The sequence below is a fragment of the Triticum aestivum genome, chromosome 2B (assembly GCF_018294505.1).
Source record: "Triticum aestivum cultivar Chinese Spring chromosome 2B, IWGSC CS RefSeq v2.1, whole genome shotgun sequence".
NCBI classification, from domain to species: domain Eukaryota; kingdom Viridiplantae; phylum Streptophyta; class Magnoliopsida; order Poales; family Poaceae; genus Triticum; species Triticum aestivum.
The window spans coordinates 601170639-601242727 of NC_057798.1; the positions used below are offsets into that span (position 1 = coordinate 601170639).

Genomic DNA, 72089 nt, shown 5'->3' on the forward strand with positions numbered 1-72089 from the left:
TTTCATCTGCGCGAAAAATCCGGGAGGGGCACAAATATATAGGTAGAGGGAGCTAGGAGTGTCCAAATGAGGTGCGGTTTTCGCCCACATGATCGTGATCGAACGACCGAGATCATGGAGGGGGTTTGGATCGGTTATTGGGCCACTTTGGAGGGGTGTTGGGCTGCAACACAAATAGGGCTTTTACGGTTACCCGGTTAACCGTAGGAGTATCAAACGACCTCCAAATGGCACGAAACTTGACAGGCGGTCTACCGGTGCTATACCAAGGCCGCTTGGCAAATCTCAGGCCATTCCGAGAATGTTTAACACCCGCTCACAATAGGAGACAAAAGGGGAACGCTAGAGGACATAGGAGTGCTGGATTGCAAAACGGACAACGGGGAAAATGCTCGGATGCATGAGACGAACACGTATGCAAAATGAGATGCGCATGATGACAAGACAAAATGCAACACACAAGCAAATGGCATGGAAATGACGGCGAATTACTGGTAGACACCTGGCGCATCGAATCCAGGGCATTACAACACTCCTCCACTAACAAGAGATCTCGTCCCGAGATCTTAGGAACGAGACGGAAGGGAAAAAGGAAGAGGTGAAGCGAGAAACGTAAGAGAAAAGATGAACAAAGACGAGAGCACTTTGGTAGAAAGTGAAAAGGCGAATATGACGAGAATCAAAAGCTAATGGAAACAAGATAGACTCTGAAACCACTCCGGTTAGAACGAGATAAGAAACAAATAAGACTGAAAGGATTTAGGCAGCACTCTGGCTGAAACATGGAGGAATAGAACACGAGCTTCGCAAGATGGGATGGCACTTGACGAGAAGAACAACGCAATGCCTCCGGAAGAATAGAAAAAAAAAGGAATGAGAAGACCGGGGAAGGAGATGATAACTTCTACCACGAATGCATTTGAAAGCATCCTTGAAAGGAAAGATTGAATGGAGTTGTTGGAAATTCAACAACAAAAGAATTGCTTGTTGTGGACTTGTAGATAACATCTCAGAATTATGAGGTGATCTCCGACCACAAGCGGAAAAGATTGAATAGCTGAGAAGAACGAAGAAATGCAAAACTCCACTTCAAAATTATACAGAGAATTACTTGCACTTTGAGATGCAAGAAGGAAGATACTTGAGCGCCTCCAACAAAGTCTTGATGAACTCTTGAAGCATGAATTAAATCATGAAGAACCACCATGAAGAACTCTGGTGACAAAAGGATGATGAGATAGAAATGAAGGATGAAAGGGATAATATTGAAGCCTTGCGATGACTTGGATGGAGGTTCCGACGAGATAAGCGAGAATAGCATGGAGCTCCGGAAAAGAAAAGATGAAACACTTCGAACCGAGAATTTGAGATGGTGAACAAACTCCAAAAGGAAGAGGTTCATCAACTTGCTGAAAGAAGAATAAGAATTATGTTATGCTTATCCTTCATCAATTAAATTGATGAGAAGCAATGGATTGCATACAAATTATTCTGGTTGAAGAGGATTAAGGGGAATATGGCGCAAAACTTGAGAAAGTCTTCATGAACCACCGGTAGGATTTGAAAGAACGAATGGATTAAAATGATAATCAAGGAAAAAGAATCTGAAAGAACCACCGTTAGAATTCGGGAATGACTGACGAAAGAGAATGAAACACCGGGAAGACTAAGAAGAACAAATGTGCTCGAGGGGATTTAGATGCACAAGAACGAAGAGATAACGAGTTGATTAAAGAATACTTAATAGATACGCCGGGATAAATATAGAACGATAGCTGGAATGATGGCCTCCGGTGAAAAGAAACAGAAAAACAACTTCTGACATACTCCGGATGGGTAAGAAAAGAATATATATCTGACAAACGGAATAATTCGAGAGGGTAGCATGAAACTAGAATCGCAAATCTTCGAGAGAACGGACAAGATATAGAGGAAAAATTCTTCTTATATCTTCGAATGACGACGAGAAACACCACCAAAATTACTGAGATATTCCGGTAGAAAGAAAAACGAAGAGGTTGAGGCAACAATGAAAATGATTTGAAATCGATCTCGAAGAAGGCATGTGACTGATGGAATCCATTCTTACGTCACACTTTGAAAAGAATTGAGAATAACTCCGGGGGAATTAGAAGAGTCAGGTAAGATCCTGGGAAAAGACCTGTGGGTTAGGGCCCACTGAAGAGAAAAACACCGTTGGAAAGGGATGTTGAACAGATAGATGATGCACCGGAACAATTGAAATATTTGAATGAGGTGACAACCTCGAATTAATTGGAACACATACGAATATCTTGAGATGTCTTCCGAACTCTGGAATGATTGAATGGCGAGAGGCAAACGAGCAAGGAGAACACTTGATCCAGGGAAAAGAATATGATCAAGACCGAGAAACTTGAATTGAGTCCACCGAAGAAGAAAAAGAGATGAAGAATGTCAAATGAGACGAGAATTCACCGGTTGAAATAATTGAGGGAAGACTGAAGAGGCTCCACACGAATGAAATTGATGCTCGAGACAGACTCAGGCTCCGGGAAGAAGAGGCGGGAGGGCGGGAAAAAAAGGCAACTTGGAAGGTAGAACCGACGAATAGCTTGAAGAGAAAACACTGGTTGAAAGAATGCAAAGGCTTCACACGAGTAGGATGGATACTCGATTACGGACTCCGGTTCCAAGAAGAAAAGGGTGGGCGGGTGGGAAAAGAAAACAACTGAGGATTGAACTCAAAGATGAAGAGGCTCGAGTCAACTTGACGAGAAATGCACCAGATGAAAAGAGCTGAGAACCAACAACCAAAAAACTAACATGTGAACCTAAAGAAAATTTGAAGGGGAAGAGGAGTAATTCAAAACACCTACGTCAAGATTCCTCACCAGAGCGACGAAGGGGCTGAGGAGTACAAAGAATTCCTACTCTCCGATATAACTACACTCCAAAACAGTTTTCTTCTAGACTCGACATTGGCCAAACTACACGATCAAACAAGGGGGGCCCCTAAGGTCGGTCGAGGCTCTGATACCAACTTATCACGCCCAATATGCGATACTATCCTAAAGAGACTCGAAGGTCCCACCAAGGATAGAACCGCATATTGAAACGCTTTTGCAAGGTGGATATCATTACATCAACATTACATAATAGATGGGGATACATACAAAAGGCATACAATGTCACACGAATACAACATCATCTTACATAAGAGCACCATCCGACTACGGATGAAACACAAACAGAAACTCAAACAACATCCACCCTGCTAGCCCAGGCTGCCGACCTGGAACCTATCCCCTGATCGAAGAAGAAGCAGAAGAAGAACTCCAAAACAAGCAAACATCGCTCTCGCGTCATGATCATCGCATAACCTGTACCTGCAACTATTGTTGTAGTAAACTGTGAGCCACGAGGACTCAGCAATCCCATTACCATGGGTATCAAGACTAGCAAAGCTTAATGGGAAAGGAAGGGGTAAAGTGGAGAGGTTGCAGCATCGACTAAGCATGTATGGTGGCTAACATACGCAAATAACAGCGAGAAGAGAGCAAACGGAATGGTCGTGAAGCTAGCAATGATCAAGAGGTGATCCTAAACTCCTACTTACGTCAAACATAACCCAAAACCGTGTTCACTTCCCGGACTCCGCCGAGAAGAGACCATCACGGCTACACACGCGGTTGATGCGTTTTAATTCGGATCTGGTGTCAAGTTATCTACAACCAGACATTAACAAATTCCCATCTGTCGCATAACCACGGGCACGGCTTTCGAAAGTTTATACCCTGCAGGGGTGTCCCAACTTATCCCATGATAAGCTCTCGCAATCAATGAAGGATATACCTTCTCCCAGGAAGACCCGATCAGACTCGGAATCCCGGTTTACAAGACATTTCGACAATGGTAAAACAAGACCAGCAAAGCCGCCCAATGCACCGACAATCCCGATAGGAGCTGCACATATCTCGTACTCAGGGCAACACCGGATAGGTCAGCCTACGAGTAAAACCAGCCCTCGACTTGCCCCGAGGTGGCCCCGCAGTCTGCCCGGTTCAGACCAACACTTAGACAAGCATTGGCCCGGGGGGGGCTAAAATAAAGATGACCCTTGGGTTGGCCGACCCAAGGGAAGGGTATAGGTGGTGGTGAGGCAAATGGTAAAACCAAGGTTGGGCCTTGCTGGAGGAGTTTTATTCCAAGCGAACTGTCAAGGGGGTCCCATAAATCACGCAACCGCGTAAGGAACGCAAAATCCAGGAACATAACACCGGTATGATGGAAACTAGGGCGGCAAGAGTGGAACAGAATACCAGGCATAAGGCCGAGCCTTCCACCCTTTACCAAGTATATAGATGCATTAATTAAATAAGAGATATTGTGATATCCCAACATAATCCTATCCACCATGGAGCAATCTTCAACTTCACCTGCAACTAACAACACTATTAGAGGGGCTGAGCAAAAGCGGTAACATAGCCAAGCAACGGTTTGCTACGAAGAGTGAAAAAGGTTAGAGGTTGACATGGCAATTTGGGGTGGCTTGAACAAAAGAGATAGGTAGCGCAGCATAGCGATAGAACGAAGCAACTAGCATAGCAATGATAGTAGTGAGATCCAGGGTAGCGGTCATCTTGCCTCAAATCCTGCAAGGAAGAAGAACGAATCCATGAAGAAGATGAAGCCACGACGACGAACCAAGCGTAGACGAACGAATCCTCACGATCGCAATGAAACGGGAACTATCGAGAGAAGCACACAACATGGTAAACACACCGCACATATACAAGACATGATGCTCAACCAAGTATGATGCAAGGCAAGACTACATGAAGCTACTCATGGAAGGAGATGATGCAAACAAGAACAACACATCAAGGCAAGTTTAAATGAGGCCGGGAACAACATATAACAATTCCGGTAAGTCCTCATATGCAAATTTAGAAATTGGTCCAGATCTGAATAAACCTTATGTTCAAGTTGTTAAACAACAAGTTAAGATGCACCAAGATGATCTACACGAGATTCTAGTCAAGTTACATATAAAGTTCATTAGATTTGGAGCTACGGCCTAGAAGATATGAGCAAAACAAGTTAAACATGGCATAGATGCAAAATGCATACAAACATCAAGCAAACACACCAAACCAAGGATGAAAAATGATAATATGAATCTACATGCAAATTCAAGCAAGTTTCGTATAGAGCACGCTCAAAACGGAGCAACGGTTCAACACACATGAAACAAGTTATAGCAACAATTTGTCCAAAACAACAACTAGGCATCTTGCAAGCATCAAAAAAATATGCTACAGCTTCTCAACAGGAAAACAAAAGGCATGGACATGATCTACAAATGAATCTTAACAAAACATGAACACTGAGCGATCTCCATAAATCACTAGAACATGCTCAAAAACATAGGATTGCAAATAATAACAGTTTACATGCTTAGCAGAAATAACATCAGATTGCAATGTTTAGAGCTATCAAACAACATGCTACAGAAACTAATGATAGAAACTTAAGGCATGGCATAATACTACTAAATTCATAGAACAAAAGTGCTTTACTGACCATGAGCCAAAAAGGAACAGAAGATATGATGGCACCCATGTAAACATGGCAAGTTATATGGCAGATTCATACATGGCAGGAACAACAATAAGTAGGCATGTAGATGTGCTTGTACCACTCACCACAGAGCAGTAAATGGCATGGAAATGTAAACAACAGTACAAAGACATGTTTGTGAACCTAATCATGGCAATAGCAAGTCCATAGGGTGCATGGATCACTAGCAAAGCTCATGGCAAAACAGAACTTAGTGTTAACACGCTGACATCAACATTATTTAGCAATTTGAGAGCAAGATTACAACAAGCTACAGCAGGCTATACATGCAACCAGTGGCATGGATGGATTGAGCATGACATGTATAACAAAACATCCTTAGTGAACATCTCCAGATTATGCATAGAATGACTTGTAGCAGCAGGTTTACATAGCATCACAAAATAACAGATTCAGCCTAGCAAAACAGCAACAACAAGTACTCTACTTAACAAGCTTGATGCACTCACTACAAGACTCACAAAAATACATGGATGGCACCCCTGTAAATATGGCATGTCATAGTTCAAAACACATGTAGATCTCATGCTCATAAGATGCACACACAAAATGAAACAAAAATGACAAAACACCAAGTTCTGATAACAGACAGCGGTTAACATCATATAGCACTCTTGCAATGATGATTAGGGCATCAAGATGGACTCAAACGAGCATGGCACAATGGAACAAAATGTAGAGCATCTCATGATGAACAATTTGACATATTACACGCACGAAACGGAGCTACAGATGTAGAGTTATGATGCGATGAACATGGGCACAAAATGTCAAAGAAATCAGGGACTTGGGAAATTTCGGGGGTCAACCTTGGTCTGATCTGGATCGGGCACGGATATCGATGTGGCAGCGGATATCACCGGAGTTGTGGCCGAGGAGGTCTCCGGCGAGGTCGAGGATGGCGCGGGGAGGTGGCCCCGGACCGGATCCGGCCGGATCAGGCCGGCGTCGGGCGCGGTCGGCCGCGAGCGGACGCAGGCGAGGCGAGGACGTGGCGGCGACGGTCGAGGTCACCGAAGTTGTGAGCTCCGGTGAGCATGATGGGCTCCGGCGACGATCGAGGTGAAGGGCGGCGGGGCTGGAGGAGCAGGGGAGGCGCGCCGGGCGGCGGGGAGGCGCCGACGGGGCGCGGAGTCGCGGCGGCCGGGGCAGGGGCTCGGGGGCGCCGACGGAGGAGCTCGGGTGGCGGGGTCCGGCCACCGGTGGCAAAGGCGGAGGCGGACGACGGCGCAGAGCGGCGGGAGGCGGCGCTCGGGTCATGGCGGCGCGCGGGCCTGGCGGGCCGGCGGCGGAGGTGGGCGGCGCGAAGACAGGTGGCGGCACGGGGTTGGTCTGGGGCGGCGGCGCGATGACATGTCAGCCTCGGATTGGTCCGGGCGACGTGGCTGCGGGGTGGTGTACGCGTCCGGACGGCGGCGGACATGTCCGGCGGCGCGGTGGGAAAAGGGTTAGGGTTTCATCTGCGCGAAAAATCCGGGAGGGGCACAAATATATAGGTAGAGGGAGCTAGGAATGTCCAAATGAGGTGCGGTTTTCGCCCACACGATCGTGATCGAACTACCGAGAGCATGGAGTGGGTTTGGATGGGTTATTGGGCCACTTTGGAGGGGTGTTGGGCTGCAACACAAAGAGGGCTTTTACGGTTACCCGGTTAACCGTAGGAGTATCAAACGGCCTCCAAATGGCACGAAACTTGACAGGCGGTCTACCGGTGCTATACCAAGGCCACTTGGAAAACCTCGGGACATTCCGAGAATGTTTAACACCCGCTCACAATAGGAGACAAAAGGGGAACGCCGGAGGACATAGGAGTGCTGGATTGCAAAACAGACAACGGGGAAAATGCTCGGATGCATGAGACGAACACGTATGCAAAATGAGATGCACATGATGACAAGAAAAAATGCAACACACAAGCAAATGACATGGAAATGACGGCAAATTACTGGTAGACACCTGGCGCATTGAAACCGGGGCATTACAATACACATGCCACCTCCATCTGCGATGAGGGAGAGTAGAAGGCGGAGGAAGAGGGGGAGGAGGGGGGAGGAGTGCCTCCCCCCAAAAGGAAAAGGGCAGCATCTGAAGATGCCAAAGAGCATGACCATCCCCGGGCCTGCAGAAAGATGCGAAAGGCCTCCACCGACCAGCTCAGCCAGCGGGCCACCACTGCCTAGGTCAAACTCTCTGATTCTTTAGAGGGCGAAGTCGGAGCCCAGGAGGTATTCTTAACTGAACATGCTTAACGCTTTTTCATGTACACATCTTCTGATATGTGACACATTGCTTTTTTACAGCTTGCAACACGCCTTCATTGGTGAAAAAAACTTGGAGGACGGGATCCATCTGTCCTTCAAGGCGGAAAGCGCAACCGCTGATCAAATCGTACCCTCCCCTGCCCGTGATGAGCTAGGGGAGGCGACATCGCGCCAAGCCCCTTCTGTCAACAACACGGGGGCCGACACTGGAGTTTCCAGAACCGAGGGCCAAACCTCGGCCATCAAGGACCTAGGGGATGGAGTTCCTTTGGTCAAAGAAGGCGGGCTAGGCCGACCCGAGTCCTCGTCCCAGGCTACCCTGGCGCCATCACGACAGCCGGAGACTTCCATCCCCACCTAGACTAGGGGTGGCTCCAAGGTGCCTCCTCCCACCCCTCCTGCCCCAAGGAAGGTCTACAAGGGGTGGCCCGAGGAGTTGGAAGTGGCCTTAACAAACTCCTCCATCATGGAAGAGCATTGTGCCCTTCTTGGCGCAGCGATTAGCAGGTTCCTGTTCGAAGAGACCAGAATAGATGAGGCCTTCAAGGGTCTTTCCAAAGGTTTTTAGGTATGCTACGCACATCCTTATTTACCATTTTTTGTGATCTATAAGCTTCTAGTTTGACACTTAACTTACCTAGTAGCTGCTACTTGTGAGCTGCGTTGGGATTTCCCCGAAGAGGAGAGGATGATGCAGTATAGTAGAGATAAGTATTTCCCTGTGTTAAGAACCAAGGTTATCAATCCAGTAGGAGAACCATGCAACACCTCGTGAATAGTACCTACACACAAAATAACAAATACTTGTGCCCACCACAAACAAGGGGTTGTCAATCCCTTGGCGGTTAATTGGAAGGATCAAATCTCGTAGTGATAGATAGATAGACAGACATAAACACAAAAATAAAACACAGGTAAATAAATTCCACAAAGGTATTTTCAAATTTTTAATATATGCTAAAGATAGAGCCGGGCACCATAGTTTTCACTAGTGGTTTCTCTCTTAAACATACCATACGGTGGGTAAACAAATTACTGTTGGGCAATTGATAGAAAAGCACATAGTTATAATGATATCCAAGGCAATGATCATGTATATAGGCATCACGTCCGAGACAAGTAGACCGACTCCTGCCTGCGTCTACTACTAATACTCCACTCATCAACCACTATCCAGCATGCATCTAGAGTATTAAGTTCATAAAGAATAGAGTAATGCCTTAAGCAAGATGACATGATGTAGACAAGGTAAATCCAATCAATATGAATAAACCCCATCGTTTTATTCTTAATGGCAACGATACAATTCGTCATGTCCCTTTCGGTCACTGGGATTGAGCACCACAAGATCGAACCCATCACAAAGCACCTCTCCTATTGCAAGATAAATCAATCTAGTTGGCCAAACCAAACAGATAGATCACAGACAAATACAAAGCTACATTAATCATGCATAAAAGTGATAATCTGAGCATAAACCCACAATTCATCATATCCCAACAAACACACCGCAAAAAAGGATTACATCGAATAGATCTCCAAGAACAACAAGGAGAACATTGTATTGAAGATAAAAGAGAGAAAAGAAGCCATCTAGCTAAAAGCTCTGGACCCCTAGGTCTGTGGTAAACTACTCAAACATAATCGGAAGGGCATCAAGGTTGATGTAGAAGCCCTCTGTGATCAATTCCCCCTCTTGCAAAGTGCCGGAAAAGGCCTCCAGATGGGATCTCGCAAGAACAGAAGCTTGCACCGACGGGAAACGTATTTTGGATGGATCTCTGTTGATTTCCCAATTTTAGAGAATTTATAGAGTTTGAATTAGGTCAAATAGAGGAATGAGGGGCCCACAAGGCACATGGGCACGCCTAGCCCCCTGGGTGCACCCATGTGGCTTGTGGCCTACTCCTTCGCCTTCTGGCCTCCTCCCGAAGCTTAGGATCTCTTATGTCCAGAAAAAATCATCAAAAAATTTCGTGGCATTTGGACTTTGTTTGGTACTGGTTTCCTGGAAAAGCAAAAACAGGAAAAAAACAACTAGCACTTGGCACTAAGTTAATAGGTTAGTCCCAAAAAATGATATAATATTGCATATAGAACATCTAATGTTGATACTATAATAGCATGGAACAATAAAAAGATATAGATACATTGGAGACATATCAGTAGCCCTTGACGGACATGGCTTAGAAAAAAGATTGTTCGAAGACTTTATGAAAAATGAACTGTAAATGCACATCAGAGCATAATAAAAAAAGTAGCCCCCAAGCCGTTAGTTAGTTTTAATAAACTGGCTTAGGGGTCATTTTTCATGAGAAATTTGAAGAGCGAATATGCAGTAGCCCCTGAGACTCTGGGTGGATTGACAAAGCTTACCAGAGGATCAAAATCGACATCTGAGACAACTAACAACTCATGTTCCACGCCTTGTCTTCGTCTTCGACCTCTAACTCTAAGGAGTTGGTGTAACTTAACCGCAAGCTGGCATGGTCCAAAGAGGGTCTGGATTTAATGAAGAAGTAGATCGATCTGGCCCAAGGTAAGCAAAAAGCTCGACCTGGGCTGGAATTTTTTTTTATAGTGATAACATGAATTGTTATGACACCAAGGTATTTGGTGTTGATGTCAGCTGCCACTATGGAGCTTGAGGCCTTCAAGGCTGAGCTAAAGAAGGCTCATCAAGAAGCCAAGCGGCAGAGGATTGCAGCAAGGAAGGTCTATGAGGAGCTGACAGAAGAGAAGGCGGCCCGCGGCAAGGATTAGGCCCGAGTCTTAGAGGTCGAGGAGGAACTGAAGAATATGTACGCATAACACGACCTCCTTTAGGAAGAAAAAAATAAAAAGGCTGCCAAACTCGAGAGACTGAGCTTAGTGTGTGCAGAGGCCAAGGCCCATACTCAAGGGGATCGCAAGGAACTTCAGCAAGTGAAGCAAATTGCCGCTGGTAAGGCATATCTGTTTTGATGCATTTTGGTCGCGACATGTTCACCCAGCTTACTCAAATCTGGCGTTCTTCAGATGCCTTTGCGGACTTGCCAAGGAGTGCGACGGATGCTGGCCGCCACTATGGAGCCCTTGAGCATCACGCCAGATGGAATGGCTTTTGGGAGCAGTTCCAGGTGCCATTGTACCCACCGCTTGATACGTCTCCGTCGTATCTATAATTTTTGATTGTTCCATGCCAATATTCTACAACTTTCATATAATTTTGGCAACTTTTTATACTATTTTTGGGACTAACATATTGATCCAGTGCCCAGTGGCAGTTCCTGTTTGTTGCATGTTTGTTGTTTCGGAGAAAACCCATATCAAACAGAGTCCGAACGGGATAAAACCTGACGGGGATTTTTTTGGAATATTAATGATTTTTGGGAAGAAGAACCAACACGAGACGGTGCCCGAGGGGGCACGAGGCAGGGGGCGCGCCCCAGGGGGTCAAGTGCGCCCTGGACCCTCATGGCCACCTCGTAAGGTGGTCGGTGCCTTTCTTTCATCGCAAGAAAGCTAATATCCGGATAGAGATCGTGTCCAAATTTCAACCCAATCGAAGTTATGGATCTCCGGAAATATAAGAAACGGTGAAAGGCCAGAATCAAAAAAGCAGAAATAGAGAGAGAGAAAGAGACATATCCAATCACGGAGGGGCTCTCGCCCCTCCCATGCCATGGAGACCATGGACCAGAGGGGAAACCCTTCTCCCATCTAGGAAGAAGGTCAAGGAATAAGAAGAAGAAGAAGGGGGGCTCTCTCCCCCTCTCTCCCGGTGGCGCCGGAACGCCGCCGGGGCCATCATCATCACCGTGATCTACACCAACACCTCCGTCATCTTCACCAACATATCCATCACCTTCCCCCATCTATCTACAGCGGTCCACTCTCCCGCAACCCACTGTACCCTCTACTTGAACATGGTGCTTTATGCTTCATATTATTATCCAATGATGTGTTGCCATCCTATGATGTTTGAGTAGATTTTCGTTGCCCTATTGGTAATTGGTGAATTGCTATGATTGGTTTAATTTGCTTGTGGTTATGTTGCTTTCCTTTGGTGCACATCATATGAGCGCGCATGTGGATCACACCATAGGGTTAGTTGTATGTTGATAGGACTATGTATTGGAGGGCAAGAGTGACAGAAGCTTCAACCTAGCATAGAAATTGATGCATACTGGATTGAAGGGGGACCAATATATCTTAATGCTATGGTTGGGTTTTACCTTAATGAACGTTAGTAGTTGCGGATGCTTGCTAATAGTTCCAATCATAAGTGCATAGAATTCCAAGTCAGGGATGACATGATAGTAGTGGCCTCTCCCACATAAAACTTGCTATCGGTCTAGTAAAGTAGTCAATTGCTTAGGGACAATTTCGTAACTCCTACCACCACTTTTCCACATTCGCTATACTAACTTTATGGCTTCTTTATCTAAACAGCCCCTAGTTTTTATTTACGTGCTCTTTATATTCTTGCAAACCTATTCAACAACACCTACAAAGTCTTTCTACTTTCATACTTGTTTTAGGTAAAGTGAACGTTAAGCGTGCGTAGAGTTGTATCGGTGGTCGATAGAACTTGAGGGAATATTTGTTCTACCTTTAGCTCCTCATTGGGTTCGACACTCTTACTTACCAAAAGAGGCTATAATTGATCCCCTATACTTGTGAGTTATCAAGACCTTTTTCTGGCACCATTGCCGAGGAGTTATAGCGTGGGGTGAATATTCTCGTGTGTGCTTGTTTGCTTTATCACTAAGTAGATTTTATTTTTTGTTCTAAGTTGTTCTCTATCTTTAGTTATGGATATGGAACACGAAATACCAAAAAAATTAGGTTTACTTGCTACTCATGGAGATGGGGAACCTCCTAAAACCCTCGTGCTCATTATGTGAAAGATATTATGTACTACTTTGATACTCCTGAGAAAACCCCATTCAATTATGTTATGGGAGACACGTTGGATCAACGTGAGTACTTTAGGGATTATCGCTTGACACAAAAAGGGAAACTATTATGGGATCAAATTTATATGTTGTATTGGTATGCTAGGAAACTATGCTTGAGATATGATTATACTTGTTGCTCTAGGATGGAGGCTCCACACCTTCCATTTTCATGCAAATTTAATGGTAATGAAACCTTAGCTACTTATGCTAATGGTATATATGATTACTATGATCTAGAACAAATAGAAGAATTCCTTTCTTTTATGGGTGCTTATGAAATTGAATCTTTGTTTAAAGAGTGTGAAAATCTTAATGATGTTGTTTACAGACTTGAAATTTTTGCTATACTTAAATATTGCTATGAGAATTATGAATTCAATTCTGATATTGATGATTTTATTGAGAGAGTCTCCGCTGTCCAAGAAGAGACTAATATTTTGCAAGAGTCTATGGAAGAAGGAATTGATGAAATTGTGGGCTCATTGGATGAAAAAGATGATGAGGAGAGCGAAGAACAAAAGGAGGAAGAGCGGATTAGCTACCCGTGCCCACCTTCTAATGAGAGTAACTCTTCAACTCATACATTGTTTAATTCTCCTTCGTGCTTACCAAAGGATGATTGCTATGATGATTGTTATGATCCTGTTAATTCTTTTGAAATATCCCTTTTTGATGATGCTTGCTATGCTTAGGGCCAAGAAGCCAATATGAATTATGCTTATGGAGATGAACTTGCTATAGTTCCTTACGTTAAACATGAAATTGTTTCTATTGCACCCATGCATGATAGTCCTATTATCTTTTTGAATTCTCCTGACTACACTATATCGGAGAAGTTTGCCCTTATTAAGGATTATATTGATGGGTTGCCTTTCACTACTACACATGATGATTTTGATAGATATAATATGCATGTGCTTGCTTCTCCTACTTGCAATTATTATGAGAGAGGAACTATAACTCCACCTCTCTATGTTTCCCACACAATAAAATTGCAAGAAACTGTTTATACTATGCATTGGCCTTTACTATGTGTGCATGAATTGTTCTTTTATGACATGTCGATGCATAGGAAGAGAGTTAGAATTCATCATTGCTTGATTTATGTTACTTTGTGCTCACTACTAAATTACAAATCATTGTTAATTAAAATTGTCTTTGATATACCTTGGGATCCAGGTGGATTCATTACTTGATCACTATATGCCTAGCTTAATGGCTTTAAAGAAAGCGCTGCCAGGGAGACAACCCGGAAGTTTTAGAGAGTCATTTATTTCTGTTGAGTGCTTTTATAAAGTTTAAAAACAAACAAAAAATATAGGGGAACCCAAAACTTTTCAAAAAGGAAAGTGAAAGTGAGAAAGACAAGCATTGTTGAAGTGGGGGAGCTCCTTGAACTTTGTTCATGCTCATGGAAACTTTGTGAATCTTAATTACAGAAAATTTTCAACAAAAATAATTACCCCCTTGTACAATTCCATTATATTATAAAAATAATGTGCCAAGGTTTGCCTTTAGGATGTGTTTAGATTGCTTGTTGGTTTGTGCGGTGCAAGATAGAAACTTTGGCTGTAGTGCGCAATTTTACATTTTTTACTGGAACGTCAAATGGTTCTGAAGCTTTTTGCACTGTCTTTCTATATAAAGTTTTTATTTTTACTAATTTTGGCAGAATTTTTGGAGTACCAGAAATATGGTGAATGTTCAGATTACTACAGACTGTCCTGTTTAAGACAGATTCTGTTTTTGATGCATAGTTTGCTTGTTTTGATGAAACTGTCGATTTCTATCAGTGGATGTAGCCATACAAAAGTTATATTGCAGTAGATACAATGCAAAAACAAAATATGAATTGGTGTGCAACAGTACTTAGAGTAGTGATTTGGTTTATTATACTAACGGATCTTACCGAACTTTCTGTTGAGTTTTGTGTGGATGAAGTGTTCGAAGATCGAGGAGGTCTCGATGTGAGAATAAGAAGAAGAGGCAAGAGCTCAAGCTTGGGGATGCCCAAGGCACCCCACGTAAATATTCAAGGAGAATCAAGCATCTAAGCTTGGGGATGCCCCGGAAGGCATCCCATCTTTCTTCAACAAGTATTGGTATGTTTTCAGATTCGTTTTCGTTCATGCGATATGTGCAAATCTTGGGGTGTCTTTTGCATTTAGTTTTCACTTTTATTTTATGCACCATGCTGGAATGAGATAGTCCATGGTTGATTTATAGAATGTTCATTGCACTTCACTTAAATCTTTTGAGTATGGCTTTATAGAATGCTTCATGTGCTTCACTTATATCATTTGAAGTTTGGATTGTCTGTTTCTCTTCACATAGAAAACCACCATTTGTAGAATGCTCTTTTGCTTCACTTATATTTGTTAGAGCGTGGGCATATCTTTTGTAGAAAGAATTAAACTCTCTTGCTTCACTTATATATATTTAGAGAGATGACAGGAATTGGTCATTCACATGATTAGTCATAAAATCCTACATAAAACATGTAGATCATTGAATATGATATGTTTGATTCTTTGCAATAGTTTTGCGATATATAGATGATAATATGTGGGAGGTACTAGTAAATGGTTGTGTTTAGTAATAATATTGGTGTTAAGGTTTGTGATTCCCGAAGCATGCACGTATAGTCTCTCATTATGCTAAGAAGTTGGAGCATGATTTATTATTGATTGTCCTCCTTTGTGTGAAGATCGGGGGCGCACGATGGTTAACTCCTACCAACCTCCCCCCAAGGAGCATGCGTAGTAGTACTTTGCTTCGAGGGCTAATAAACTTTTGCAATATATATATGAGTTCTTTATGACTAATGTGAGTCCATGGATTATATGCACTCTCACCCTTCCATCATTGCTAGCCTCTTCGGTACCGTGCATTGCCCTTTCTCACCTCGAGAGTTGGTGCAAACTTCGCCGGTGCATCCAAACCCCGTGATACGATACGCTCTATCACACATAAGCCTCCTTATATCTTCCTCAAAACAGCCACCATACCTACCTATTATGGCATTTCCATAGCCATTTCGAGATATATTGCCATGCAACTTCCATCATCATCATATACATGACTTGAGCATTCATTGTCATATTGCTTTGCATGATCGTAAGATAGCTTGCATGATGTCTTTTCATTGCTACGCTAGATCATTGCACATCCCAGTACACCATTGGAGGCATTCATATAGAGTCATATTTTTGTTCTAGTATCGAGTTGTAATATTGAGTTGTAAGTAAATAAAAGTGTGATGATCATTGAGGGAGTCCCGGATTAGGGGGTGTCCAGATAGCCGGACTACCATCATCGGCCGAACTATCATCGGCCGGACTATCATCATCATCGACCGGACTCCAAGACTATGAAGATACAAGATTGAAGACTTCGTCCCGTGTCCGGATGGGACTTTCCTTGGCGTGGAAGGCAAGCTTGGTGATACGGATACGTAGATCTCCTACTATTGTAACCGACTCTATGTAACCCTAGCCCTCTCTGGTGTCTATATAAACCGGATGGCTCTAGTCCGTAGGACACAACAACAACAACAACCATTACAATCATACCATAGGCTAGCTTCTAGGGTTTAGCCTCCTTGATCTCGTGGTAGATCCACTCTTGTAAACATCCACAATATCAATATCAATCAAGCAGTACATAGGGTTTTACCTCCATCAAGAGGGCCCGAACCTGGGTAAAACATCGTGTCCCTTGCCTCCTGTTACCATTGATCCTAAGACGCACAGCTTGGGACCCCCTACCGAGATCCGCCGGTTTTGATACCGACAATGGTGCTTTTATTTAGAGTTCCGCTGTGTGATCCGCGAAAGGATCAATGGCTCGATTGCAGGTCAACTGCGACGTCGGTTTCTTCATCACCAGCTCGACTGGTCACCTTGGCTTGACCGAGGACTACGCCCTACCTCCGATCGTCATGTTCGGATGAAGGCCTTCATCAAACACCAACTCCGATCTCTATCAAGATCATGGAGGAGTCATCCATGGAGCTCGGGGGCTCAACATCAACATTGCCCTCAGGCGACCGTGCTGTTTTTCTGGACAACAAACTTGTATCCGCCGCCACCGCCTCCTCGAGTGTCGCCTAAATGATTACTTCGGTGGAATTATGCGGAATTAAGTCTACCACAACCTTGCAAAAATTTCGTCGAGTTCCGATGGAGGAATCTCCGGCGATCTCCGATATACCGGAGCCCTGTTGAATCTGGACGAGAATCCGGACGAGTTTAGGGCGTGGTATCCAGCGTCTAGCTCGGATGTCCTTTGGAGGATCCAACTGTTGATTTGCTGCGAAATTCCCTTATCTACCACCTGCCAAAAATTCAGCTCGATCCAACCGTCCAAACTCCGGGAAACTTCTGATTAGTGCATCACTTTTTGGATCTGTTTTCTGCGCGAAAACGAATCCGACCCGAGTTCGTCTTTTTTATGAACGGGATTTCAGACATCCTTTTTGAAGGAGGTTTTGTATGGGGTATTGTGTTTTGTTCCCGAACACATCCCACTAACTTTAAAATCTTTTGAACATGATCTTCAACATCATGCTGGTGTCAAACCAGTCCGGCAATATTGCTCCACGGCTGCCGACCTGCGCTAGACACGTCGTCACTTTGTTGAGCCAGGCTCAACTTCTTCGGATCATCATCTTGGAAAGCCGAACAAGAGTCCGGCATCGCGAAGGATAAATCATCACCAACATCGCTGTCCCACGGATTACACGGAGCGGGCATACCGGCATCGCCGCACGGTCGCTTCATCAAGCCGGCATCGACCACGTCACGACCTGCATCGGCAGGGCCGCACTATTGCTTCTTCAAGCTAGTGTCCATCACGCCGACCTACTTCGACATCTCGGCTGGACCGGGGGCTTTGCCATCTCTTCATCAACCTACTCCGGACACTTAGGCGTCACTAGCCGACCAGGCATGGGTGCGCGAATCGAGTCCCAATTTTGGGAATCGCCTTCCTTCGGATTGCTACAACAAATAAACCAGGTGCTATTAATCCTAGTATGTTTTTTGCTTGTTTGGGTTAATTTTTTCCCAAGGAATTATTACTCTGGTTAGTCCAGCATATGTACACAGGTCTATCAAATGGTGGCCGCATTATCAACGGTCGCATGATGGTTCGGTCAGTTTCCGTACACAGTTCGGCGAACGCCGCATCCGGAACTCGGACCGACCTGTGAATCTAGGCTTTGCCACGCCTTTACTGCATTACGCCGACGACCTGCATCGACATCGACTTCGGCGCCAGGCCATATTTCTTTTACTACTCACTTTGCATAAATTATTTATTATGCAACATTTTTTTAATTCCTATTATTACTATTATCCCCGGTCTGCACTATTTTTTGTGCATAGGAAAATGATCCAGCCAGACTATATCCTTTGACGTCACCTCGGCTGGACGGGGGGCTTCGTCAACACTTCATTACCACATGCCGGGGACTTCGGCATCACTCTGCCGTCCTGCATTGACCGTGCTATGTCACCACTTCGGAGTGCCGAGCTCCTTGCTTCGCCACCTCGGGACCGGCCTGGGGGATGGAACCTTGTCCCGCATCAAGCTCGGACCGCATCGTCAATACCGAACACATTAACCAGCTAAGTTGCCTTCATGCTCAAAGTTTTAAATTTCTAACTTGTGTTCGGTTCGACCAAGCATTATACTTTTTTGGAAAAAAGTTGCTTGTAAAAATTTTCCTTGTCGAAACTTTGTTCGCTCACACTTGACGCGCTACCCACGCTCATTATACCTGGGGGCTTCTTTAACAGAAGCTTATTAATACGGGCTTTATGCCCAGCACATGTGTCACACTTCCGCATGTACCTTTTATTCACCATTATATGCATTGATATGACTTAAGTTTTGGCCAAGCTGGGTTGCCTGGCTCCTGTGCTTACCCCTACGTTCCCGATTGTTCGACTAGGTGGTAAAGGGAGCACCTCTGCGATTGTTACTGCCGGGTCAGCCGGATGTGTACCTCAGACTGGGTGAAGCCGAAAGCTAGCGTTCTTAAGGGAATACTCGGTCAGTGAACTAAAAGATGATTTCTTACCTATTTATGTACCTGCCCCCAGATGTTTTTCTGCTCTTTTCGCAGTCCGGACATGCACTTTAGGGCATGCCTCCCAGGGAAAGGAACCTCTAACGGAACTATTCTCTCTGGAAGATGTTTCTTACTAACCATGTAATATAACATAACTGGTTGGGCACTTGTTTGATAAAGCACTAATGACCCCTACGCCTGGTCTCCACGCATGCCCTGGTTTTTATAACCGCGAGGGTATTCGGACACACTCCGGACTATTGGGTCCAGAGGTTGAAGCGAAAAGGTCCGCTACGACAAACGATCTACAATCCGGCTAGAAGGCATTCTACATGTCACCTTACATTTTATAGTCAACTTTTACCCAAGTCGCTTGGGGGCTCTTATGTTTATTTGAGCCGTTTCATACTAAGTGTTTTTCTTCTTAGTCGTTGCAAAGTTAAAGCACGACAGAAGCACTTTTTTTCTAAAGTCCAATTTTCGGATTGGCACCGAACACTTGATCTTGTTCGGACGTCATGTTTTTACTGACGTTTTTTGGTTTTCCAAGCTTTTGGCACTTTTAACTATTTGTGTGTTTTCAGCACAAGTCTCGCAGTGCAACGTCGGACACCTTTAGAGATTCGGCAAAAACATTCTCGGATATTGCTATATATGCATCAGCTTCGAATTGTGTTTTCGTTCAATAGTTGGGTTGCCCGGCTCCCGCGCTTGCCTCCTACGTTCCTCTTTGTTCGGCTAGGTGTGCAAAGGGAGAACCACTGCGATTGTGCTTCCAGCTCGCATAGTCAAGCACCTCAGTGGAGAAAGCCGAAAACTGACTGTCACAATAGGTGTAAACTGGTCAGTGATCCGATGATTATATTAAATGACGGGCCATTCATAACATTGGCCGAAGTGTTTCCGGCTTGACCTCGACTGTCGCCGAACACTACCGGGGGCTATTAACTGGCCTCCCAAACTAAATCCTCAATCTTTTGCTCTTACATTGGAGCTGAGGTTTCATGATCATGCTTAGCATGACAACCCAAAGAAAGGAACCGATAGCGGGACTATTTTCTTTGTAAGACATTTCTTCTGTTAAACAGCAATATAACATATCTCTCTGCGTACCTTTGTTTAGAAAGCCGTATGACCAGATTGCCTTGTTTGTCGTAAATCTTTGCCCTCATAAAGGCTTTATAAAGTAGGACAAACACTCCTCGGCTATCGGCCGAGGAGGTTGAAGCCCATGGTCGGTCAACAAAGTTTTGTACAATGCGGATCCGAACATTAATGACATAAAGTACTTGGATACATTGAGTCATTACACATAATTTGTGATTTTACTATGGATATTGATCCTTAATTCGGCCACCCGTGCCCGCATTAAGGCTCGGGGGCTACTGGGCTTCGGGCTTATTATTTACAAATATTAAAGGGGCACATTGATCCCCTGATCTGGTGTTGTCACCCGACCAATGTCTCGGGGGCTACTGCATTGCTTGTTCTATGCAGAAAATCTTAAGTGCAATACAGTTTCCAAGGAGATTTTGATCCTCAGGTTGGTCGGCCGCACACAACCTGAGTCTCGAGGACTGAGCACGCCGCTTTTTGTGTCCCGAAGTATTCTGCCGAGCTAGGACTTGATCCTCAGACCGATTTTGCAAATCAACCTGAGTCTCAGCAGCTACGCGGATCAGCGGTCTTATGTCATCCTTCAGGTGCACCTCGGGATTTAGACCGATACATACCTTGAGGGCTACTGGCTATATATCTTGTCAAAGAATAAATTACATCAATAAAAAACATTGACCAAAAATCAGCCCATGACCGAGGTGCTTAACCACCTCGGAAGCAGTTCGACATATAGCTCGGATGCAAGTGGCTGGCTCCTTAGAGGGCATTTCCGGCATTAAGCTCGGTTAAACTCCTTCAAACTTCTTTGAACCAAGGTGATTTGTGACACCTCGGATAAAGTCCAGCGTTGGAACTCGGATACATAGTCCGGCGTTGGAGCTCGGATACAGTCCGGCGTTGGAGCTCGGATACATAGTCCGGCATTAGATCTGGGAAGCAGTCCGGCATTGGTGCTTGGCTGCAAAAGATACCTCGAATGCAGTCCGGCGTTGGAGCTCGGACGCAAGAGGACGTTGCCACCCGGGAACAACTTCAAACCCGAGGCATGGCATAAAAATAGCAAGGCATTGATAAAGGCCGTAAACTTAAAGGGGCTCCTCGGATACCCAACGCGTAAACTCGTTGAATGCATTTCGGCGATCCTCAAGATAGAAGATGAGAAGATTTGTTGAACCAGTTTTCAAGACCGGCAGCCGAAGATGAAGAACAGTTCGGAAGAATCGAGGAGCGTCCCTAACTTGAAGACCGGTTCAGGGGGCTACTGAGGGAGTCCCGGATTAGGGGGTGTCCGGATAGCCGGACTACCATCATCGGCCAAACTATCATCGGCCGGACTATCATCATCATCGACCGAACACCAAGACTATGAAGATACAAGATTGAAGACTTCGTCCCATGTCCGGATGGGAATTTCCTAGGCGTGGAAGGCAAGCTTGGCGATACGGATACGTAGATCTCCTACTATTGTAATCGACTCTATGTAACCCTAGCCCTCTCCGGTCTCTATATAAATCGGATGGCTCTAGTCCGTAGGACACAACAACAACAACAACCATTACAATCATACCATAGGCTAGCTTCTAGGGTTTAGCCTCCTTGATCTCGTGGTAGATCCACTCTTGTAAACATCCACAATATCAATATCAATCAAGCAGGACGTAGGGTTTTACCTCCATCAAGAGGGCCCGAACCTGGGTAAAACATCGTGTCCCTTGCCTCCTGTTACCATTGATCCTAAGACGCACAGCTTGGGACCCCCTACCCGAGATCCGCCGGTTTTGATACCGACAATCATCATTATTAGAGCATTGCCCCAATGAGGAAAGGATGATGGAGACTATGATTCCCCCACAAGTCGGGATGAGACTCCAGACTTTAAAAAAAGAGGCCAAAGAAGCCCAAATAAAAAAATAGGCCAAAGAAGCCCAAATAAAAAAAACAGGCCAAAGAAGCCCACCAAAACAAAAAACAAAAACAATGAGATAGAAAGAGAGAAGGGGCAATGTTACTATCGTTTTACCACACTTGTGCTTCAAAATAGCACCATGTTCTTCATATAGAGAGTCTCTTGAGTTATCACTTTCATATACTAGTGGGAATTTTCATTATAGAACTTGGCTTGTATATTCCGATGATGGGCTTCCTCAAATGCCCGAGGTCTTCATGAGCAAGCAAGTTGGGTTCACACCCACTTAATTTCAGTTTGAGCTTTCATACACTTATAGCTCCAGTGCATCCGTTGCATGGCAATCCCTACTCCACGCATTGACATCAATTGATGGGCATCTCCATAGCCTGTTGATTAGCCGCGTCGATGTGAGACTTTCTCCCATTTTGTCTTCTCCACACAACCTCCACCATCAAACTCTATTCCACCTCTAGTGCTATATCCATGGCTTGCGCTCATATATTGCATGAGGGTTGAAAAAGTTGAAGCGCGTTAAAAAGTATGAACCAATTACTCGGCTTGTCATCAGAGTTGTGTGTGATAAATACTTTGTGTTAAGAAGACAGAGCATGACAAGATTATATGATTTTGTAGGGATAGCGTTCTTTAGCATTGATATTTTGAAAGACATGATTGTTTGTTGGGATGCCTGAGTATTGATGTCTTTATGTCAAATTATAGACTATTGCTTTGAATCACTTATGTCTTAATATTCATGCCATGATTGGATATATGATCAAGATTATGCTAGGTAGCATTCCACATTAATTTTTTTATCATTTACCTACTCGAGGACGAGCAGGAATTAAGCTTGGGGATGTTGATACGTCTCTGTCGTATCTATAATTTTTTATTGTTCCATCCCAATATTCTACAACTTTCATATACTTTTGGCAAACTTTTATACTATTTTTGGGACTAACATATTGATCCAGTGCCTAGTGCCAGTTCCTGTTTGTTGCATGTTTTTTGTTTCGCAGAAAACCCATATCAAACGGAGTCCAAGCAGGATAAAAACTGATGGAGATTTTTTTTGGAATATTTATGATTTTTGGGAAGAAGAATCAACGCGAGATGATGCCCGAGGGGGCCACGAGGCAGGGGGCACGCCCTGGGCCCTCGTGGCCACCCCGTAAGGAGGTTGGTGCCCTTCTTTTCCCGCAAGAAAGCAAATATCCAGATAGAGATCATGTCCAAATTTGAACCCAATCGGAGTTATGGATCTCCGGGAATATAAGAAACGGTGAAAGGCCAGAATCAAAAACGCAGAAACAGAGAGAGACAGAGAGACAGATCCAATCTCGGAGGGGCTCTTGCCCCTCCCACGCCATGGAGACCATGGACCAGAGGGGAAACCCTTCTCCCATCTATGGAGAAGGTCAAGGAATAACAAGAAGAAGGGGGGGCTCTCTGCCCCTCTCTCCTGGTGGCGCCGGAACACCGTCGGGGCCATCATCATCACCGTGATCTACACCAACACCTCTGTCATCTTCAACAACGTCTCCATCACCTCCCCCCATCTATCTACAGTGGTCCACTCTCCCGCAACCCGTTGTACCCACTACTTGAACATGGTGTTTTATGCTTCATATTATTATCCAATGATGTGTTGCCATCCTATGATGTCTGAGTAGATTTTCGTTGTCCTATCGGTAATTGGTGAATTGCTATGATTGATTTAATTTGCTTGTGGTTATGTTGTTGTCCTTTGCTGCCCATCATATGAGCACGCATGTGGATCACACCATAGGGTTAGTTATATGTTGATAGGACTATGTATTGGAGGGCAAGAGTGATAGAAGCTTCAACCTAGCATAGAAATTGATACATACGGGATTGAAGGGGGGCCAATATATCTTAATGCTATGGTTGGGTTATAACTTAATGAACGTTAGTAGTTGCGGATGCTTGCTAATAGTTCCAATCATAAGTGCATAGAATTCCAAGTCTGGGATGACATGCTAGCAGTGGCCTCTCCCACATAAAACTTGCTATCGGTCTAGTAAAGTAGTCAATTTCTTAGGGACAATTACATAACTCCTACCACCACTATTCCACACTTGCTATACTAAATTTATTGCTTCTTTATCTAAACAGCCCCTAGTTTTTATTTACGTGCTCTTTCTATTCTTGCAAACGTATCCAACAACACCTACAAAGTCCTTCTAGTTTCATACTTGTTTTAGGTAAAGCGAACGTTAAGCGTGCGTAGAGTTGTATCGATGGTCAATAGAACTTGAGGGAATATTTGTTCCACCTAAAGATCCTTGTTGGGTTCGACACTCTTACTTATCGAAAGAGGCTACAATTGATCCCCTATACTTGTGGGTTATCACCGCTACTCAACAACCAGATGACGCATATGATGGAGCTTTATTGCATGGCGAGGCCGGCCATGGAGGACCTTTATGTTAACCTCTGGCCCGTGGAACCCCTACTGAGCAGCTTCTTTGGATTGGTTGCTCGGCACCAAGGCGCTAGTCCCCAGGTGTTTCGCTGGAAGTGCTCTGCCTGCATGGAGGGTGTGCGCATCATGCGTATGCGTGCATGAAGATGCACTATACTCAAGTTAATGGGACACAACTGGCTTTGAGACCTCCTGTCGGGAAGGACTGTGCTCCCGAGCAGTATATGTCAGGGGTGATAGAGGATGCTCGGATCATCGAGACCCATTGTAGCAAATACAACCTATTTTTACTAGGTGTCACTTCGGAATGCCGAAGTTGTAATGATGTAAGAAGACAAGCTTTTTATTGTTTCATGTTCGTCTTTGTCATCCAGTTTGTTTTTATTTTGACTCCTATGGGACCGTTGAATATTGAAAGTGGCTAGTCGTTGGCTTTCGCCCCCTTACAGACATGTTGGTAAAAACTAGTCAATCAGACTATTTTGGCTTTAGAACTTCACTTAGTCATAGGAGCTTAAGTGTGGGGGCTGGTTAAGTGTTCGACCGGGACTAGGTTGATCCAATTAATCACTTCAGCTAATTTGACATGAGCTCATCGTCTAACACAAATGATCTCTATCAATCTTTAGTTTGACGTAGTCGTCGGATTGTTGACTAGTTTGTGCCTATCATGACTGTTAATTTTCGACTTTCTCCACTTAGGCACTTAACCATTTGAGCTGGAAGTGCAATCATAGTGGTTCTCCCTTGACGCCCTTAGCCAAATAATGCGAAAACATAAGGGGTAAGCACAGGAGCCAGGCAACCCAACTATTGACCAAAGACATGGTTTTGAAACCGATGCATATAATGCAATGTCTGAGATGCCTAATACTTATATATGAGTATCAGATTAAATTGACAAGGAGTAAATTTGAGCCCTCGGTATAGGACCGATTAATTTGAAATTGAACTATATCATGATGGTTATCTTTGGCTCACAGCAATAAAGAAAAGAAAATAACACAAATATATGCATAGCGACCATGAATGGTCTTTTTTCTTTGATTTATAGGGTCGAAGCATACATGTTGAGCTTTATCAAAGAAACTCTAAAAGATACATAAAATAAGGAGGTTTTGTACATGGCAACTTAAGTTGGGGTATAAACATCCGTTATCGGCCATGTCGCACGTCTGTGCCTCCGTTTTATCTAGTAGCATTACCTTGTCCAATCCAAGGTTCACCAGTGCAACGTGCTACACCAGCATTTGCTATGCCTGACGCAATCGACTGGCGGGCCCCTTGAAGAGGTTGTGCCAAGTATCCGTGTTTGGAAAGCTTGATATTGTTTAAGAAGCCACTCCTGGTGGGCCTATGACAGTGCCTTGATAATAACCAGGATTGAGATGGCCTACTGTCCGATTGAGTTGAACAGTGTGGCTTTTTAGTGTGCTCCATATCCCCCATGGGATTTTAAGTGTGAAGTTGTGAACCCGAGGTACGTAGTCCTCGGTTAATAGGGGAGAGCCGTGATGTCTACTACACAACTTATTCTTGTAGAATCGTGTTGGGACTTTGATGACCCAGAAGTATAGGGGATCAATCGTAGTCCTTTTGATAAGTAAGAGTGTTGAACCCAACGAGGAGCAGAAGGAAATGACAAGCGGTTTTCAGCAAGGTATTTTCTGCAAGCAATGAAATTATCCATAACAGATAGTTTGATAGCACGATAATTCGTAACAAGTGACAAGTAGCAATAGTAACAAAGTTCCAACATGGTAGCCTGATCTTTTTTATAGCAAAGGATAGGCCAGAACTTTCTCTTGTAGCAAGCAAAGCATTCTTAAGGACACATGGGAATTCATCTAGTCACTTTCGCCATGTTTGTTTGATTCGCCTACTTTGATAATTTGATATGTGGGTGGACCGGTGCTTGGGTGTTGCTCTTACTTGAACAAGCCTCCCATGTATGATTACCCCCTCTCGCAAGCATATGCAACTACGAAATAAGAATTAATATAAATCTAACCATAGCATGAAACATAAGGATCCAAATCAGCCCCTTACAGAATAGTGCATAAACTAGAGTTTAAGCTTCTGTCACTCTAGAAACCCATCATATAGTTACTACTTGCTACGTCTTGAGCTTGTGTTGGTTTTCCTTGAAGAGGAAAGGGTGATGCAGCAATAGTAGCGTAAGTATTTCCATCAGTTTTTGAGAACCAAGGTATTAATCCAGTAGGAGGCTCCCCACAAGTCCCACGTACAAACAAGAACTCGCAACCAACGCAATAATGGGGTTGTCAATCCCTTCACGGCCACTTGCGAAAGTGAGATCTGATAGAGATAATATGATAACATAAATATATTTTTGGTATTTTATAATATAGATTGGAAAAGTAAATATGCAAATAAAAGTAGATTGAAAACTTATACGATAAGAGATAGACCCGGGGGCCATAGGTTTCACTAGTGGCTTCTCTCAAGATAGCATAATTATCACGGTGGGTGAACAAATTACTCTCGATCAATTGATAGAAAAGCGAATAATTATGAGATTACCTAGGCATGATCATGTATATAGGCATCACGTCCGTGACAAGTAGACCGACTCCTGCCTGCATCTACTACTATTACTCCACACATCGACCGCTATCCAGCATGCATCTAGAGTATTAAGTTCATAAAGAACAGAGTAACGCATTAAGAAAGATGACATGATGTAGAGGGATAAACTCATGAAATATGATATAAACCCCATCTTTTTATCCTCGATGGCAACAATATAATACATGCCTTGCTGCCCCTGCTATCACTGGGAAAGGACACCGCAAGATTGAACCGAAAGCTAAGCACTTCTCCCATTGCAAGAAAGATCAATCTAGTAGGCCAAACCAACGCTACAAGGATTCCGGTCTATTGCAACAAAAATTATTGCTACAACTATATTTTGTTGCAATAAAATGCTATATCACCACAAAATTCCAGTTCATGGTAATAGGATCTACATATTGCCACAATTTTGTTTCACCGCGCTAAGTACTCGTTTTGTTGCAATAAAAGCCATATGTTGCCACAAGCTGCATCGACGTTGTAATATGGTAGTGATATTGCGACCGTTTTGTTCCGTTGCATGAATTGGTCATCTTGTTGCAATAAAGGTTAGGTATTGCACCAAAGTACATCTTTGTGGTAATATTTAGACATATATTGCAACAACTCTGACATGTGGCACTAGTCATGGATACTATTGCAACAAAGCATGTATTGGTCGTAATAGTGTGGCTTTTTGCCTCACCTTTGTTGCATTGCAATAACTATTACATATTGCGACAAATTGAGCATTCATGGTAATACGTACAACATAATGCAACAATCCTCTTGTGTTGCCAAAAAAGGAGCAGGATATTGCAACGGTATTCTCTACAGTGCACCTGATTTTTTTCATTTATTTATTATACTATTTCGCATGATCTGATTAAAGGGGCGTACTAGTTTACAGAGGTATTAAGACATTAGGTACCACAACTTGCACCTAAGTAGCATTTTAGTCGCATATCTTGCAAAGTGGACATCAGTGGTACCACAACTTGGAGGAACGCTCGCTTACGTGCGTGCTAAGTGTTGCACTCTCGCGGACGCCCTTCACTTTAGGGTTTCCTGCACCGCCAGGGTCTCCTCCACTCGCCCTACTGACCTCCGGTAGCAAGGTCGTCTTCGGCACCGAAAAGACGGCAAGCTCAGTGCCCTTCTCACAAAGGTGAGTCATGAGAACTGAGCAACAAATCCTCACATTCTCTTCCTAATTTTTCTGTATCTTGCTTGATGTGATGGTATGTATTTATGTGTGCTTTTAATAAAAAAAAGGAGATTCAATATAAAATTATGTGTTAAACAGAGAAATTGAGCAAGGCTACATACTAGCTATTTTTAAACACTCCCAGGTTCCATTTAAACAACTCTTCAGCCACCAATTGAGCAGCATAACAACTGTATCCCAGCCTAATTTCCAGCAAGAATTCATCAGCAGATCAACAACACTACATCAAGATTTTAGTAGGATATAACAAACCATCTCAATTTCCAGCAAGAATTCATCAGCAGATCAACAACACTACATCAAGATTTTAGTAGGATATAACAAACCGTCTCAGCGAGATATATAACACGTGTTTCAAAATTACAACACACAAGTTTCAGCGGCCGTACTTGTATAGATTGTATCTCGTGTATCAAAATGACAGCACACGCGTGTATCTTCTTGTAGTCCAGCCCAAGATCTCGGATCACCTTCCTTACTTTTCCGGGATTTGTACGAATGCAGTGACCCTTTGGCAACACCTGCGTGAACATCTGCAGAACTAAGTCACATGCTCTATTGGTCATCCCAGACACACACTTGATTTGGTAAAGCTTCACAATGAAAGATAGCTTCGTGAAATCCTTGCAACCTGGGTACAACTCTTTTTTTGCCTGTTTCAATAGTTCGAAGAAGACCTTGGCTGTTGCATTTGGCTCCTGGTTCCTTTCATCACCATTGGAATCATCCACAAGAACGTCTCCCACACCTTCACCAATGTTTGCATTGCTTTGCATGTTTGTGCCCCTTATGAGAGTATTGAGCATGTGACATACCCCAACACCATCATCTACAGTGTCTTCATTATCAGAATCTTCAAACATGCTTCCCTCATCTGATTGTTCACCATGGTATATCCAGTGAGTGTAGGTTGGATCCATCCCATTGAACAGCAAGTCACTATGAACATCCCTTTTCTTTTTCTAAACACTATTGAGACATCTCCTACATGGGCATGGGACCGTTGAGTCTGGGTGAGCACCATCAAAGGAAAAATTAAAGAAATCCTTCATGCCAGTTTGCCACTCAACAGAATCTCCCTGTCCATCCAGCTCTTTTCTCGTGTCATTTTTGCCTTATCTCCGTAAAGCCAATCCTGTTAAACAAACATAACAGCTGCTTTAGTAGCTGCATTATAGTCAATAGCATGACTAGATGCATTACAAGACAAGACAACAGGGGTACATACATACCAGTATTACTGTCACATGGTAAAGCAAAATTTATCTATACATTGTAAAGCAAAATTTGGTTGATGGAAGAAGAAATATTATTACTGTCACATGGTAGTATATGTGACATAAGGGTAAATAAGTTCAGTTTAGTAGTTGGCTAGATAATGCAAAAACAGAAATTCAGAGAGAGACAGTGAAGAGATCACGGCTCAAAAGTTTTAACTACTATTAACTTTGGCAATAACCTTACTTTAAATGATGGGGTTATATCTGATTATCACATCTTTAACCATTTGCAGGGTCATGTATCAGTAGAACAGCATAAAAATTATATTATCTCTTATGACAATCATAGTAATTAGTAACTTCAAAATAATTTTCAGTAATTAACAAATGTTGGTTTCCAGAGCTGCAATGCTTTATGTTCCATTGCAATTTCAGTATATAAAAGTTTAGTGGCATAAAAAACCTGCATACCAAGGACCCAAAACTAATTTCGTAGTATCAGTTTCATATACTCAAACATAATCATTCTACATGTGTGCACTCACATGACCTTCCAAGTGTCTTGATTATTTGCGGAACTTTCTTTTTGTCACAGTTGGTGTTTTCCTGGGGTTTTTTTCAGTTGACAGCTAGTTGTGATGTTATATGTAGTTAAGAACTATCAACCCAGGAATGGCACTGTCTTTGAGAAGAGTACTGAAGCCTGGAGTTATTACAAGAGATGCAACAGCTCAATTCGTTTGGGTTCAGAATCATTGCGGTTTGATGCAGAAAAGAAGGGCGGAACAGGTGGCGCGGCTGATGGTAGACCTCCTGTGCTCAACAAAGAAATGAATAGTATAGCTGTGTTTGGGTCCAATCCTGAAGGAGGGTTCTAATCAAGATTCTGAGTGCCCGACTGTAGGACCTGGTTGGCAAGCGTCTCATACTGACTACTGAGCGAGCTTCGGAGGAAAGATGCCAAGGTACTGCCTTGCAAAGACCTGAGGTGTTCCATCAAGTTGGACAACTGGGATCGTATCAAGGGAAACTAGCTCTCACTGCCAAGAACTAACTGGTCAGGACATATCAGTTATTTGTTTTGCAGTAATGTATTAGGTGGAGCAATTTAATTAGCTTGGCTAACTTGGTACAGTACGTTGCCTAGGCCACAAGTATGTTGATTAGTGTTTCATGCTAAGATGCCCATTTATAGCGTTGTCGATTTAAGTGTAAATCATGAAAGGGAAAATTTGCCATTTGCTTTATTTGTCGACCACCTGCATCATGATCTGCTCTTCTGCTCAAGAACATAGCATACCTTTATGCTACTGACCTCCATGAATGGGTGGTTCTACATACCAATAAAACAGCAAGCAAGGGAAAATCAGTCTGCTACTTTCAACCTAAAATCAGCATCCTTAGAGTATGTATAGCACAGTGCTAATAACCATGTGATGTATTTTGAATCTACATTTGCTGCACTTGCAATGAAAAATACAGAGGGAAACATGATGGGATAATCATACTATTGTTATTCTGGAGGTAGTGGCCGCAAGTCAGTTGAGCTCGTTGGTCGCAAGGGAGGTAGGCGAGCCATTCCGGGCGGCGCTAAACAAAGGGGCGGTTAACCAGGGGAGAGCTACTGCAGGGCGTCTGATCCAGCCGAGATCCAGCGAGAGCTGCTGCAGGATCGACCAGCCGAGATCCAGGGAGGAGGAAGCCGACGGGCGGAAGGCGCCGAGCGGCGAGTGGTGGAGCAAGGTTAGAGGGAGAGGGGAGCGGTAGGGAGGCGCTGGCGTGGGCTGCTTCGTCGCGTCGCCATGATGTGGCTGCTGGATGCGGCCAGCGCTTGGGTCGCGCGGCGGCTGAACAGGGGATCGAGGGTCCGGCGCGTGAAAAGGGAAGAGGAAAAGGATCGTGGGAAAAAAGGAGTGAACAAACCAGAAAAAATGATCGAAGGAAAAGAGGAGGAGATTTCCCACGGCGCAACCCACCAGACAGACAGGGCGTCTGATCCATCGCGCGGACGCGGACGCGCTCCACTAGATAGCATATATTACCTTTTTCTGAAAGTCTGATAGCGTATAGTATTACTGAAATATGTCCACGCAAAAAAGAAATACTAAAATATGTGATCGATGTAGCCCTTCTTTTTTGGTTTGAAAGAAGATACTAATTCTATTGACCAAACTTTGATTATCTGCAACTTGTAAACCACAAATCCAAATGACCTCATTATTTTTTATTTTTTTAAATTAAACTAATTTTTATATAGTAATTTGGTTGCATACTATTACCTACTTACTTAAGTAGTGTAGGTAGCATATGTCGGCCAACAGTCAACACGTATCAGCATCCTGCACCACTCATGTGATCACTAACATCGCCTCCGATGATCGGGTCGCCGTTGACGACCGAGTCGACTCTGGTCGCAGCTCCGTCAAAAGCTTCCAAGACTGTGCGCTCCATTCCCGAGCCCTCCGTCCATCTACCCGTGAGTCGTTGCAATAAATTAGTATAAATAAGAAATATACAAATACGTAAATTTTTGACATACCCCAACCTAAGGTGACAGGGCTCGTTCGCCCCCTTGCGTGTGGATTCGATGTAGGACAGATCCGATAGGGAAAGGCGTCGAGATGCAGGGTTGTTTTATTTACATAGGTGAATCTCTATGCTTATCATTTGAACAAAAGCGGCATAGTGATGTTGGACCTGCTCTGGTGTGGACAAACCCTCGACCGATTATCCAATAAAATGAAAGATGCTGAGATCACCCCATCTCAAGATCGGAATGTAAGATCGAGACTGACATAGATCGACTGTCTCATCAACCTATCCCATCAGTACCATTGATGCGGGTCGGGCGGCGGTCAGATCTGCCACAACCAGAACCGGTGTCCTCTTCCTCCCTATCCAGCTTCCTCCCATGGTTAAGAAGAGGGCTTCGTCAAGGATCCCATGATGAAGGTCAACGTGGGAGGCTGCTTCCTTCGATGGAGGCCATGAGTGCCACGTGGGCACACACATGGCTGCGCTTCAAGGTCAACCCTCGCCCATCCTTTCTCTTCGATTTGATTTGATCCCCTCCCCTGATTTCCTTCCCCACGAAGTTGCAGCTCGACAGATGCAGGGACGCCACCATGGAACAGTCAGGGCCTCCCTTTTCCTCCCGTTTCGTCCGATCCTCCACTGCCAGCCATTTCCGGCACCCCTGCACCACGGCGGCGGTAAGGCCACGACCCTTCCTTCCTCCTTGCAGCGTTTTAGTTTCTCTCCCCCTTCCTATAGCTAACAAACTAGTTTGCTTTGCTCCAAGACGATCCTATCATATCCTATCCATGGAGTAGCTTGGATTTGGTTTCAGTTTACTATGTACATGCAGGGATGGTTGGTTTCAGAGATGGTCTAGGACCTATTTTTTCAGCTGTAACATATTCATCAACTGAGCTAGCTTTCAACCTTTTTTGCCATGGTTTTGGGTTGGTCCTGCTTACGCCAAATTGATCCATTGGCTTGGTTCAATTTCTATAGAGCACCACATGCCCAAGAATAAGAAAATCTTGCTGCCAATCTGATGCTACAATTGTGTCTTTTTTTACTATTATATTATGTGTTCCACTGAACATTCAACCTTTAACCTTTGCTTGTGTAAAATCAGACTTTCTTCTATTGTTAATGGAGTGTTTGCTTGTTGTGCTGGAAAAGTAGTTCATTCATCGCTCATTTGACATGTGCAAGCAATGTGTACAGACTGCATTTAGATTCCAGCCCAACTAGATTATAGTTTAAGCGTTTTAGACCAAGCCATCTTGGTTTGGCGGCCACGGGGAGACGAGGAGGAGGGGCAGCAGGAGGCGGTGGACGACATGGCCATGGAAGTGCCCCCTTTCCGTCGTAGAACTACCACGCTGACTGCCGCCGTGCATCACATTTGTATGTAATCAAGTCTATACTCCTGTGAGGCATATCTAGTCACTCTCGCCTCCGGCAGGGATGCAATAGCCTCACCTTCCTACTACAGCAACCCAGGGGCGAATCCAGCATAGGTATATGAAAAAAAAATTACTGCGTACATGCTTGAGTTCAGACTTCAGAGAGTACGCGGAGTGAGTTAATCAACTCAGCTTCAGTCCAGATAAACTAGTCTAAGTAAGCCAAGAGTTCACCAATCCCCTCCAAAGTTCCAATTTGAAATTGCATTCATGTTTAGCTTCTGTTTGGATTTAGAGATGTATATTTGTACATAGAACTGTCCAGATGTAATTTATTCCATTAGTAAAAGAATAACAAATGAATTTTTTAAAAGCAAACGTAGGCTAAAATAGAAAAAAAAAGTTGATGTTAGGGTGATTTTTTTAACACCCAAAGTTGAATTCTTGGATCCGCCACTTCAACAACCCCGGGGATGCAACATGCCCCCTTGCCGGCGGTGGCGGTGGCACTCACGTTGAGCTGAGAGACGGTCGACCTGCTGTCGTCAATGTCGTCACGACCTCAGCCACGGTGACCACAGCCATGGCGGCCACGATGACGACCACGACAACGACTAATTTATTTTTGTATTTTGGAGTGTCCCAAATTCGGTGTAAATAGTCCGAAGTTTTCCTTTTCACTATGTAAAATATTACCAAGCTAATACCAGAACCATTGTCCGGACTTCTTAAAAGCGTATGTGCCTATACTAAAGCATACTGCCACATTCAGCTTATTTAACCTTGGTAGTTTGCTTACCACATTCGGGCTAGGTTACTGCATGTGTATGTATTTGGAGTAGCCTGGTCAGGATGGGCTCTAATTGGTGTGTCATGTGTATGCCTGACAGCTTTAGTATACACTTGATTACGTTTTATTGATGTACACATATATATGCTCTGTTTGATCTTTGAAGCCTAGCTTTCTATTTCTAAATCAAAATTATAGACATATGGTATGCTAAAAGACTTCTGTTCTGCATGCTTTTGTTTTGCACGCTATAACACAATTTGATTTCATTTAATTTTTGAAACCTAGCTTATTTTTGCTTACAACAGCTTCAGTATAGAGACTTGAATAGATATTTTTCCGGTTACTTTTTTATGCCTGCTTTACGTATCACATTTCTTCTGAAATTTACTCAAATTATGATATTACGCACAGAAGGGCACAATGATGAATTGAACGCAAGATCCTTCTGGTGATCCAACAGACGCAAACATCAGGTGATTATAGTCATATGCTTGTGAACTTGTCAGATTTATTTGCTTACTTGCATTGCTAAAAGTGCACTTCTATATGCAGATGCCTAAGAAAAGGATTTGCAAATAAAATAGGAATCCAAACTTGCAAAATTCTCTTTTACAGATCGCTAGTACTACTGGGACTCTAGGTACAAGGCACAATGTAATTGCTCCAAATACGCTCATACAAGTTGCAACAATGAATTCTCGAATGTTTCGAGCAATGGTAAGTCACAAGCTTGGTTTGTCTTCATGTTGGCCTTTATTTGATACATAAATGGCCTTCATAATGTGCAACCATCTGCTTGCTTGCACTATTGTATTTTTTTTGGTTGCTGAAGCACATACAGGAGGGAAGCCAGGAATAGAACAGTTTTCTCACCATTAGAAATTGTGAAATTGTGCCAGCATGTAGTTGTTTCGGAGAAATTTAGTTTGATTAATTTAGGTAATTATTCTTGTGTTTGAACTACAAAATATTTTGTGAAATTATCCAATTCTTTTTGCATAGCACCTAATTGTTGATGGAGTAGTACAACATGCACAAGAATTTGCTTGGTAGCTGTTGTGTTCATGACAATTCGTCACGAAGATACCCATGCATGCCCGAATATAGTAATTATACAATTATCATGATAGTGGTTATATCTTTCTGCTAATTAGTCATTGTGTTGTTTCTTTATTTTCCTGACTAAGTATTTTCTATTTTCAATTAACTTGAGCTAAATAAATTTCTCATTTCTTCATAGCAGGATCCAAAGATTTAGCTGGAATGGACTCTAGACCACGGACAATTTAATCTTCTCTCTTAATTAGGATGGCACATTCAGTATGTTGAATGCATGCTAAATTATATTACAGTTCATTGTGATGGATATTGGCTATGCAAACTTTGATGTTTGATGAATCTACATCATATATGCATTATCTGAATCATGTAATTGAATGCCTATATTTTTTTCCGGTTACAGTAGGCTATTACCACAAGCTACTTTTGGTTGCAACATGTTGGCACCATGAAAATTAGGGTTGCGTCAAATCTTAGTCGCCACGCTGACCTGTTTTGTAGCACTAGGCTGTGGCGATGAAACACTTCATATAGTCGCAATAACTTGTCACAACAAAACTCAGTCCGGTGAGATAACTAATTGTTGCCACGGAATTCAATATTGGTGAAATAGGCCTTTCGCCATGAAACGTTCATATTGTCGCAACAACCTCTCACCACAACCAGTCTGTCCGTTGTGATAACTATTTATCACCACCGAAAGGAGTATGTTGCAATTTTAGTATTACCACATCTGAAGAGTCGTTGCCATACTTTACTGCCACAAACATAGGGTTCATGGCGAAAGGACTATACCCACAAAAACAAGAGTTGTTGCCATAGGGTATTGCCACAATTGACTATTGCCACGAAAGAGCACGCACCACGAAAAAGAGTTGTTGGTATAGGTTATTGCCACAAATGCCTATCGCCACAAACAGCTAAACCGCCACGGTTTGCTATGTCTTGCATTAAGCTATTGCCACAAACCAAACTGTGGCATCAAGTGCACGATGCCACGAGAAAAAAATGTGGCAACTTGCAACATGGTTGTTGCAATAGCACGCTTTCTTGCCACGTTTGTTTTTTTGTGGCAATAACCTATTACCATGTGTCCTGTCGCAACGGCTGGCAACGAACATGATGTCGTGGCAATAGGTACCTATTGCGACAATTGGGTACTTATTGCAACAAATGCTTTTGTTGCAATAGACCCGGATCCTTGTAGTGCAAACTGATAATTCGAAGAGACTTGCAAAGATAACTTAATCATACATAAAAGAATTCAGAGGAGATTCAAATATTTCTCATAGATAAACTTGATCATAAACCCACAATTCATCGGATCTCGACAAACACACCGCAAAAAGAGTTACATCGAATAGATCTCCAAGAAGATCAAGGAGAACTTTGCATTGAGATTCAAAGAGAGAGAAGAAGCCATCTAGCTAATAACTATGGACCCGAAGGTCTGTGGTAAATTACTCACAACTCATCGGAGAGGCCTTGGAGATGATGTTGAGGCCCTCCGTGATCAATTTCCCCTCCAGCGGAGCGCCGACGAAGGCTCCAAGATGAGATCTTGCAGATACAGAAGGTTACGACAGTGGAAATAGTTTTTCATGGTCGCTTCTGATGTTTCAGGGTAGATGGGTATATGTAGGAGGGAGAAGTACGTTGGTGGACGGTCGAGGGGCCCACGAGGGTGGGGGGCGTGCCCACCTGTAGGGGGCGCGCCGGGCACCCTCGTGGCCGCCTCGCTTGTTTCTTGACTTCCACTCCAAGTCCTCTAGATCATGTTTGATCCAAAAAGATCGCTCCCGAAGGTTTCATTCTGTTTGGACTCCGTTTGATATTCCTTTTCTTCGAAACACTGAAATAGGCAAAAAAACAACAATTTGGGCTGGGCCTCCGGTTAGTAGGTTAGTCCCAAAAATGATATAAAAGTGTAAAGTAAAGCCCATAAACATCCAAAACGGGTAATATAATAGCATGGAACAATCAAAAATTATAGATACATTGGGGACGTATCAAGCATCCCCAAGCTTAATTGTTGCTCGTCCTCGAGTAGGTAAATGATAAAAACAAAATTTTTGATGTCGAATGCTACCTAGCATAATTCTCAATGTAATTTTCTTTATTGTGGAATGATTGTTCAGATCCAAATGATTCAAGATAAAAGCTTATAAAACATAAAAATAATAATACTTGAAGCATACTAACGAATAATCATGTCTTATCAAAATAGCATAGCCAAAGAAAGCTTATCCCTACAAAATCATATAGTTAGGCCATGCTTCATTTTCATTACACAAAATACTCCCATGATGCACAACCCCGATGACGAGCCGAGCAATTGGTTCATACTTTTTAACGCGCTTCAGCCTTTTCAACTCTTACGCAATACGTGAGCGCAAGCCATGGACATAGCACTATGGTGGTATATGGTGGTGGTTGTGAAGACAAAAAAGGGAGAAGATAGTCTCACATCAACTAGGCGTATTAACGGGCTATGGAGATGCCCATTAATAGATATCAATGTGAGTGAGTAGGGATTTCCATGCAACGGATGCACTAGAGCTATAAATATATGAAAGCTCAACAAAAGAAACTAAGTGGGTGTGCATCCAACTTGCATGCTCACGAAGACCTAGGGCGTTTTTGTGGAAGCCCATCATTGGAATATACAAGCCAAGTTCTATAATGAAAAATTCCCACTAGTATATGAAAGTGACAACATAGGAGACTCTCTATTATGAAGATCATGGTGCTACTTTGAAGCACAAGTGTGGAAAAGAGATAGTAGCATTATCCCTTCTCTCTTTTCTCTCTCTTTTTTTATTTGGTGGGCTTCTTTGGCCTCTTTTTCATGGGCTTCTTTGGCCTCATTTATTTTTATAAAGTCCGAAGTCTCATCCCGACTTGTGGGGGAATCATAGTCTTCATCATCCTTTCCTCATTTGGGACAATGCACTAATAATGAAGATCATCACACTTCTATTGATTTACAACTCAAGAATTACAACTCAATACTTAGAACAAAATATGACTCTATGTGAATGCCTCCAGCGGTGTACCGGGATATGTAATGAATCAAGAGTGATATGTATGAAAAATTATGAAGGTCGCCTTGCCACAAATACGATGTCAACTACATGATCATGCAAAGAGCAATATGACAATGATGGAGTGTGTCATAATAAACGGAACGGTGGAAAGTTGCATGGCAATATATCTCGGAATGGCTATGGAAATGCCATAATAGGTAGGTATGGTGGTTGTTTTGAGGAAGGTAAATAATGGGTGCATGATACCGGCGAAAGTTGCGCGGCATAATAAAGGCTAGCAAAGTGGAAGGGTAAGTGTGCGTATATCCATGGACTCACATTAGTCATAAAGAACTCATATACTTATTGCAAAAGTTTATTAGCCCTCAAAGCAAAGTACTACTACGCATGCACCTAGAGGGATAGATTGGTAGGAAAAGACCATCGCTTGTCCCCGACTGCCACTCATAAGGAAGACAATCAAAAGAGCACCCCATGCAACAAAATTGTCACACAACTTTTACCACACGTGCATGCTACGAGACTTGCCAACTTTAACACACGTATTTATCAATTTCATAATTACCCAACTAGCATGACTCTTGCATTACCACCTTTATATCTCAAAACAATTATCAAGCATCAAATTGATCATGGTTTTTAATGCACTTTCAATGATAGTTTTTATTATACCCAACTTGGATGCTCATCATTCAAGGACCAAATTTATAACCATAGAAAATACCATATTGTTCTAAAGAACTCTCAAAATGATATAACTGAAGCATGATATATCAACAATTTCTTCAAAATAAAGCCACCACCGTGCTCTAAAAAATATAAGTGAAGCACATAGAGCAAAACTATCTAGCTCAAAAGGTATAAGTGAAGCACATAGAGTATTCTAATAAATTCCAATCAAGTGGGTTTCTCCCAAAAGGTGTGTACAGCAAGGATGGTTGTGGTAAACTAAAAAGCAAAGACTAATATCATACAAGAAGCTCCAAGCAAAACACATATCATGTGACGAATAAAAATATAGCTCCAAGTAAAGTTACCGATAGACAAAGACGAAAGAGGGGATGCCTTCCGGGGCATCCCCAAGATTAGGATTTTGGTTATCCTTGAATATCTTGGGGTTCCATGGGCATCCCCAAGCTTAGGCTCTTGCCACTCCTTATTCCATAGTCCATCAAATCTTTACCCAAAACTTGAAAACTTCACAACACAAAACTCAACAGGAAATCTCATAAGCTCTGTTAGTGCAAGAAAGAAAAACCACCACATAAGGTATTGTAATGAACTCATTCTTTATTTATATTGGTGTTAAACCTACTGTATTCCAACTTCTCTATGGTTCATACCCCTACTGTCGTGGAATTGTCACGTCAGATGTCCTCGTGAAAGGACTTAGTTGTGGAGCCATCGCAACTAGGAAGCTTGAAGGGGTTAATCGGGACAAAGGACACGAGAGGTTTTATACTAGTTCGGCCCCTTACGGTGAAGGTAAGGCCTACGTCTAGTTGGGTTGGTATTGATGTTTCGATGACCAGGGAGCGAGATACGCTATGCCTGGCTCTCGATGAGTTGTTTCTCGCCCTAAGCCGCCGGCGGGTCGTCCCCTTATAGACACGGGTCGACGCCCTGCGGCTTACAGAGTCCCGGCCGGCTTATAAACAATGTCCGGCTCGGTGACTAGTTAAGTCTACCTTATGATACAAGTAATATTATTACAGCGGTTTACTACAACGAGCCTTAAGTCTCCTGCGGGCCTTAAGCTCCCTATGAACCGCCATCTTCATACTTTAGTCTTGGGCTTCTCTCTGGTGAGTCCTCTTTGCGTAACCCGGCCCCTCCTGGGCGGCTTACACAAATAGTTATATCCCCAACATTAGGCCCCAGATTGATTTGAACCTGTTCATGTCAATCTTAAAATACCTTATGAATTGTCCTGCAGTCTTTTGTCTTGCACGAAGAATTTTAACCCGCCGTGACGTCATCATCTGGATCCGGGTTAAATCATCATGATGTCATCTTCAATAAAAATTAATTTTTACTCCATCATATTTTGAACGGATATTTGTCTTTACTAACCATCCCGAGAATCGAGGCGCTAGAGCTGCTGGATAATAAATGTTATCTCCTCGTCTTTTGCGCCCTCTCGATCAGTCTTCCCTTATAAATAGGGTGACCTAGGTCTTTCCCGAGTCATCTTCTTCCTCTTGCCTCTTCCCAAGCTCTGCCGCCGCCACTGTCGAACCCCTCGTCTTCACTGACTTAGGCCGCTGCATCAACCTGACTCGGACCAGAGATCGACGGCGAACCTCTGTAGCTCGTCCGCATCCGTGAGTTCCTCTCATTCCCTTTCTCAGATCTGCGTTAGGTCCTTGCTGAGTTCGTCGGTGTTCATCACTGCCCAACGCCAAACCCTCGCTAGTTCCTTCCAATGCCCTGTTTAGATCGTAAAAACTACGTAGAACTGCTGCGGTGCTTGTTTGTGTTGATCTTGCATAAAAATAGATCTCATTTCTCTTGTTCAGAAACCCTCTTCGAGTGCATGAACTTCTCTGCCCTGTTTTAGGTCTAGAATTTTTTTTCTTTTCAGAGCAACATTTTGATCCAGAGTAATAACTGTTAGCTGTGAAACTTGCTTTTATCACCCGGAAAACCTCTTCTGGTAAATGCCCTGAAACACAACTGTCGAGATGTCTGGCTTAAATAAATGACACAGAACCTTGATTGCTCCTCATGACCCGGAATTTTTTTGAATTGTACTTGATACTTGTAGCGGCTTAAATATTGTTGCACAGTCATCCTTATATCATTAGGCCCCTCATTAAGCCGCCACTTTAAATAATCAAGATTTTCCTCCCGGGTTAAAATTGAACCGGATCTTCTTGTTTTTCCATAGGCCAATTGCTGTGATGGCTCCTAAGGCTACCAACGCCCCTGTAACTTGCAATTGGGTTCCATCCATAGTGACCAATAGCAAACTAGCTGAGTTTGTAAAGTCTGGGCATCTGCCAAAAAAGGACGTCAGGTCGTACCGTGCCCCTGACCCGTCTGAAGAAAAGCCTCACCCCAAAGCAGGGGAAGTAATAATTTTTACGGATCATATGAGCCGTGGATTTGCTCCTCCCGGCTCAAAATTCTTCAGAGAGGTTTTAAATTTCTTTGACCTTAGACCTCAAGACATCGGACCCAATTCCTTGTCAAATATTTGCAATTTTCAAGTCTTCTGCGAGGTGTACCTGGGAGAGGAGCCAAGACTGCTTTTGTTCAGGGAACTTTTTTACATGAACCGACAAAATGAACGTGCCAACGGGCCCAGTCTTGAGCTTGGCGGCATCTCAATCCAGCGACGGAGAGACTGTCTTTTCCCTTATGCTGAGTTGTCGAGTCACCCCAAATCTTGGAACCAGACGTGGTTCTACTATTAGGACACTTCTCCGGCTGATGAAAAACCTCTGCCCGGCTTTCGCGCCCTGCGCCTTGAGTCTAACCATCCGCTACCAGACAAGCTGACAACCCTTGAACGCGTGCCTCTCAACTCCACCATCAAGAAAATAAAAGCTCTCTTGGGAAATGGCTTAAATGGCATCGATCTGGTCCGAGTCTGGGTCACTTGGCGTATACTTCCATTAAGCTGCCGTCCCGGCTTAATGTGTACTTATACTGGAGAAAAGACTGATCCACTACGCCATAGCCCTGATGACTTACCAGATGACGTGGTGGATGCTACAACCCAGTCACTGCTGAAGGAGGGTATTGTGACGAGCAACGCCTTTGGCTTACTTCCATTTTGCAAGAATAACCCGGCTCCTGCAGTAAGTTATCAATCATAACAAATGTTTACGGATACATTTTACCTTTCTTGATACTCATAAATCTTTAACTTTTTGCACCGGCCGGTGATGACTTCTGGAAAGCCAAATATGACCATGAAGCTGCCAAACAAGCCAGGACGACCAAGAAAGCTGAAAGGAAAGCCGCCAAGGTAGGAACCTCAAAGAAGAAGAAACCCAGCGCCTCCGACTTACTCAGATTGGACGATAGCTCTTCGGATGAGGAAGAGGTAACCTTTAAATTTTCTTAAGTCCCTTGTTATCACCTGTCTGACATTTTATCCCTTCAGGAGGATACGGGGAACAGTCGAGCAACCAATGAAGAGGTAACTATAATCTCCTCCGACTCAGAGCCTTTGCCAAAGCAAAAGATCCGAAGGGTGACCCGGAAAGTAAGATTTTCACATGCACTTGCTTATCAAGATCCTCAATTTCTTTTGAAGCAACAACAGCTTGAGAGCCAGAGGCAGACCCGGAACAACAAGGATGCAGAACTCTCCTCCGGCTTACCTGACGTAACTAGGGAGCGTCGGACTGAGGTTATTTCCGATGTATGTTCTGTTTTACCTTTAGCGGGCTTAATTCGTCATCCTCTCAATTCGTCCGACTCCAATTATCAGGATACTTCTCCTTCTTCCGGTGAATCCATGCATGCCGACTTTCAAAACTGCTCCCGGGTAATGTAACCTTATGCATTTTTACTTTACCCATGCTTGCGTATTCATCCTTCTAATTTTGTTAACAACATGCAAGTGAAGCCCAGTAAACGGTCAAAGAAGAATAAGCCATCCGAAGAGCCGGTCGTAGCTGAACCGGTGATTAACGCATCTGCTCCAGACAGCTCTGCTCATCAGCCACCGCCAGATCCGGCTTATGATATTCCAATGCCAACTTTTGATCCATCTGCCAAAGATATTCTCCACACAAGTGACCCGGAAACTCCTAGCCAGGTCAAAACAAATGAACCAGAAGTTGAGATTGTGAAGTCTCAGTTTGTTGAACCAGGACGGCCTACCATCCTTGCCAAATGTACCGCCAAGGAAGAATTTAGCCAATGCCGAAAGGCCAAGCAGGACCTTACTGATTATACTCACTTAAGCATTGGTGATATAGTCTCGGGCTATCTGAATCAAGTGCATAATAGCCGTGACCTGGAAATTGACATGGTGAAACAAATACAGCACAAATCTGAGGTATTACTTATACTGTTTACCTGAGTCTTACATACTGTACCAGCCCCCAAGTCTATTGCTTATTGAACAAATATGATGTAGACTTTAGAAATCTGCTGTACCTATTAACTTATCCGGCTCAAGAAGAATTTACTTAACCCAGTTATAACATAAGGCTTTTAAATTTGCAACATACATTAGCCCCCAAGTGTCAAGTATCTTTACTTGTAAGGTGCTTGATACTTTAATATATGTGACTGGGTAAGATAAGGTAAAAATTCTTCAGCATACATTAGCCCCCAAGTGCCAAGTATCTTTATTTGTAAAGTGCTCGGGACTTGAATGTTACCTTACTATAATTCTTAGCATAACCTTGTGTCAATGCAGGCTTCCATACATCAATTTGAATCAGAGCTTGCTACCCTGAAGAGTCGTTTGGAAACCCAAGAGCTTGAGACGCAGAAGGCTAACTCCAAATTTGAATTTAGTGTCTCTGAAAAATGAGAAACTAAAGAAGAAATTTGAGTCAGAGAATAAAACTTGGGCTGATGAGAAGGCTTCCCTGGTGACTCGGGTCGAGACAGCCGAAGCATTTCTTGCAGAAGCAACAACTGAGCTGACCGACTTAAAGCAGCAAATATCTCAAATGGTCTCAGCCATCTTCGGTAAGTTATTGTGAAACAGATTTAAAAATTGTAGCCTTATAATAACTATTGCATTAATTACTTCCGGCTGACGGTTATGCTTATGCACTTACAGGCCCCGGGAGTACCAATCTGAAGCAAAACATGCAGATCAAGCTCAAAGCAGTTTACACCTTAGTGGAACAGCTGTACTCCGGGTCACAACGTGCCTTGGCCATTGTAGCCTTATCAACTCCACATCCCCGCCTTCTGCAAGACGTTTTGAAGAGCCTCGCCTTTCTTCCCCAGCGGATCCAAGACTTAAGGCGGGCATCCTCAAGAGCTGGTGCTGTGGCCGCATTGAGCCGGGCTAAAGCATGGCTCCCAGAACTAGACCCGGCCGACCTTGCCCTTGGGTACCCAAGTCTGAAGGAAGATGGCACTACAGTTGATGACCATGATTTCACTGCCTGCGTTAGAGCCATACGTCCGGTGGCAACCCTTATTGGAAATGACACGGACCTTAGCAAGTATGCGCCGGCTTATGACAGTGAAAACCGGAGAATCCCAAACGCTCCATATGATCAAACCAGTCTGCTCCCTCCAATTCGTAAGCATACTTTTGCTCCTGAAGTAGACCCGGCCGGTTTAATAGATGATGAAGCTGAATTTGAAGCTTTGAGCGGCATTGATTGGGCCTCATTAACTTTCCAGGGCAAAACAGCTGATGGAGAAGCGGAGAAGGATAACCCGGAGCCCTCAAGCCCGCCAAAGGAGTGAATCACCAGGTGTTTGGCCAAAAAACAATGCTTCATCAATTCAGACTCGGAGAGTCTTGTAATAGGGTAGAAAGAACTCCCAATGCTCGTCATGCCTTCGCGCATGCTCTTACCGCTTAACGCTTTCCATAAGCCGTCGTGGCTATATATTTCTGTCTTTATTTCTTTGGCGTTTTTAAATTCCGCTCGCCTTATTCTGTGATCCTTGTATAATCCTTCCGGCTCATATGACGTTCACCCGGCACTTAACGACCTGGGGCGATGAATATTAAACCGGCAAGACAGAAAACATCCCATAATGCTTTCCACAAGGTTTCAGGATAATCAAAATACTTTACAGGCTTATGATTCGGATACGATCAGTAAACCGTTCCAAAGGGGTTAAGCTAAGATTCGGATATGATCATATAGCCCCCAGTGGCTTGGCGATGTCGATCAAGTGGGTATCGACAGCTATGTTCTCTTTGGTTTGAATACGACCTATGTTTGAACAGGAAGCCCCCAAGTGACCATGGGATTTGTTTAATGACGCTGATTCGTATACGATCCACGTCAGACCTAAAGGGGTTAAGCTGTGATTCAAATATGATCAGGAAGCCCCCAAGTAGGCTTGGCAAGTATGCCGATCAAGTGGGTATCGACAGCTATGTTCTCTTTGGTTCGGATACGACCTATGTTTGAACGGGAAGCCCCCAAATGACCATGGCTAGATTCAGATATGATCATAAGCAGGACCAAAGCTAAAGCCGGATTCAGATATGATCCGGTCCCTACTGGTTGTTTCCACCACCTGTCAAAAAGACATATACACTTTTTTGAGGGTGAAAAAAGGACAGAGGTCCTGCTTTATTACTTTATATAATATGTACATTGTCAAAAAATATATACATCTAAAGAGCCGGTGGCTTAAGTATAATAAGGCTGAAGATGGGCTATATTCCACGGCCAGCGGGTCTCCTCCTCCGATTTACCTGAGTCCTTGTGCTCTCAAATATCAATGAGGTAGTATGACCCGTTGTGCAGATTCTTGATGACCACAAAGGGTCCTTCCCAAGGAGGGGATAGCTTGTGCATATCGGACTGATCCTGGATGAGTCGGAGCACTAAATCGCCTTCCTGAAATGATCTGCTTCTGACCCGGTGGCTGTGATAGCAACGAAGGTCTTGCTGGTAAATCGCCGAGCGGGCTATTGCCAAGTCTCGCTCCTCATCCAACAAGTCAAGAGCCTCCTGTCGAGCCTTCTCATTATCAGCCTCAACGTAAGCCGCCACACGGGGCGAATCGTGCCGGATATCACTTGGCAGAACTGCCTCTGCTCCATAAACCATGAAAAAAAGGTGTGTAACCCGTTGATCTGTTAGGCGTAGTGTTGATGCTCCACAGCACAGAGGGCAACTCTTACACCCAACAACCCGGAGTCCGCTGTAAAGGGACCAAAAGCCGTGGTTTGATACCCCTTAAGATCTCCCGATTAGCTCTTTCTGCTTGACCATTGGATTGAGGATGAGAAACAGCCGAAACATCAAGCCGGATATGTTCCCATTGACAGAACTCCTCCATGGCACCCTTGGAGAGATTAGTGCCATTATCAGTTATGATGCTATGTGGAAAACCAAAACGAAAGATCACTTTTTTGATGAACTGAACTGCTGTGGCCGCATCACACTAACTGACCGGCTCTGCCTCAATCCACTTTGTAAATTTATCCACTGCCACCAGGAGGTGTGTCTTTTTATCCTTAGACCTTTTAAAAGGTCCCACCATGTCAAGCCCCCAGACTGCAAACGACCAAGTAATTGGAATCATCCTCAATTCCTGAGCCGGCACATGAGCTTGTCGTGAGAATTTTTGACATCCGTCACATTTGCTAACAAGATCTTCTGCATCTGCATGAGCCGTCGGCCAATAAAAACCATGACGGAAAGCCTTGGCCACCAGAGATTTTGAACCGGCATGATGACCACAATCTCCTTCATGGATTTCTCGAAGTATCTCTTGACCCTCTGTAGGCGACACACAACGCTGGAACGCCCCTGTGACACTGAGATGATGTAACTTGCCGTTAACAATTGTCATGGATTTGGACCGCCTAACAATTTGTCTCGCCAAGGTCTCATCCTCAGGCAGCTCTCCCCGGGTCATATAAGCCAAATATGGCAATGTCCAATCCGGGATGACGTGAAGTGCAGCCACCAAGTGTGCCTCCGGGTCTGGCACTGCAAGCTCCTCCTCTGTAGGTACCTTGACAGAAGGATTATGTAAAACGTCAAGAAAGGTGTTAGGCGGCACCGGCTTGCGCTGAAAGCCCAACCGGCTTAAAGCATCAGCCGCCTCATTCTTCCTTCTGTCAATGTGCTCCACCTGATACCCTTTGAAGTACCCAGCTATGGCATCAACTTCACGGCGATAAGCCGCCATAAGGGGATCCTTAGAATCCCATGTGCCTGAGACCTGTTGAGCCACGAGGTCTAAGTCGCCCAAGCACCTTACCCGGCTTAAATTCATCTCCTTAGCCATCCGGAGACCATGGAGCAAGGCCTCGTATTCAGCTGCATTATTAGTACAAGGAAACATGAGCCGGAGCACATAACGAAATTTATCACCTCGAGGGGAAGTTAAGACAACTCCAGCCCTTGATCCTTCTAACTGCCTGGACCCATCAAAGTGAATAGTCCAATACGTATTGTCCGGCTTCTCCTCAGGTGCCTGCAACTCTGTCCAATCATTGATAAAATCCACCAAGGCCTGATATTTGATGGCAGTACGGGGCATATACTTTAAACCATAAGGCCCAAGCTCAATGGCCCACTTGGCGATTCGTCCTGTAGCTTCCCTATTCTGAATGATATCTCCCAAAGGAGCTGAACTTACCACCATTATAGGGTGACTTTGGAAGTACTGCTTCAGCTTCCGGTTTGCCATGAACACACCATAAACAAGCTTCTGCCAATGTGGATATCTTTGTTTAGACTCAATGAGCACCTCGCTGATGTAATAAACCGGCCGTTGAACCAGATGCTCCTTGCCTGCCTCCTTATGCTCCACTACGATGGCAACACTGACGGCCCGTGAGTTAGCAGCTACATATAACAATAGCGGCTCTTTATCAATGGGAGCTGCAAGAACTGGTGGCTCAGACAACTGCCTCTTTAAATCTTCAAAGGCAGTGTTAGCAGCATCGCTCCAGACAAAAGTGTCTGTTTTCTTCATCATCTAATATAGCGGTAAGGCCTTCTCTCCTAACCTTCTTATGAACCGGCTTAAAGCAGCAACCCGTCCCGCCAGGCGCTGAACATCATTGATACATGTCGGGTTAGCCAGAGAGGTAATTGCCGTGATCTTCTCCGGATTAGCTTCAATGCCTCTATTTGACACCAGAAAACCCAAGAGCTTACCTGCAGGTACACCAAACACACACTTGGTCGGGTTAAGCATCATTTTGTAAACCCGGAGATTGTCAAAAGTCTCTCTCAAGTCGGATATCAAAGTTTCCTTTTCTCTGGACTTCACCACGATGTCATCCACATAAGCATTAACATTGCACCCGATTTGATCGTGCAAACAGTTCTGCACACATCGCTGATAAGTTGCATGGGCACTCTTGAGCCCAAATGGCATAGATACATAACAGAAGGCCCCAAACGGAGTGATAAAAGCTGTCTTTTCCTGGTCCTTAACTGCCATCTTAATCTGATGATAACCAGAGTAAGCATCCAAAAAACTCAAACGTTCACAACCCGCCGTAGCATCAATGATTTGATCAATACGAGGGAGGGCAAAGGGATCAGCCGGACAAGCCTTGTTTAAGTCCGTGTAATCCACACACATCCGCCAAGTGCCGTTCTTCTTGAGCACCAGCACCAGGTTAGCTAACCACTCCGGATGAAAAACTTCAACAATAAACTCGGCCGCTAAGAGCCGGGCCACCTCTTCCCCAATAGCTGCACGTCTCTCTTCATTGAACCGTCGGAGAAACTGCCTGACCGGCTTATACTTCGGATCAATATTAAGAGTGTGCTCAGTGAGTTCCCTCGGTACACCCGGCATGTCAGAAGGTTTCCATGCAAAGATGTCCCGGTTCTCACGGATGAACCCGATGAGCACGCTTTCCTATTTAGGATCCAAATTGGCACTGATACTGAACTGTTTAGAGGCGTCTCCCGGGGTGAAGTCGACAAGCTTTGTCTCAACGGCCGATTTAAACTTCAATGACGGGTCATGCTCAGTAGTTGGTTTCTTGAGGGAGGTCATATCCGCTGGGTCAACATTGTCTTGATAGAATTTGAGCTCCTCCGCAACACAGGCCGTCTTAGCGTAAGCCGCGTCGCCTTCTTCACATTCCAAGGCCACCTTTCGACTCCCATGTACAGTGATGGTGCCCTTGTAACCCAGCATCTTGAGCTGTAAGTAAACATAACACGGTCGTGCCATGAACTTAGCATAACCGGTCGCCCAAATAGAGCGTGGTATGGGCTCCTGATCTTGACCACCTCAAACGTCAACTTCTCAGCCCTGGAATCATACTCATCTCCAAAAGCCACCTGTAATTCAATCTTAGCAACTGGGTAAGCTGACTTGCCTGGAACCACCCCGTGGAAAACAGTGTTGGATGTTCTCAGATTCTTCTCAGTCAATCCCATACGCTGGAAGGTCTCATAATAGAGGATATTGATGTTGCTACCTCCGTCCATGAGTACTTTAGTGAATTTATATCCACCAACCTGGGGTGCTACCACCAAGGCTAACTGACCCGGATTATCAACTCGTGGCGGGTGATCCTCTCTGCTCCAAATGATAGGTTGCTCTGACCATCTCAAATAACGAGGGACTGCCGGCTCAACCGAATTTACAGCCCTCTTATGAACCTTCTAGTCACGTTTGCATAAGCTAGTGGTAAACACATGGTATTGCCCACCGCTCAACTGTTTTGGCTGGCTCTGGTAACCCGACTGCTGCTGCTATTGTCCTCCTTGACCAGCTTCCTGCTGATTATTTCCACCCGGCTGTCCCTGAAAACTGGAATTTGAACTGCCGCCCGGGCCATGAAAACCGCCAGCCCCTGAACCGCCGCCAGGTCCGTGACTACCATCAAAGGTATTGGATTTTTTTTAAATGCCTTCATGATCACACAATCCTTCCACAGGTGTGTAGCGGGGGTGCTCCCGGGTGCCATGTTTCGGGCAGGGCTCATTGAGTAGCTGCTCAAGAGATGGACCTGACCCGCCGGATCAAGGCCACTTACCCTTACGTCTCTGATTGTTACCCTGTGTACTAGAATTGGCCACAAGCTCCGGGCTGCCATCCGCCTTACGCTTATTGCCGCTTTGATTCCCCGGGTTGTGTTGTTGGCCCTTTCCATTATCGTTCCTTTTTCCCTTCCCTATCTTCTCATCATCAGACGCGGGGTCCTTGGTATTATCAGAATCGGCATATTTGACTAAAGCCGCCATCAGCGTTCCCATATTGGTGCAGTCACGCTTAAGGCGTCCCAATTTCTGCCTCAGCGGCTCAAAGTTGCAATTTTTCTCCAACATGAGGACTGCAGAGCCGGTATCCATCTTATCAGATGAATGAATTATCTCCTTGACCCGGCGTACCCAATGGGTGGTGGATTCACCCTCCCCCTGCTTACAACTCGTCAAGTCCATGATTGACATAGATTGCTTATAGGTGTCCTTGAAGTTCTGGATGAAACGGGCCTTTAACTCCTCCCACGAACCAATGGAATTAGGTGGTAGACCTTTTAGCCAAGACCGGGCCGTTCCATCTAACATCATGGTGAAGTATTTAGCCATAGCCGCATCACTGACCTTCAACAGTTCCATGGCCATCTCATAACTCTCAATCCACGCTCCAGGCTGCAAGTCGGCCATCTAATTCGGCACCTTTCGAGGTCCCTTGAAGTCCTTAGGAAGGCGCACGTTGCGCAAAGCCGGTATCAAACAAGGAACTCCACCGGTTCTGGTGGCTACTCCCAACTCAATAGAAGTCGTTGGATACTCTGGGATATCCTGATGAGCCGCCAGCTGAGCCGCCTGTTGAGCCGCCCGCTCGTTCTCCTGACGTACTCGGTCTTGCACTGGGTTATAACCACCATGCTGGTTACGGCGTTGGGCGTTGCTTGATACAGCTTCGGACTCCATGTGCCTGCTGTAACTTGGGCTCCGGTTCTGACGAGGCGGTGCTAACCAAGGCGGAGGGGTTGAATGAATCCTATACCGGCTGTAAGAATAGGTCTCCTGCCGAGCCAGGGCCGTCTGGACAAGTTCCCTGATCCTCCGGGTCTCCACTGCTGTTGGATCATCACCGTCCACTGGAAGAGCCGCCAGGCGCGCTGACGCTGCGATTAAATTCTCCATGGGGTTGGAAAAGTGACCATCCGGTACCGGCACATAACGCGGCGGCGCCATGCTCATATGAGGAGGTGGCATCTCCCGATGCTGAGCCGGTCCTCCCGCTCCGGATGTCACAAACTGATTAGCATCGGGCGGGTTACTTGGGCCGGCTCCGGGTGTAGCAAAAAGAACCCTATGGTCATAATTCGGAGGCAATCGGGATTGGGTCTTCTGGTGTCTCGTCCTCATTACCTCATTGGACGCGTTTAAACTCATCGTGAGCTGGTAAGCCTCTGACTGCAACTGATGTGCCCGGGCGTCAAGAGCCGCCCGCTCCGTAGCTAGCCTAGTATCCTCAGCTGCTAAGGCCTCCTTGGCCTGAGCTATCTCCTAACGTACCCGTGCTACCTCCGCGTCATGCTCATCTTTGTTTGCAGGGATAACCGTGACGGTTAACAGGGTCGTAAGCTTGTCCATGAGGTCTATCAGTACTTGAGCCGGCGGGCGCACAGGGCCTCCTGCCCCGGCTGCTCCTAACCCGGAAGTAATTGCAGTCGCGGCTGTAGAGTTTTGTCCGGGTTGAGTCCCAGCCATAAAGACTCCTGCCCAATTTGGCGACTCATAGAGGTCCGGAATACTAAGGCCATCGGAACAGCCCCCGAGCACACGTCTTGAACTTGATACAAAGAATCTATTAAACCGGCGGACGAATCACCGTCAGAGTGGACGGCCGTCTCACCACCATCTTCAGGACCTTCAGAAAGTTCTTCTCCATGGACACAGCCCACAAAGATATGCTTCATGCCGGTTTGAACTCGGGCGGGTTTCGCACGCTGAGCCATCTCGACGAGGTCGGTGCAGTTGTCCGGCTCAGGCCCCGGCTCACCGATCCGGCCGATGAAGACGTGGATCCCTCCGAAGGGGACCCGGTACCCGTACTCAATTGAGCCGGCGTCGGGGCACCAACCTTCATCGTCGATGTAGATCTTGCCGCGACGACTCTTGGTCATCAGGCCCACTACGTATCCCTTGAGCCCTTCGAAGTTGCCCTTCAAGAACTCAAATCCACCATGCGCTGGCCCCACGGTGGGTGCCAACTGTCATGGAATTGTCACGTCACATGTCCTCATGAAAGGACTTAGTTGTGGAGCCATCACAACTAGGAAGCTTGAAGGGGTTAATCGGGACAAAGGACATGAGAGGTTTTATACTAGTTCGGCCCTTTACGGTGAAGCTAAGGCCTACGTCTAGTTGGGTTGGTATTGATGTTTCGATGACCAGGGAGCGAGATACGCTATGCCTGGCTCTCGATGAGTTGTTTCTCGCCCTAAGCCGCCAGCGGGTCGTCCCCTTATATACACGGGTCGACGCCCTGCTGCTTACAGAGTCCCGTCCGGCTTATAAACAATGTCCGACTCGGTGACTAGTTAAGTCTACCTTATGATACAATTAATATTATTACAACGGTTTACTACAAAGGGCCTTAAGTCGCCTGCGGGCCTTAAGCTCCCTATGAACCGCCATCTTCATACTTTGGTCTTGGCCTTCTCTCTGGTGAGTCCTCTTTGCGTAACCCGGCCCCTCCTAGGTGGCTTACACAAATAGTTATATCCCCAACACCTACATACTAGCCATAGATGCATCAAAATAAGCAAACAACACACGAAAAGCAGAATCTGTCAAAAACAAAACGGTCTGTAGCAATCTGTAACTTTCGAATACTTATGGAACACAAAAAATCCTACCAAAATAGGACGTCCTGGGCAATTTGTCTATTGATCTACAGCAAAAAGAATCAACACAAAATCACGTTCCTGTGATTTATTGAATTTTTTTTTGTCGTGAGTGCAAAGTTTCTGTTTTTCAGCAGAATCAAATTAACTATTACCATAGGTTATCCTATAGGTTCTACTTGGCACAAACACTAATTAAAACATGAAAACACATCTAAACAGAAGGTAGATGAAAAACTTATTACTAATCAGAATAAAAAACAAAAAACAAAAGTAAATTTGGGTTGCCTCCCAACTAGCGCTATCGTTTAACGCCCCTAGCTAGGCATAAAAGCGAGGATAGATCTAAGTAGTGCCATAATAATAAGATAGATCACGAAAACTCATCTCATATTCTCTATGTTCAGAAGCAAGTTTTCTTTGTGGCAAGCAAAATTAATCAAAAGGGCTAAATTTAATGGGACAAAAGTCCCCAAGATCGATCTCAGGAGGTAGGGGTTCCTCCTTTGGCCCTTCATATTGCACAACTAATTCATCATTACAAGCATTCTTTTGGCAAAACTTCATGAGCCCATACTCAAGAGAGTATCCTAGCTCATCGTTTCGAAGAGCAAAATCATTATTAAGTTTGGAAATTCTATCGACTAGGACATTGGTAGGAACCTTTTTTCTAAGGTTTTCGTTAAAAGCAACATAGTCCAAAGATTGAAAACGCCTAATTTCCTCCTGATGAAAGAGGATCGCTTCTATGGGAGGACGGCCGGCGTCCACCCTATAGTGCGCAAAGATTTCTTTGTCCTCTTTTATTATAATTCTAAACTCATGTGCCAAAAAGATAGTAGCGGCGCGCTTAACAGAAGAATGCTCAATATTAGAAAATTCCAGGAAAATTCTTTGTATGCAAGGATGCATATGCATAAATTGTCTTTCAAGCTCAAATACAAGCATGGCTATAGCATCCGCAAGACTACTAGTTCTATGAAGAATAGAACCACCCATAGACGGTAAAGCACTGGAGTAAAGTAGTCTTGAATAACCCCTTTTCCAACAATATTACCAGTACCAATTCGAAACTTTTTAGTATGCAAAATAGGGGGTTCTTCAGCAGGAGCAACAGAATTTTCCATGTTATCATTATTGTCCATATCGATGATAATCTCCCCAATTTCAGACATAACGGCAAACAAAAGCGAGGAGGAAGAAGAGGGCAAGCGAAAAAGAGAGGAGATTGGGAAAGAGAGGGTGAATAAAACGGCAAAGGTGAAGTGGGGGAGAGGAAAACGAGAGGCAAATGGCAAATAATGTATGTGTGAGGGAGATGAGTTTGTGATGGGTACTTGGTATGTCTTGACTTGAGTGAAGACCTCCCCGGCAACGGCGCCAGAAATCCTTCTTTCTACATCTTGAGCTTGCGTTGATTTTCCTTGAAGAGGAAAGGGTGATGCAGCAATAGTAGCGTAAGTATTTCCCTCAGTTTTTGAGAACCAAGGTATCAATCCAGTAGGAGGCTCCTCAAAAGTTCCATGCACCTAGACAAACAAACAAGAACTCGCAACCAACGCAATAAAGGGGTTGTCAATCCCTTCACGGCCACTTGCGAAAGTGAGATCTGATAGAGATAATATGATAAGATAAATATATTTTTGGTATTTTATAATATAGATTGGAAAATTAAAGATGCAAATAAAAGTAGATTGAAAGCTTATATGATAAGAGATAGACCCGGGGGCCATAGGTTTCACTAGTGGCTTCTCTCAAGATAGCATAATTATTACGGTGGGTGAACAAATTACTGTCGAGAAATTGATAGAAAAGCGAATAATTATGAGATTATCTAGGCATGATCATGTATATAGGCATCACGTCCGTGACAAGTAGACCGACTCTTGCCTGCATCTACTACTATTACTCCACACATCAACCGCTATCCAGCATGCATATGGAGTATTAAGTTCATAAAGAACAGAGTAACGCATTAAGAAAGATGACATGATGTAGAGGGATAAACTCATGCAATATGATATAAACCCCATCTTTTTATCCTCGATGGCAACAATACAATACGTGCCTTGATTTCCCTGCTGTCACTGGGAAAGGACACCGCAAGATTGAACCAAAGCTAAGCACTTCTCCCATTGCAAGAAAGATCAATCTAGTAGGCCAAACCAAACCGATAATTCGAAGAGACTTGCAAAGATAACTTAATCATACATAAAAGAATTCATAGGAGATTCAAATATTTCTTATAGATAAACTTGATCATAAACCCACAATTCATCGGATCTCGACAAACACACCGCAAAAAGATTTACATCGAATAGATCTCCAAGAAGATCAAGGAGAACTTTGTATTGAGATTCAAAGAGAGAGAATAAGCCATCTAGCTAATAACTATGGACCCGAAGGTCTGTGGTAAACTAGTCAGAACTCATCGGAGAGGCTTTGGAGATGATGTAGAGGCCCTTCGTGATCGATTCCCCCTCCGGCGGAGCGTCGGTGAAGGCTCCAAGATGGGATCTCATGGATACAGAAGGTTACGGCGGTGGAAATAGTTTTTCGTGGTCTCTTCTGATGTTTTCGGGGTAGATGGGTATATGTAGGAGGAAGAAGTACGTCGGTGGATGATCGAGGGGCCCACGAGGGTGGGGGCGCGCCCACCTGTAGGGGGCGCGCCGGGCACCCTCGTGGCCGCATCTCTTGTTTCTTGACTTCCACTCCAAGTCCTCTGGATCATGTTTTTTCCAAAAGGATCGCTCCCCAAGGTTTCATTCCGTTTGGACTCCGTCTGATATTCCTTTTCTTCGAAACACTAAAATAGGCACAAAAAAATAGCAATTTGGGCTGGGCCTCCGGTTAGTAGGTTAGTCCCAAAAATGATATAAAAGTGTAAAGTAAAGCCCATAAACATCCAAAACGGGTAATATAATAGCATGGAACAATCAAAAATTATAGATACATTGGAGACATATCACTACTCCACAATGACTTCCCTTAGGCCCAAGTATGGTGAAGTGTCATGTAGTCGACATTCACATGACACCACTAAAGGAAGCAACAACATACATATCATCAAAATATGGAACGAAAACCAAATTCACATGATTACTTATAACCAGACTTCTTCCGTGTCCTCAAGAACAAAAGTAACTGCTCACAAATAATATTCATGTTCAAGATCAGAGGGATGTTGAATATCATTAAGGATCAGAACATATAATCTTCCACCAAATAAACCAACTAGCATCAACTACAGGATGTAATCAACACTACTAGCAACCCACTGGTACCAATCTGAGGTTTTGAGACAAAGATTGAATACAAGATATGAACTAGGGTTTGATATGAGATGGTGCTGTGAAGATGTTGACGAAGATTGGTCCTCCCACGATGAGAAGGTCATTGGTGATGTCGATGGCTTTGTTTTTTCCCTCCCGGAGGGAAGTTTCCCCAGCGGAATCGCTCCGTCGGAGAGCAAAAGTGCTCGTGCCCAGGTTCCGCCTCGATAAGGCGGTGTTTTTGTCCCGAAAACTTCTCTTTGATTTTTCTAGGTCAAATGGCATCATATAGAGGAAGATGGGCTTCGGAGGCCTGCGAGGGGCCCCACAAGTTCGGGCGGCGCGCCCCCAGGCTTGTGGTTGCCTGGTGGGTCGCCTACTGATGTTTCTTTCGCCAATAATTTTTATTTATTCCAAAATAATATCCAACAATTTTCAGTTCATTTGGAGTTGTGTAGAATAGGTGTCTCCGACATAGCCCTTTCCAGTCAAGAATTCTAGATGCCAGCGATCTCCCTCTTCATGTGAAACCTGTAAAATAAGAGACAAAAGGCATAATAATAGTATAATAAAGTAAAATAACATTCCAAATTGCAATAAATATCAATAGGAAAATTTTATGCAAAATGGACGTATCAACTCCCCCAAGCTTATACCTTGCTTGTCCTCAAGCGAAAGCCGATATCGATAATCATGACCACATGTTTAGGGAGATAGGTGTTGACAAAAACAAAATGCGAACATGAAAGTATCATGATCATTATTATAACAACAATATATCATAATAAAACTTTTGATGCTAAAGTAACAATTAATTCACATTCTTAAGTATGAAACATAAACTTTATTGGAAACTAACAAAGTATGGTTTCTGTCATTGAAACAAACACAATCCATCATATTTTCAGAAAGACTATATGTAAGAGCTTCGTTTAGCAAGTTCACATACTCAACTATCATTTAATCTTCTATGATTGCTGACACTCAAGGCATATCTATAGACAGTTAGACACATAGAAAGATAGGGGCTTACGGTTTTGCCTCCCAACTTATTTACCTCAAGGGTAATGTCAACAGTAATGACTCACAATCACCTATATTCAACGATATATATATATATATATATATATATATATTTATATATATATATCTGGATGCATCCACAACATGATGCTTGCCACTAGAGAGTACATAGAGCAGAATAGGGATGAACTTTTATTGAGTCTTGCATAAAATAAATACATGAAAGTAAAAGTTAGGTCCTTCATTGAGGGAAGCAGAGATTGTCATGCGCTTTTTGCTTTTGTATGTGCACGCTCTTAATGTAAAGGAACATCACTTTATATTGCCTCTTGTGAGAGCAACCTTTATTATGTGGTCTGTTGCTTCTATTTCTTTACCATCACAAGATCGTACAAAGCTTATTTTCCCTTACAATAAAAGATGAGACATATTTAGGAGCAATTTTGATTGCTTTATGCACTGATGACAACTTACTTGAAGGATCGTATTCAATCCATAAGTAGATATAGTGGACTCTCATGACAGGAAACTGGGTTTAAGGGTTTTGGATGCAAGTAGTATCTCTACTTAGTGCAAATTTTGGCTAGCAAAAGATCCTAGACAAGCACCACATATTAGAGGATCCATGACAATATAACTTCTATGTGATATAAGCAGTCATAAATCATTATGTTGTCTTCCTTGTCCAACGTCAACTAATTGATATAGAATATTTTATGGGGGCTCACAATCATAAAAGATAACCAAGATAGTATATTTATATGTGAGACCTCTCTTCCTTCATTACTTTTTTCGTGGATTGCACGAGTGACCATTGCTATGTTGTCAACTTCCAACAAATTTTATAAACTATACTTCTTTAATGATATTTTCATTCTTTTTCTCATTGCTAAGATTGAAACAAGGAAACAAAGCAAAACTCAAACTACTCTTTATTATATAATTCCCACACAATTACATAGATAGATAGATCACTAAGCTAGCACTCGAGAATAGATCAAACCAAAACTTTTATTCTTATAAATCACAAACTAACTAAGAATCGAACTAAGATAGATAATGATCATAAAAGTGATGGTGATACGATACCAGGGCACCTCCCCCAAGGTTGGCACAAGCCAAGGGTGGTGCCCATACCCGTGTACTAAAGTATCCTTCTTTGGTGATGGTGGTGGTGATGAAGTGCTAGGCTTGTCCTCTGGCTTCCAAGGCATAGGCTCCTCATCAAAAAAATATGAATGTGTCTCTGGGGTCCTGAAATTTGTAGCTAAACTCATACCTTTAAACCTGGCCTCATACTCAAACTTCTGATTTTCAAAATAATAGATTTGGGCCTGCAGGAAACTGATCCTGTCATTGAGCTTGAAAATGGTATCTCCAATCTCCTTGCTATCCATCTTGGGCTCACGGGTGAATTCTGTGATCATGGAGTGGTTGAGTCCATGCTCCATCATCCCCTCGCACTTGAAGATCTCTTGTTCCACCACTCTAGGCTGGCCTTCTCGATTTAGGTCTTCTTAGGCCCTTGACCGTCCTGGATGTGAAGCACCCCCTCATGCATCTCGATCTCCTGAGGGTGTTTTATCACCTCCGGAAGGTAATGGTTGATGATATTCTCATAGAACTTGTCCTTGGATGAGCTTCGAGGCGCCATGGCAATCTAGATCTATTAGAAAAATTGCTCGAAACAAGAACAGAGGAGAGTCTTGCAATACGGTACTCAAAACATCGGGCAGTATATAAAATGAAAATTTTTCTGTGCAAGACAAGCAATATGGAAGAAAAATGGAGTCTGGAAAGTCCACAAGGGTGCCACAAGCATGGGAGGCGCGCTCCCTGTACTTTTCGCTCCCTCGTGCACTTTTCGGACCGTATATTATTTTCCTAATTGTTTAATATTCCAAAACAAACAAAAAGTTCTTTAATGGAACTTTTGGAGTCGGTTTACTTACCGTACCACATATCTACTCCTTTTCAGGGTTCTAGAGTGTTCCGGAAAGTTGCCTCTATGTGCTCTTCTGGTGTCATATTTGAATAATATTGGTTTCAACATTAATAGGTGTACTTGAGATATAATGTTTAATGCCCATTAACCACCATCGGATTAGTGACTTCGGCGTTGTTTATCTTGATAGCTCCAGAGCGATAAACTTCTTAGACGATATATGGTACTTCCCATTTTTGAATTCTTTTATCATGCCATCTTTTGGATTTTTCTGTAAATAACTTGGCATTTTCATAGGCTTGTGTCCTCCATTCATCTAGAGAACTAATATCAAATAACCTCTTTTCACTAGCAAGTTTGAAATCATAATTGAGTTCTTTAATTGCCCAATAAGCTTTATGTAGGATCAGAAGTATGTCTAGATGGGGTGATTAGACTACTTGACCAAATAAAAATCTAACCTTTTCCCAATTTTAGTTGTGGGTAGATTTTAGCAATCAACACAAGTCAAGCAATCAACCAACAATGCAGTTCTAAGAGTGTAGCAGCAGAAACTAGAACATTGTATGTGAAGGTAAAGGGAAGAGTTTGGAGAGTGCAAACGCAATGAAGACACGGAATTTTTGGCGTCGTTCTGATAGGTGGTGCTATCGTACATCCACGTTGATGGAGACTTCAACCCAAGAAAGGTGATGGTTGCGCGACTCCACGGAGGGATCCACCCACGAAGGGTCCACGAAGAAGCAACCTTTTCTATCCCACCATGGCCATCGCCCACGAAGGACTTGCCTCACTCGGGTAGATCTTCACGAAGTAGGCGATCTCCTTGCCCTTACAAACTTCTTGGTTCAACTCCACAACTTGACGGAGGCTCCCAAGCGACACCTAACCAATCTAGGAGACACCACTCTCCAAAAGGTAATAGATGGTGTGTTGATGATGAACTCCTTAATCTGTGCTTAAAATGATAGTCTCCCCAACACTCAACTCTCTGTCACAGATTTGGATATGGTGGAAAGATGATTTTAGTGGAAAGCAACTTGGGAAGGCTAGAAATCAAGATTCATGTGGTAGTTCTGGAATATCTTGATCTCAACACATGAGTAGGTGGTTCTCTCTCAGAAAATGTATGGTGGAAGTGTAGGCACGTTCTGATGGCTCTCTCACAAATGGAGAATGGGGTGGAGGGGTATATATAGCATCCACACAAAATCCAACCATTACACACATTTGACCCATCTCGGTGAGACCGAATAGCTAAACTCGGTGAGACCGATTAGTTCAAAATGTGAACGTTAGGAATCTCGGTGGGACCGACTGGAACAACTTGATGGGACCCATGTGCTAGGGATTTAGGGAAAACATCATCTCGGTGGCACCGATTGCATCAACTTGGTGAGACCGAAGTGAAGCAATAAGGAACAGAGAGAATGTCAAGCCAACTCGGTGAGACCAAAATAAATGCAACAAGTCAGAGAGCATTGGTAGGGCCATCTTTGTGAGATCGAGACCCGCATCGATGAGACGGAACTGTTAGGGTTTTTGGTAGTGGCTATGTCATATGAACTCGGTGGCGCCGGATAGAAAGAATCGGTGGGGCCGAGTTGGAGTTTAGGGTTTTGACATATTTGGATGGAGAAAGTGGTTGAGGGCTTTGGACCAATATCACTAAGCATTTGAGCAAGCAAGCCATTAAGCAACACCTCATCCCCTTTTAATAGTATTGGCTTTCCTATGGACTCAATGTGATGTTGGATCACTTAAAATAAAATGAAGAGTCTTGAGCTTTTGCCAATATGTGTCCTTATCATTTTGTGGGTCCACATTTCTAGTCCATGACATGCCATTCATTGAACTTGCTAAAATATCTTCAGAGGATAATAGTTCAATGAGCTATATGTTGTTATGAATTACCAAGATCACCCGGGGATTAGTTGCACTTTCACTTTGTGTTCTAACTTAAGAGGTAAGTGACATCCTTTCCCATAGACCATTTTATAAGGGGAAATACCCATGGGGTTTTTATAGGCAGCTTTGTATGCCCGCAATGCATCATCAAGTTTCTTAGACAAATTCTTTCTAGATCTATTAATAGTCTTTTGGAAAATCAACTATATTTCTTTATTACTCAATTCAACTTGACCACTAGACTGAGGATGATAAGGTGATGCAATTCTATTGTTAACATCATATTTACCAAGGAGTTTACGGAATGCACCATGAATAAAATGTGAACCACCATCAGTCATTAAATATCTAGGGACTCCAAACCTCGGGAAAATAACTTCTTTAAGAATTTTAATAGATGTGTTATGATAACCACTACTAGTTGGAATAGCTTCTACCCACTTAGTAACATAATCAACAGGAACTAAAATATGTGTATACCCATTAGAGGAACGAAAAGGTCCCATATAATCAAATCCCCAAACATCAAATGGTTTAATAACAAGTGAATAATTCATAGGCATTTCCTAACGTCTACTAATATTACCAATTCTTTGACATTCATCACAAGAAACGACAAATTTATGTGCATCCTTGAAGAGAGTAGGCCAATAAAAACCAGACTGTAATACCTTATGTGTGGTTCTATCTTTAGTGTGGTATCCTCCGTATGCCTTGAAATGACATTTACATAGAATTTGCTCCTGTTCATGCTCGGGTACACAATGTCTACTAACACCATCTAATCCTTTTTTATATAGATGTGGGTCATCCCAAAAGTAATGTCTTAAATCAAAGAAGAACTTTTTCTTTTGTTGGCATGTGAAACTAGGTGGTATACATTTAGCAACAGTGTAATTAGCATAGTCTGCATACCAAGGAGTATCATGAGAAGCATTTATAATAGCTAATTGTTCATTGGGAAAGCTATCATCAATAGGCAATGGGTTATCAAGAACATTTTCAATTCTAGAAAAATTATCGGCTGCGGGATTCTCAGCTCCCTTTCTATCAATAACCTGCAAGTCATATTCTTGTAGCAAAAGGACCCACCTAATCAACCTAGGTTTAGCATCTTTATTATCCATAAGATATTTAATAGCAGCATGATTAGTGTGAACAATTACCTTAGATTCAGCAATATATGATCCGAATTTATCACATGTAAACACAACTGCTAAAAATTCTTTCTCAGTAGTAGCATAGTTTCTTTGAGCACTATCTAGAGTTTTACTAGCATAATGGATGACATTCAATTTCTTATCAACCCTTTGTCCTAGAACAGCACCAACAACTTAGTCAGTAGCATCACACAATATTTCAAAAGGCAAGTTCCAATCAGGTAGGTGCAGAGGTTAAGGCTTTCTTAAGTATTTCAAAGGTTTCTACACAATCATCATCAAAAACAAAGAGAACATCTATTTGCAAAATATTAGTAAGTGTCGGGGAAACAACACCTATGGATCACGTGGATCCCTTCTATGGTTGGCAGGGAGTGAGGGGTGCGCAAAGAGCAGGTCCAACGATCAACATGATGGATTTTTACCCAGGCCCGGGCCGCTGAGAAGCGTAAAACCCAAGTCCTGCTTTGAGTGTATATTTAGTGTTCTTGGACTTCGACTAGCTGCTATGCATCCAGTCCAAAAAGTTCGAATCCTTCTCTAGTACGCCTTTGGCCTCCTTTTATACTAAGGGGCTACCACAGTTGCGAATAGGCACACAAGAGGTGTAAAGCTACTACAATGTCTGTGCTTATCACTGACGTTGTAGGACAAACGCATAAAATGCGCTGCTTACGTGCCCCCCTAACTTTATCGAGGACGGAAACAGAACTCGTCCTGTCTGTCGCCACCTCACCCCGTCTCGACACGCATCCAAGATGACGCGACATGCAGCGCCAAGCTGACTGGCTAGCCACTGCGCTGAAGCGGTTGCAGGATCTTCATGAAGATCTGCATGCCACCACACACGTGCTTGCCTAGTTGGCAGGAAGGTCACTGTGCTTGAAAGGTCACAGGGCATTGGAACCTTGTCATGCGCGAGCCTCGCTGTGGCTTCACAGTCGTCCCCAGTGAGAGTCTTGTCGGGGCCTCTTGATCGTCCTCGGCAAGAGCCTTGCCGGGGGCTTCATCCTCTGGTCTTCACGAAGATCTGCATGCCACTAGTCTTCACAAAGATGTTCATGCTACTATGCATGTGCCCCTAAGTCTTTGTCTTGACATTGTCAATGGTGTCAGAGCTCTCAACCTCAAGGGTGGTGGTCCTGTAAGTGCTCCGCAATCAGTCCCGGCAAGGATCTGTCGGGGCTTCGCAAGCCGCCCCGGCAAAAATCTTGCCGGGGGTCTATCTTGTCTTCTGCTCTCTGTTTGCTGGTTTGGATGCCGCCTTGGTCGTCTTGTATTTTACCTTCAACTGTCCCGTCAAGCCTCACCACAGGTGCGGCTACAACTGCCCGTGCACAAGTAAGGGGTACAAAAAGGGCCCAGACTTATGTACATCGACAGGAGCCCCCGGGCCTGGGCCATACATGAGTGCGAAGCGTCGTCAGGTCAGGCCCAAAATAATGCTCGGGCATGTGTGTCAGGGATTAACTGTTGTCATCTTCTCGTCTGTTGCATTTCCCCATGGTCCGCATTGAGTGCACGACATGGGGGTCATGTGTGGAACGGTCGCAGCACGCCTGTGACGCCTTTACATCAAATAGTAAAGAGGCAGCCCGCGCCTTCCCTATAAAAAGATGAATCTGTAGGGGTGCTGCTCATTTACCCCTCTTACCTTTCCCAATCTAGGAACGGTCGCCCCTTTCTTCTTCCTCGAGCCCAAACTAGAGCCTACGCCTCCGTCCCGCGGCGCCCTCGCCGCTCTCAATCCCCCGCCCTCCCTCGGCTGCCATGGCGCTCAAGACGAGCAAGGGCAAGGGAGAATCCAAGGCGAGCGAGGGGAAGGAGGTGCCAGAGAGTGAATTGGCGAAGCTACGGAAGAAGTATGTTGTCTTCGCCCCGACGGTCGACCTGCTCGCACTCAGGGATCGATACTGGTGCCTGTGGGGGAGAGAGACGTCGGGGCACCCCGCCACTCGCATCATCCCTGCTCCTTGTAACATGCCTACTCCAGATAAATACCCCTTATTCGCTGTTTACTTCTATTACGGGCTCTGCCCTCCATTTTCGGATTTCTTCAACGACATCATGCACACCTTCGGCCTCCATCTTCAGGATTTCACGCCGAACGTCGTGGCGTGTATGTCCATCTTCGCCTACCTCTCCGAGGGCTTCGCCGGGGTGGTCCCCAACACGGAACTCTTCCGCCACTAATTTGTCCCCCGCATCCAGCCAGGAGAGGCTCTCTCTGGTTGCGTCACTTGGATCCCGAGGGTCTTGAGCAAGAATATGTACCCAGAGGGGACCCAGAAGGACAAGTGGGATAAATGGAGTAGCAAGTGGTGATGGTTCTTTGTAACGCTCACGATGCGGCTATATCTCCCACGTGTCGAAGCACGACTTAGAGGCATAACCGCATGGTGGTTTTGTCGCAAGAAGGGTCATCTTCACACAATCCCATGTTATGAACAAGAATGGGATAAAGAGAGTTGGCTTACAATCACCACTTCACACAATACATAAATAAGATTCATACATCATCCAAAATACACTCATAGACCGACTATGGTCAAATCCAAAAGAAAAGAAGATAACCCCAAATGCTAGATCCCCGATCGTCCCAACTGGGCTCCACTACTGATCATCTGGAAATGAAACATAGTAACGACCAAGGTCCTCGTCAAACTCCCACTTGAGCTCGGTTGCGCCACTTGCGCTGGTATCCTCGGCACCTGCATCTGTTTTGGTAGAATCTGTGAGTCACGGGGACTCAGCAATCTCACACCCGCGAGATCAAGACTATTTAAGCTCATGGGTAGGAAAGGGGTAAGATGGTGGAACTGCAGCAAGCACTAAGCATATATGGTGGCTAACATACGCAAGTGAGAGCGATAAGAGAAGCAATGCATCGGTCGAGAAGCTAGAAGTGATCAAGAAGTGATCCTGAAACTACTTACGTACATACATAACCCAAGCCGTGTTCACTTCCCGGACTCCGCCGAGAATAGACCATCACGGCTACACACGCAGTTGATGCATTTTAATGAAGTCAAGTGTCAAGTTCTCTACAACCAGACATTAACAAATTCCCATCTGCCTCATAACCACGGGCACGGCTTTCAAAAGATAATACCCTGCAGGGGTGTCCCAAGTTAGCCCATCACAAGCTCTCACGGTCAACGAAGGATATACCTTCTCCCGGGAAGACCCGATCAGTCTCGGAATCCCGGTTTGCAAGACATTTCGACAATGGTAAAACAAGACCAGCAAAGCCACCCGATGTTCCGACAAATCCCGATAGGAGCTGCACATAACTCATTCTCAGGGCACAACGGATAGGTTAGCCTATGAGTAAAACCAGCTCTCGAGTTGCCCCGTGGTGGCCTTGCAGTCTGCCCGTTTCGGACCAACACTCGAAGGAGCACTGGCCTGGGGGGTTAAAATAAAGATGACCCTCGGGCTCGTGAAAACCCAAGGGAAAAAGGCTTAGGTGGCAAATGGTAAAACCAAGGTTGGGCCTTGCTGGAGGAGTTTTATTCAAAGCGAACTGTCAAGGGGGTCCCATAAATCACCCAACCGCGTAAGGAACGCAAAATCAAGGAACATAACACCGGTATGACGGAAACTAGGGCGGCAAGAGTGGAACAAGACACCAGGCATAAGGCCGAGCCTTCCACCCTTTACCAAGTATATAGGTGCATTAATTAAACAAGAGATATTGTGATATCCCAAAATATCCATGTTCCAACAAGGAACAAACTTCATCTTCACCTGCAACTAGCAACGCTATAAGAGGGTGTAAGTGCATCTAGTGCCACCCCTAGTTGGTTTTGGAGTATTGACGACAAAGTTGGTTGAGGGACTAATGCGTTTGTGAGAATTGCAGGATAACGCAGGTAGTGTCCCTCATTGATTCGGTTTACCTACCGGAGATGACCCCTAAAATGTATGAAGACATTGACGACAATGGTGGTATGAGAAGATATTCATATTAAAGACTATGACATGAGAAGACATTGTGTGAAGACTATGGAGCACGAAGACTGTGTGGTTTCATTGTTTCCTTTTCTTCTTTGTTGAGTCATTGGAACCACCGTACTGTTAAGTGGCGTCCAAGTGAACTAAGTCAGAGTGACTGAAGTGATGCTCAATCCAAATCCTATGTCTTCGACCGAAGACAATGAGAGCAAATCTTATCCAGAGTTGGATGAGTTAGCTTTGCTTGTAGCCCAAGTAAAGTTGCAGTGTGTGTTTGAAATCTGACCGTTGGAACACGTGCCAGTTCCTTAGTGACCCAGGGTCATTTCAGACAAATCAGGTCGGGTTGCCTAGTGGCTATAAATAGCCCACCCCCTACACCATAAATTGGTGGCTGCTCAGAGTTAATATACGACTTTTGTCGTTTGAGAGCAACCCACCTCGAAGCATTTGAGAGAGAGAAATCCTTGCGAGGACAAAGCCCAAACACCCAGAGCCAAAGAGTGTTAGGCATCACTGAAGTCTTTCTGTCTGTGTGACCTGAAGACTTATTACACTTGAGGACTATGTATCCTCCAGCCGGTTAGGCGTCGCGTTTGAGCATCCAAGAGTCATTGTGGATTGCCGGGTGAACAAAGTCTGTGAAGGTTTGGAAGTCTACCTTGAAGACTTACCAGAGTGATTGGGCGAGGACTAAGTGTCCTTAGCTCAAGGGGAATAAGGTGAAGACACGGTCTTCTGAGTTGAATCTCAGCCTCCCTAACCAGACGTACAGTTGTCACAACAACTGGAACTGGTCCAACAAATCCTGTGTCTTCAACAAGCAACTGGTTCTATCTCTTCCCTCCTTTACTTTGAGTTTGTCTTCGTGAAGTCATCGCTTATCGTCTTATCTGATTGACTTCATTACTTGACTACTATTGTTGATTGGCTTCATACTATCTTCCATCCTGATCCTACTACCTAGCTGCTATTAATCTTCGAACGTTAATGCTATTGCATACTTGATTATGGCTTGCTTGTTGTAGTTTATCTTCCACTGCATATCAATTAGGTTGTTTCTATTGTTTGTCTTCGAAACTACCATGTTTTGAAGACTTTCCTAAAAATCGCCTATTCACCCCCCCTCTAGTCGATAACTAGCACTTTCAGAGGGGCTGAGCAAAAGCGGTGACATAGCCAAACAACGGTTTGCTAGGACAGGATGGTTAGAGGCTTGACATGGCAATATGGGAGGCATGTTAAACAAGTGGTAGGTAGAGCTAACATAGCGATAGAGTGAGCAACTAGCAAAGCAAAGATAGAAGTGATATCGAGGGTATGGTCATCTTGCCTGCAAAGTTCTCAAAGTTGTCGAGAGCTTGATCCTCGTAAGCGTTCTCAACAGGTTCCTCGTTAACGTACTCATCTCCCGTCTCTACCCAAAGCAAGAACACAAACAATGGAACCACAATAAATCACGGTGCAATGCACAAGCAACATGATGCAATACATGGCATGATATGCGAGATGTGATATGCAATGCATATGCGGGCTTCGGAAGGAAAATTGATGAACAAGGCATCAACTTGGCACTTTCAATTGGTATCAGAGCAAGGTACTCCCTTGTTCTGTGTGATTCGGTTTAACCACCTGGAGTTTAGCTATGTCGACTGCAGGGATAATCAAAGTCTCCGCTGCTTGCCCCGTGTTCGATGGAACAGAATATCCCTTCTGGAAGAGTAAGATGCGCATGCATCTTGAAGCCATTGATGTCGACCTCTGGTATGTCGTCAAGAATGGCGTTCCCAAAACTGGTGAAGGTGTCACCCCTACTGATGTCAAGAAGTTCATTCAACTGGACTCGACTGCAAAGAACATCATCTGTGGTCATCTGACCAAAGGACAGTATGGCCGTGTGAGTGCTCTGGAAACGTCAAAGCTAGTCTGGGACTGGCTGTCCAAGGTCAATGAAGGCGTATGTACACAGAGAGACCAGAGGATCAGTGTTCTTCGCAATCTCTTCAATCGCTTCAAGAGAAACGACAATGAAAATGTCCAGCTCACGTTTGATCGCCTCACTAACATCACAAATGAGCTTCAGGCTCTCGGCGCCACTGAGATCACCAAGCATGAAATTGTCAAGACACTGCTGAGATCACTTGACACCTCCTTTGACACCCTAGCCCTCATGATACAAGAATGTCCTGACTTCAAGACACTCGATCCGTCTGATATACTTGAGAGGCTCAACACACATGAGTTTCAGCTTTCTGAGAAAAGAGATATCTATGGCCCCAACTATGGCCGAACTCGTGCTTTGAAGGCAAAAGTTGTTTCCTCATCTGAAGAAGAAGAATCTGACTGCGGTTCTGACGATCCTGAAGACATTGGAAGGGAGCTTGCTATGCTTGTGAAGAAGTTCCAGAAATTCACCAAGAAGAAGGGCTTCAGAAAGTCTTCACGATCTAGTTCAAGAAATGATGAAGCTTCCACTCAAGACAACAAGAAGAGAACATGTCACAAGTGTAAGAAGCCTGGGCACTACATCTCTGAGTGTCCTCAGTGGGACAATGAGAAGAAGAAGAAGAGCAAGGAATATGACTCCGATGACAAGAAGAGGAATAAATCTTCGAAGTCCTCTTCCAAGTCCTCATCAAGGTCTTCATCTCACAAGAAGAGCTCATCTGGCAAGGCTCGTGCTTTTGTTGGCAAGGAAATGGATTCAGAGGAGGAGTCTGCTTCTGAGGAGGTAGAGGTGGAATCTGAAGCTGAGTCCGACTCTGGCGTTGCAAGTCTAGCTCTAGCCACAGCCTACGTCGCAAAGTCCATCTTCAACACTGAAGACAATGACTCCCACACCAATGCTGATGATGACAAGGACGATCTTGCTCCCACCTACTGCTTCATGGCACGCGGTGCCAAGGTAAAATAGCGCGATGCTTACTTTGAAACATCAAGTGAAGATGACTCCGATTGTGAATCTAAACCCAACTACAAAACACTTGCTAAAATTGCTACTGAACAACAAAGGGCTATGGAACATACTCAAAAACTGTTAGACAAAAGTGATGACCTGTTGGATGCGGAAATGACACGTTCACAGTCCTTAGTTGAAGACATAAAAAATCTTCATGCTAAGTATCAAGAACTTGAAAGTCTTCATGAGACGCTCTCAACCACTTATGAAAAGCTCTCCTATGATTATCTTCAAAGGAAGCAAGTGCTTGAGACACTGAAAGTGTCTCATGAAGATCTTTAAAAAGAGAATGAGTCATTTCGCGCTCAACAGATCAGTCCCGCTCAGGATGAATTTGAACCACCATGCTTAAAATGCATTGAGCGTGATAACGCTACCTCTATTGCTGAATGTTCCACTACTGCTACTGTTGCTCTGTCTTCAACTACTGATGTGGTAACTAACCCCTCTTCTGAGGATACCACTACTATTTCTGATGAAAATGCTAGATTGAAGACATTGCTTGAAACAGGGATGTATAAAAGTCTGAAAGGGCATCAGACACTTTGTGATGTCCTCAAAAAGCAGATTCTGAACCGAAACCCTAGGAAAGAGGGTGTTGGGTTCGAGAGGAAAATGAATGCGGATGGTTCCTACTGGAAGCCTGAGCAGTATCCCAAAACCACATGGGTTGCTGCAAAGGAACCTTCAGTGGATCCATCTACTTTATCTGGATTTACCTGTGCTAATCCTATTATCATTGATGAATCCTTTGATGCAAACTATAAACTGTTCAAAAATCAGAATGGTGAAGTGTTTGCCAGGTATATTGGTACTAACTGCAGGAATGGACCTCCTATGAAGAAGATCTGGGTTCCCAAAAGCTGCCTTGAGAATCTTCTAGTGAATGTCATCATGACACCACCAGGGAAGAAGACAAACCCCAGACCAAAGGCATCATATGGTCCAACGGCTACTTACGAACACAGGACTCACTTGAGTCACCCTAACACAAATGTTTTGCAGGGAAATCATACTCAGACTCATGAATATGAGCGTGTGTCTTCAAATCGCTATGTTCATAGAACTAAGAACTTTTCTGCTTATTCACATGAGTATCATTCATCTCCTGCAAGGCTATTTGCTAGGGCTTCAAAGCCAAAATTCTCAGATGCTGCACTTAGACTCATTCCTTCTAATCCACCCCTGAAAATGTGGGTGGTGAAGAAGAATTAACTCTCTCTTGCAGAATGTGGTCTCCAGCTAGCAATCAATGGCGTCCGATATAATTGCTGGGGACCTAAAACACAAAGGGACGCATGATAAAATAATTTAATATGTATTCCACATATGAATCGCTTACCTGACATACTGTGTGCTAACTCTCATCTATGCTGTGATAATCCAAGTGTGCATCAAATGCTTATGCTTCACAACATACATTGTGAAGCCTATCCCTCTAACTGCACTATAGGGTACACCAAAAGCTTCAGAATGGATTATTGACAGCGGATGCACTAATCATATGACTAGTGATCAAAGTCTTCTCATGGACTCAACCTTACGTCCATCCGACAAGAGTCAAATCACATTTGCTGACACTGGTAAAGGCAAAGTATTGGGTCTAGGTAGAGTTGCAATCTCAAAGGATCAACACATGGATAAAGTGATGCTTGTTGAATCCCTTGGATTCAACTTAATGTCTTTCTCAATGCTTTGTGACTTAAATATGATTGTGATATTTGGAAAATATCGTTGCCTTGTACTAATCGAATCTGACAAATCTCTAGTCTTTGAAGGGTATAGGAAAGGTGATCTATACATGGTAGATTTCTCAGCAGGTCCAAAACTTGCCATATGTCTTCTTGCTAAAGCTTCAGAATGCTGGCACTGGCATCGAAGGCTGGGGCATGCAGGCATGAGGAACTTGCACACTCTCATCAAGAAGAAGCATGTCATAGGCATCGAAGGTGTCAAGTTCAAGAAAGATCATCTGTGTGGTGCCTGCGAAGCTGGAAAGATGACAATGGCCAAGCATCCTTCGAAGACAATCATGACAACATCTCAACCCTTCGAGCTGCTACACATGGACTTATTCGGACCTACCCACTACTCCACCCTCACAACAACGGCGTGTCTCTATGGCTTCGTCATTGTTGATAACTACTCAAGATACACATGGGTGCACATAATTCTCTACAAGACTGAAGTACAAGATGTCTTCAGACGATTCGCCAATCGAGCAATGAATAACTATGGCGTCAAGATCAAGCATATCAGAAGTGATAATGGCACTGAATTCAAGAACACCGGCCTTGATCTTTATCTGGATACAATGGGAATCACTCATGAATTTTCTGCTCCATACACACCTCAGCAAAACGGCATTGTAGAGCGCAAGAACAGAACCCTCATCGAGATGGCTTGAACAATGCTTGACGAGTACAAGACACCAAGAAATTTCTGGCCTAAAGCCATTGATACAGCTTGTCACATCATCAACCGTGTCTACATCCATCAGCTTCTGGGCAAAACATCCTATGAGCTCCTCACTGGCAAGAAGCCAAATGTCAGCTACTTCAGAGTCTTTGGTGCTAGATGTTGGATCAAGGATCCCCATCACAAGTCAAAATTTGAACCCAAAGCTCACGAAGGCTTCATGCTTGGCTATGGAAGGGATTCGCACTCTTACAGAGTCTTCAACCTCTTCCACTACAAAATCGTTGAAATAGTGGATGTGCGATTTGATGAAACCAATGGTTCACAAAGAGAAATTCTGCCAAGTACACTTGATGAAGCTCCTTCCTGTGAATCTATCAAGTTGATGGGAACTGGTGAGATCATGCCCTCTGAAGCACAGCCTGAAGAGGAACTTATCATTTCTGCACCAAACCAACCCAAAGACAATGCTCAGCCCGAAGACAATACTTCCAATGATGACAATGATCAGCATGAGCAAGGTCTTCGTCCAGCTCATCCTCGTGTTGCAAATGAAGTATAAATTGAGAAGATAATTGACAGCATCAATGCGCCTGGTCCGCTTACTCGCTCAAGAGCAACACAGTTAGCAAACTTCTGTGGGCACTTTTCATTTGTGTCAATATCAGAACCCAAGAAAGTTGCTGAAGCTTTTATGGAACCTGAATGGATTCAAGCCATGCAAGAAGAACTTCAACAGTTCAAGCTGAATAATGTTTGGGAA

The 72089-nt window shown here is 44.0% G+C and overlaps 1 long non-coding RNA gene across 1 annotated transcript; it reads left to right on the forward strand.

Annotated features, from left to right (window-relative positions):
• The first annotated feature begins 32025 nt into the window (after positions 1–32025).
• On the forward strand, positions 32026–35561 carry LOC123041753 (uncharacterized). Its single transcript, XR_006418631.1, has 5 exons — positions 32026–32424; positions 32500–32610; positions 34520–34581; positions 34661–34825; positions 35352–35561. It is a non-coding gene; the product is annotated as an uncharacterized lncRNA (long non-coding RNA).
• Positions 35562–72089: the final 36528 nt, after the last annotated feature.